The 68,885-nt window shown below is 34.8% G+C and overlaps 9 protein-coding genes and 3 non-coding genes across 17 annotated transcripts in view; 4 read left to right on the plus strand and 8 right to left on the minus strand.

Moving 5' to 3' along the window:
• Nucleotides 1–12,128: 12,128 nt before the first annotated feature.
• LOC111441830 lies at nt 12,129–13,129 on the plus strand. Its single transcript, XM_023078977.1, has 2 exons — nt 12,129–12,248; nt 12,348–13,129. Exons 1-2 carry the CDS (start codon nt 12,189–12,191, stop codon nt 12,969–12,971), a joined length of 684 nt encoding a protein of 227 aa, XP_022934745.1. The 5' UTR covers nt 12,129–12,188; the 3' UTR covers nt 12,972–13,129.
• A 900-nt stretch (nt 13,130–14,029) lies between these two features.
• On the minus strand, nt 14,030–17,379 carry LOC111441811 (probable protein S-acyltransferase 14). Its single transcript, XM_023078942.1, has 7 exons — nt 16,843–17,379; nt 16,173–16,392; nt 15,976–16,067; nt 14,978–15,101; nt 14,815–14,900; nt 14,617–14,682; nt 14,030–14,518 (listed from the first exon to the last, which is right to left on the minus strand). Exons 1-7 carry the CDS (start codon nt 17,050–17,052, stop codon nt 14,393–14,395), a joined length of 924 nt encoding a protein of 307 aa, XP_022934710.1. The 5' UTR covers nt 17,053–17,379; the 3' UTR covers nt 14,030–14,392.
• Nucleotides 17,380–19,210: 1,831 nt separating this feature from the next.
• LOC111441804 (transducin beta-like protein 2) lies at nt 19,211–25,896 on the plus strand. Of its 2 annotated transcripts, XR_002710234.1 has the most exons (11): nt 19,211–19,514; nt 20,196–20,301; nt 21,161–21,221; nt 21,333–21,628; nt 22,027–22,166; nt 23,113–23,187; nt 23,313–23,403; nt 24,123–24,326; nt 24,881–24,925; nt 25,496–25,668; nt 25,793–25,896. XR_002710234.1 is itself a non-coding variant. In XM_023078925.1 (10 exons), exons 1-10 carry the CDS (start codon nt 19,302–19,304, stop codon nt 25,573–25,575), a joined length of 1,311 nt encoding a protein of 436 aa, XP_022934693.1. In that variant the 5' UTR covers nt 19,211–19,301; the 3' UTR covers nt 25,576–25,879. The 2 variants fall into 2 exon arrangements, 1 of the variants encoding a protein (XP_022934693.1); XM_023078925.1 differs by having other exon boundaries at nt 25,496–25,879.
• A 929-nt stretch (nt 25,897–26,825) lies between these two features.
• TRNAK-CUU lies at nt 26,826–26,898 on the minus strand. Its single transcript has one exon. It is a non-coding gene; the product is annotated as a tRNA-Lys (tRNA).
• A 548-nt stretch (nt 26,899–27,446) lies between these two features.
• Nucleotides 27,447–27,519, minus strand: TRNAK-CUU. The gene has a single exon. It is a non-coding gene; the product is annotated as a tRNA-Lys (tRNA).
• A 439-nt stretch (nt 27,520–27,958) lies between these two features.
• Nucleotides 27,959–31,375, minus strand: LOC111441820 (glutathione S-transferase zeta class-like). 2 transcript variants are annotated; one of them, XM_023078964.1, is made up of 11 exons: nt 31,272–31,375; nt 31,006–31,102; nt 30,630–30,686; nt 30,461–30,546; nt 30,164–30,235; nt 29,788–29,841; nt 29,636–29,711; nt 29,431–29,492; nt 29,270–29,329; nt 28,375–28,491; nt 27,959–28,245 (listed from the first exon to the last, which is right to left on the minus strand). In XM_023078964.1, exons 1-10 carry the CDS (start codon nt 31,293–31,295, stop codon nt 28,393–28,395), a joined length of 687 nt encoding a protein of 228 aa, XP_022934732.1. In that variant the 5' UTR covers nt 31,296–31,375; the 3' UTR covers nt 27,959–28,245; nt 28,375–28,392. The 2 variants fall into 2 exon arrangements, with proteins under 2 accessions (XP_022934732.1, XP_022934723.1); XM_023078955.1 differs by having other exon boundaries at nt 27,959–28,289.
• Nucleotides 28,171–28,243, minus strand: TRNAK-CUU. The gene has a single exon. It is a non-coding gene; the product is annotated as a tRNA-Lys (tRNA).
• Nucleotides 31,376–32,639: 1,264 nt separating the features above from the next.
• LOC111441797 (ATP-dependent DNA helicase 2 subunit KU80) lies at nt 32,640–38,038 on the minus strand. The gene is made up of 12 exons (XM_023078914.1): nt 37,903–38,038; nt 36,270–36,362; nt 35,859–35,910; nt 35,546–35,677; nt 35,012–35,415; nt 34,550–34,836; nt 34,272–34,467; nt 33,985–34,191; nt 33,545–33,712; nt 33,144–33,467; nt 32,946–33,076; nt 32,640–32,845 (listed from the first exon to the last, which is right to left on the minus strand). Exons 1-12 carry the CDS (start codon nt 37,915–37,917, stop codon nt 32,755–32,757), a joined length of 2,100 nt encoding a protein of 699 aa, XP_022934682.1. The 5' UTR covers nt 37,918–38,038; the 3' UTR covers nt 32,640–32,754.
• A 681-nt stretch (nt 38,039–38,719) lies between these two features.
• On the minus strand, nt 38,720–43,096 carry LOC111447663 (proteasome subunit beta type-1-like). The gene is made up of 7 exons (XM_023086943.1): nt 42,983–43,096; nt 42,785–42,892; nt 41,785–41,866; nt 40,867–40,996; nt 40,644–40,786; nt 39,206–39,292; nt 38,720–39,120 (listed from the first exon to the last, which is right to left on the minus strand). The coding sequence occupies exons 1-7, from the start codon at nt 43,027–43,029 to the stop codon at nt 39,046–39,048; spliced, it is 672 nt and encodes a 223-aa protein (XP_022942711.1). The 5' UTR covers nt 43,030–43,096; the 3' UTR covers nt 38,720–39,045.
• A 1,066-nt stretch (nt 43,097–44,162) lies between these two features.
• LOC111447647 (AT-hook motif nuclear-localized protein 7-like) lies at nt 44,163–48,254 on the minus strand. Of its 2 annotated transcripts, none has more exons than XM_023086924.1 (6): nt 47,990–48,254; nt 47,129–47,555; nt 45,485–45,552; nt 45,129–45,260; nt 44,795–44,956; nt 44,163–44,698 (listed from the first exon to the last, which is right to left on the minus strand). In XM_023086924.1, exons 2-6 carry the CDS (start codon nt 47,478–47,480, stop codon nt 44,372–44,374), a joined length of 1,041 nt encoding a protein of 346 aa, XP_022942692.1. In that variant the 5' UTR covers nt 47,481–47,555; nt 47,990–48,254; the 3' UTR covers nt 44,163–44,371. The 2 variants fall into 2 exon arrangements, with proteins under 2 accessions (XP_022942692.1, XP_022942700.1); XM_023086932.1 differs by lacking the exon at nt 47,990–48,254 and adding an exon at nt 47,723–47,944.
• A 7,628-nt stretch (nt 48,255–55,882) lies between these two features.
• LOC111449305 lies at nt 55,883–58,735 on the plus strand. The gene has a single exon (XM_023089152.1). It carries the CDS (start codon nt 56,094–56,096, stop codon nt 58,014–58,016), a length of 1,923 nt encoding a protein of 640 aa, XP_022944920.1. The 5' UTR covers nt 55,883–56,093; the 3' UTR covers nt 58,017–58,735.
• A 2,889-nt stretch (nt 58,736–61,624) lies between these two features.
• The window catches only part of LOC111441526 (brefeldin A-inhibited guanine nucleotide-exchange protein 2-like), a 9,756-nt gene continuing 2,495 nt past the window's right edge, over nt 61,625–68,885 (plus strand). For all 3 annotated transcript variants that reach the window (XM_023078582.1, XM_023078565.1, XM_023078574.1), the window contains exons 1-9: nt 61,625–63,115; nt 64,363–64,680; nt 64,835–65,180; nt 65,273–65,695; nt 65,783–66,075; nt 66,324–66,597; nt 67,378–67,880; nt 68,018–68,339; nt 68,454–68,832. In XM_023078582.1, the coding sequence (XP_022934350.1) occupies nt 61,920–63,115; nt 64,363–64,680; nt 64,835–65,180; nt 65,273–65,695; nt 65,783–66,075; nt 66,324–66,597; nt 67,378–67,880; nt 68,018–68,339; nt 68,454–68,832 (4,054 nt within the window). In that variant the 5' untranslated portion in view covers nt 61,625–61,919. The remainder of the gene's footprint in view (nt 63,116–64,362; nt 64,681–64,834; nt 65,181–65,272; nt 65,696–65,782; nt 66,076–66,323; nt 66,598–67,377; nt 67,881–68,017; nt 68,340–68,453; nt 68,833–68,885) is intronic.

A 68,885-nucleotide genomic window follows, 5' to 3' on the forward strand; every position in this document is an offset into this window, starting at 1 on the left:
TTTTTTTCCAAAGTATTTAATTGAACGTATTCAAAAAGTGATTATATTAATTGTAATTTTTTTTATTAATTTATTGTTAATTATTGCCTTTGATGTCATTTTTAAATAATTCATCTATCAATATTAACAAATAAAAGTTTTTAAATTAATTTGATTTTTAAGTTTCTAGTTATAGATTTTTCTTTTTTCTTTTTTCTTTTTTTTTTTAAAAAAACCAAAAACATAATTTTGCTTCTCTGTTTTATAATTTATCAATTTTATCTCCTACTTTTAATTATCTAAATTTAATTTTCATATTTTCATAAATTTTAAATTAGTTTTTAAGGTGAACTAGGAATAATATTTTCCATTCCATAAAATATTTATTTTTCAAATTTATAGAAGGAAAGTCAATAAATATATTTATAAAAAAAAAATTAAAAGCACCAAAATTAATTTTAAAAATTTATTAAATACGTTGAAAATATAACGATTAAAGCCAAACAACTTACGAAGTACACGAACAATATATAGATAAAATTATAAGATATTAGTTTAATTTCTGGTCTCAGTCGTTAATATATATATATATATTTAAAATTTTCATTGAAATATTTTTAAAAATAAATAAATAAAAACGTGTACAATTACGAAAATATCCTTTGATAATGATTAATTGAAGTCCTTTTTGTCAAAATCGGCCGCGAAACGCAATCTAACAATATGGATTAAATAGACGGCATTAAGACTTGCGAATAAAAGTCAATAAAAAGTACGGCTCATTATAATTCAATCGTGACGTGTCTGCCACGCTGGATGGTGGGCCCACCCATTATATATAATTATTAAATCGAATGACGTCATATTATTTTTTTAGAATAAAATTGGAGAATCAAATTAATAATTTATGAAATAAATCATAGTCTAATCACTTAAATTATGTTAATCACCCACTTAATTAAACATTGATTATCGTGTTGAAGATATTTTTTAGATTATAAAGGATAATTAAATGAGATTAATATCATCATACTTGCATTATTTAAGTCCTTAATCGTAATTATTATTTAAAAACAAAATAAAGCAAAAAGCTTCTTGTACGTCTCGTCTTCTACGAAAATGTTTTTTTTATAATCATTAAGAGATTAAATTGAATTAATTGGAATCGACGTAAGTGAATTAAATTAAAATAATTAAAATTTTAGTCATTGTGGACGTAGGTACGGTCCTGTTAATGTGGTAGGGCTTGTCGAACTGTGGTCAGTTCTTTCATGGCTAGTCAAGCTCGAGTTTGAGCTCGAAGAAGTAGGAGTGTACACGGGTTAAGTCGAATTCGATTAGAGTAATCTTTTGGACTAACTCGAATTTTCAAGTGATTGGGTTGGTGACTTACGTAACCCAAATAAAGTTCACAACTCAGGATCAGTTTGTCAATTAATTCTTTTTATTATTATTTATTATTTTAAATCTAATTTATCTACCGTACATGTTGTTGGCTTATTAGCCCTTGATCTCACATTAATTAATTTCAATGAATTAATTATTGATGTTTTGATGATAACAAACCTACTTTTAATTATTAACTATTTTTAGTTTTTTGAACTGTCCAGGACATAAGATCGGGAATAACGATTACAACAACTTTTCAATTACTCAAATCAGAGCTAAAACGAAGAAATTAGAGTCGAGACAACATACCCGACGTGATGATGTGGCAACAAAATCAAAATGATGGACAAATCAAAATATATCAAAGTATGACATTTATAATATTGGAAGAGTAACAAATGGTGGAGTTTTTCTTATTATTACATTTCTAAATAAAATTATTTTCACAAAATATAAATTTGAATATAACCGTTACTCACATCGAATTTTATTATTACTATATTATATTATTATATTATTATATTTTAAAATTTTGGTAGTTACTCACATCATTTATATTATTATTATATTATTATATTTATAATAAATTTTGAATTTCATTTGACCGTTACTCACATAACTTTTTATTATTATTATATTATATTACTATTATATTAAAATTTTGAAATAAATGAATTTAGAAAATTTTCTTATTTAATTACTTTTAATCTCCACCTTCCATTATTCCTAACACAATCCAATGATCAATATTTAATCCTACATTTTGCCACTTTTCTCCTCTATATAAACTCATCTTCCCCACATTTTTAAAATACACAACTTACATACATTCTTCAATCCTCATTTGTTCAAAGTCTCCATTGTTTGTTGCTCTCTCCAAGCTTACAAGTTTATTTCTTTTCATCTTATTCTTGAGAGGGATTATTATTATATTGTGAGGAAATAGTTGTCAGTATCCCAAATTGTAAATCTACTCTTTGAGAGAGTTGTGGTGTGATATTATCAAACTCAAATACTTGTTTCGGTTTGATCCTACGCCGTGGAAAGGATTGAGTTTGCTCTTGAACTCGTAAAAAGAGCGGTGTACCGGTTTGGCTCTGATCCGTGGAAAGAGTCGGAAAAGTTCTTTATTCAAATTCCCAAGAGGCGCTTGGGGAGTGGAGTAGGTCGAGTTTGACCGAACCACTATAAAACTACGGTGTCATTTTCTCTAACTCTTTCCTATTTAATTTCAAGATTATTATTATGATTTATTGCATGTTCTACTTGATTATTGTTTTGACTTGAATTATTTTGTTTTAGTAATTATCATCTTCTACTTATTTGTAAAAAGTTTTCTCATTAAAAAAAATTAATCAAGTTTAAACACTTTTATCGTTAAAACCCTATTCACCCCCCCTCTAGGGTTGCCATACCGATCCAACAATTGGTATCAGAGCCGGTTGCTCCTATAGATTTTTTATCTAAACTTTATTGTTCGAGCTTATGGCAAACCTACGTGTTAAAAATGGTTTTAGTGAAGGACAATCAACTTCTAGGCCACCTTATTTTGATGGAACAAATTATACATGTTGGAAAGCTAGGATGAAAATTTATTTGCAATCCGTTGATTATCAATTGTGGTTAAATGTTAGTAATGGTCCTTACATTCCAATAAAAATTGTTAATAATATTGAGGTGCCTAAATTAGAAAATGAATTTGATGAGCATGATATGAAAAAATGTTCTTTGAATGCTAGTGCTATCAATTGTCTGTATTGTGCCTTAAGTAATGATGAATTTAATAGAGTATGTATGTGTTCTTCGGCATATGAAATTTGGAAAACTCTTGAAGTAACTCATGAGGGAACCAATCAAGTTAAAGAAACAAAAATTAGCATGTTAGTTCATAATTATGAACTATTTAAAATGGAGGAAAATGAACCTATTGGTGATATGTTTACTAGATTTACTAATATTTTAAATGCTTTGAAAAATCTTGGAAAAGTATATTCTACTTCCGAAAATGTAAGAAAAATTCTTAGGTCTCTGCCTAAAAGTTGGGAGGCAAAAGTGACGGCGATTCAAGAAGCAAAGGATCTCACAAAGCTTCCTTTGGATGAACTAGTTGGTTCTCTCATGACACATGAGATTACCATGAACGGGCACATGGAAGAAGAATCCAAAAAGAAGAAAAGTATAGCCCTAAAGTCCATCAAAGTTGACTCTGAAGATGAGGACGTCCTTGATGAAGATGATGTCGCCTACTTCACACGTAAGTATAAAAATTTTATTAAAAGGAAGAAACAATTAAAAAAACATTTCACAAATCAAAAAGAGTCAAAAGGTGAAAAGAGCAAAAACGATGAGGTAATATGTTATGAATGTAAAAAGTCGGGTCATATAAGAACGGATTGTCCTCTCCTCAAATCATCTAAGAAATCCAAGAAGAAAGCAATGAAGGCTACTTGGGATGATAATGATGAAAGTGCAAGTGCAAGTGGAAGTGATGAAGAAGTAGCAAATTTTTGCTTCATGGCTCATAGTGACAAAGAGGATGAACAAGAAGATGAACAAGAAGATGAGGTAACTCTTGAATCTCTTTCTTATCATGAATTATTTAAACTTGTTGATGAGATGACAATTGATTTAGAAAAACTTAGTTCAAAGTATGTTGTGCTTAAAAAGAAATATAAGACTTCAATTATTGAAAATAAGTCTTTACTAAATGAAATTTCTTGCTTAAAGAAGAAGGATCATAATATTGTTAAAATTGATGTACCTTGTGAAAAGCATGTATTTGATTGTGATGAGAAAAATGCATTAATTGATAAAGTCAAGACTCTTGAGCATGATTGTGGTGAAAAAGATAAATTAATTAAATTGCTCAAAGAGAATGAATCAAATAATTTGCAAGAACTTGGTAGGGCTAAGGAATCTATTAAAATGTTAACAATAGGTGCTCAAAAATTAGATAAAATACTTGAAGGAGGAAAGTCATATGGTGATAAAAGAGGATTAGGCTATATTGATGAATGTTCTACACCTTCAAGTTCTAAAACAATATTTGTTAAAGCATCCCCTATCTTGTCTAAATCTAACACATGTAAATTTGTATCTAAGTATGATAAATCTAGATTTGTGCCTATATGTCATTATTGTGGTGTTGAAGGTCATATTAGACCTAAGTGCTTTAAATTGAAAAATTCTCAAAATATTCATTTAGGAAGAAAAGTTTCTCAAAATACAAAGTTTAACAATGTTTTAGAAAATAATTTTTCGAATAAAAATAGAATACACAAATTTAGTCTAAGAAATAAATTCTTGCATAATGTCGTTTGTTTCTCGTGTGGTAAGTTTGGACATAAAGATTATTCTTGTTACTTATCTAAATACAATGTCTTTAATATGAATGCAAATATGAAATGGATTCCTAAATTTGTGAATACTAACTTTCTAGGACCCAAACAAGTATGGGTACCAAAAGGTCAATTTTGAATATCTTTGTTTTTAGGTTTGTTTGAAAGCCTCCAAGAAAAATAAGTGGTACTTGGATAGTGGTTGCTCAAGACACATGACGGGTAATCCATCCAAGTTTGTCAATCTTTCCAAGAAGGATGGTGGCTTAGTAACCTTTGGTGATAACAAGAAGGGTAAAATAATTGGTAAGGGTACTATAGGTAATGACTCTTGTACTCTCATTGAAAATGTATTGTTAGTTGATGGTTTAAAGCATGACTTACTTAGCATTAGTCAATTATGTGATAAAGGTTTTAGAGTTGTATTTGATAAGAATAATTGCATAATTGAAAATGCTAGTGATAGAAAAGTTTTGTTTGTAGGAAATAGAGAAGATAATGTGTATACTATTGATTTGAATGATTGTCCTACAAATGATAAATGTCTTTCGGTTTTGCTTGATAACTCTTGGCTATGGCATAGAAGACTAGGACATGCTAGTATGTACTTGATTTCAAATATTTCAAAAAATTCATTAGTTAGAGGTCTTCCTCAACTTAAATTTGAAAAAGATAAAATTTGTGACGCTTGTCAAATGGGTAAGCAAACTAAGTCTTCTTTCAAATCTAAAAATATGATTTCTACTACTAGACCTCTTCAACTACTCCATATAGACTTATTTGGCCCTTCTAAAATAGCTAGTTATGGAGGAAATTATTATGCTTTTGTGATAGTGGATGATTTTTCAAGATTTACTTGGGTTTTGATGATAAAACATAAGAATGATGTTTTGAAAAGATTTGCTAGTTTTGTAAAAAGAGTTCAAAATGAAAAAGGGTTTTTAATTACTAAAATTAGGAGTGACCATGGAGGAGAATTTGATAGTGTTGCCTTTGAAAAATTTTGTGAGGATAATGGTTTTTCTCATGACTTCTCCTCTCCAAGGACTCCTCAACAAAACGGTGTGGTTGAAAGGAAAAATCGTACTTTACAAGAATTTGCTAGATCAATGTTAAATGAGTATGATTTACCTAAATATTTTTGGGCGGAAGCCGTTAATACCGCTTGTTATATTTTAAATAGAGTTTTAATTAGACCTTCATTAAATAAAACTCCTTATGAACTTTGGCATAACAAAATTCCAAATGTTGGGTATTTCAAAGTTTTTGGTTGTAAATGTTTTATTTTGAACAACAAAGAAAAGCTTGGAAAGTTTGATTCAAAAACGGATATTGGTATTTTTCTTGGCTATTCATCTACTAGTAAAGCTTATAGAATTTTCAATAAGAGAACTTTAGTTATTGAAGAATCTATACATGTGGTATTTGATGAATCTTGCAATAATATTTCTAATGAGTCTATTTGTAGTGGTGATTTAGAAAGAAATTTTGGAGATTTACTCGTTAGTGACAACGGCAAAGAAATTGTTACGAGTAAAGAAGAGATGAGCTTAAAGGAAGAAGGTTCTTCATCAATGCCAAAAGAATGGAGGTATGCCTTGTCTCATCCCAAGGACTTGATTCTTGGTGATCTCGAACAAGGTGTGAAAACTCGCTCTTCTATTAATTTATTTAATAATCTTGCTTTTGTTTCTCAAATTGAACCAAAAAGTCTTAAGGATGCCGAAAATGATGAGTTTTGGATTTTAGCCATGCAAGAAGAGCTAAATCAATTTGAAAGAAACAAAGTTTGGGAATTAGTCCATAGGCCATCTAATACTTCTATTATTGGAACCAAATGGGTTTTTAGAAATAAAATGGATGAAAATGGGAATATCATGAGAAATAAAGCTAGGCTTGTAGCTCAAGGTTATTGTCAAGAGGAAGGCATAGATTATGAAGAAACTTTTGCACCCGTTGCTAGATTAGAAGCTATTAGAATGTTACTTGCTTTTGCTTCTTACAAAAATTTTGTATTATATCAAATGGATGTGAAAAGTGCATTTTTGAATGGTTATATTATGGAGGAAGTTTATGTAGAACAACCTCCCGGATTTGAAAATGTAGAATTTCCTCATCATGTCTATAAGTTGAAAAAGGCTGTTTATGGCTTAAAACAAGCTCCAAGAGCTTGGTATGATAGACTTAGTAATTTTCTTATCGGGAATGATTTTAAAATGGGCAAACTCGACACTACACTCTTTATTAAGATTAAAGAAAACGATATGCTATTAGTGCAAATATATGTGGATGATATCATATTTGGTTCTACTAATCTTTCTTTATGTGAAGAATTTTCTAAATGTATGCATAGTGAGTTTGAGATGAGTATGATGGGAGAACTCAGTTTCTTTCTTGGACTTCAAATCAAACAACTCAAGAATGGTATCTTCATCAATCAAGAGAAATACACTAAAGATTTGCTCAAAAGATTCAAGTTCAATGGAGGTAAGATTGCAAGAACTCCCATGAGCACATCCACTAAGCTTGACAAGGATGAAAAAGGTAAAAGTGTGGATATTAAAGCTTATCGAGGTATGATTGGATCTTTACTTTACTTGACCGCTAGTAGACCCGATATTATGTTTAGTGTATGTCTTTGTGCTAGATTTCAATCTTGTCCTAAGGAATCTCATTTACATGCTGTTAAGAGAATATTTAAATATTTGCTTGGAACTATTGATCTAGGATTGTGGTATCCTAGAAATGTTGAATTTAAATTAGTAGGATATTCTGATGCGGATTTTGCCGGAAGCTTACTTGATCGTAAAAGTACTAGTGGAACTTGTCAATTTCTTGGTAGTTCCTTAGTTTCTTGGTTTAGTAAAAAGCAAAATTCGGTTGCCTTATCTACTACCGAAGCGGAATATATTGCGGTTGCTAGTTGCTGTGCTTAAATTCTTTGGATGAAACAAACTCTTTGTGATTTTGGATTAAAGTTTCATAGTGTGCCTATATTTTGTGATAATACAAGTGCTATTAATTTAACTAAAAATCCTATTCATCATTCTAGAACTAAACATATTGACATTAGACATCATTTTATTAGAGAGCATGTGCAAAATGGACATATTATTCTTGATTTTGTAAACTCTAATAATCAACTGGCCGATATTTTCACCAAGCCATTGAATGAAGAAAATTTTTGCAAAAATAGGCTTGAGCTTGGTATTATTCGTTGTGATATATCTTGAATTTTATAAGTTTTGAATGCATGTTTTTAGGGGGAGCCATTATGTCATTATGAAATGCATTCTCTTTCAATTGTTCATTTTGATGATTACAAAGGGGGAGAAAATTAAGAAAAATATGTTCTAAATTTGTTGTTTTATAATTTATGAATCATTTACTTGGTGTGATGTTTCATAATTTCTTGAGGCATTAATATAGGGGAGAATATGCTCTTGAGTGAAATTTATGATAATATATTAGTATGTATTGATATTATTACATGGATGGTGTATTATTGGTTTTTATGAATTTTTCTTGAAATGGTTTGTCATCATCAAAAAGGGGGAGATTGTTGGCTTATTAGCCCTTGATCTCACATTAATTAATTTCAATGAATTAATTATTGATGTTTTGATGATAACAAACCTACTTTTAATTATTAACTATTTTCAGTTTTTTGAACTGTCCACAGTATAAGGTCGGGAATAACGATTACAACAACTTTTCAATTACTCAAATCAGAGCTAAAACGAAGAAATTAGAGTCGAGACAACATACCCGACGTGATGATGTGGCAACAAAATCAAAATGATGGACAAATCAAAATATATCAAAGTATGACATTTATAATATTGGAAGAGTAACAAATGGTGGAGTTTTTCTTATTATTACATTTCTAAATAAAATTATTTTCACAAAATATAAATTTGAATATAACCGTTACTCACATCGAATTTTATTATTACTATATTATATTATTATATTATTATATTTTAAAATTTTGGTAGTTACTCACATCATTTATATTATTATTATATTATTATATTTATAATAAATTTTGAATTTCATTTGACCGTTACTCACATAACTTTTTATTATTATTATATTATATTACTATTATATTAAAATTTTGAAATAAATGAATTTAGAAAATTTTCTTATTTAATTACTTTTAATCTCCACCTTCCATTATTCCTAACACAATCCAATGATCAATATTTAATCCTACATTTTGCCACTTTTCTCCTCTATATAAACTCATCTTCCCCACATTTTTAAAATACACAACTTACATACATTCTTCAATCCTCATTTGTTCAAAGTCTCCATTGTTTGTTGCTCTCTCCAAGCTTACAAGTTTATTTCTTTTCATCTTATTCTTGAGAGGGATTATTATTATATTGTGAGGAAATAGTTGTCAGTATCCCAAATTGTAAATCTACTCTTTGAGAGAGTTGTGGTGTGATATTATCAAACTCAAATACTTGTTTCGGTTTGATCCTACGCCGTGGAAAGGATTGAGTTTGCTCTTGAACTCGTAAAAAGAGCGGTGTACCGGTTTGGCTCTGATCCGTGGAAAGAGTCGGAAAAGTTCTTTATTCAAATTCCCAAGAGGCGCTTGGGGAGTGGAGTAGGTCGAGTTTGACCGAACCACTATAAAACTACGGTGTCATTTTCTCTAACTCTTTCCTATTTAATTTCAAGATTATTATTATGATTTATTGCATGTTCTACTTGATTATTGTTTTGACTTGAATTATTTTGTTTTAGTAATTATCATCTTCTACTTATTTGTAAAAAGTTTTCTCATTAAAAAAAATTAATCAAGTTTAAACACTTTTATCGTTAAAACCCTATTCACCCCCCCTCTAGGGTTGCCATACCGATCCAACACATGTTACATTAATAACTAAAATCTCATAAAATTCAAATATCAAACATTCCTAAGTCACAACACATCGATTACAAACGTCAAATATTCTTAATCTTCGTAATAATCTTAAAAGTAGGAGCAGGGTAGGGTTGAGTTGTAACTCTATTTTTAGATTGGTCGAGTCAACCTACAAATCGAAACTCGACCCAACTCACAGATTGGGTAGTCCAGGTTTGTCGAGTTTTCAGATCATATGAACACAACACCCCTACGAAGAAACTCGTTATATCGAAGATTACTCTAATCCCATAATATTAATCCAAAAGTTCGTGCACACATTTAGATCAACGAACCAGTATTACACTTTTGAATATAAAATTGGTCGAATAATCTAGATTAGTCGAGTTCTCGAGCCATATAAACACCTCTACAAAGAAGCTCGTTATATCGAACATTTAACCCTAATCATGTAGTATTAATCAAAACATTTCAGCACTCATTTAGATCAATAAACTAGTATTACACTTTTGAGTCGGATAATCCAGATTGGTTGAGTTCTCAGCTCATATGAACACCTCTACAAAGAATCTCGTTATATTGAAGTGTCCCTAATCGCACAGTATTAATCCAAAAGTTTACGCACCCGTTTAGGTCAACAAACCCGTATTTAGATATTATCCAAATTAAACACACATATTTGTCAATTTCATATTATATATGAAAAAGTCTAAAGAGATAACTAAGACAACAGCTTATAAGTTGCAAAAGGCCTTATAAAATTACATAACTCAACAAATGACTCATAGATAGCAACATTTGACTCATTAAATATCATTTTTCAAAATGGGTACGGAATACAATACCCTAAATTCCAACCAACTTGCTTATAAATTATAACTCAAAGTCCAATGCGTTACAAATAAAACAAATGATCATACGTTATTTTAACATCTTTAGATTATAGTTCGTATTAGAAAAATACGTGGTGGGGGTGTGGCTCTTAGTTTATAGATTAGGGTCCTTTCTCGATTTACGTATATGAAAATAAAAAATTTACGAACAGCTAAGATAATGGGTTTTTAAATTTATTCTCGAGCGAAAAAAATAGAACTAAAGTTGACTTGTTCTAATTATAGAGGTCGATTTGATGATTCTAGTAGCTCAACGTTACGAATATTGGCTTGATCAGTAAACGATCGGAGAAAAAAAAAATAGTTAGTAATAATTTTAATCAAACTAAAAATTAGTTAATTATTACAAAAGTATTATTCAAAAATAAAAATTAGGGCACATGAAATTAACTAATGTATTATAAAATTAGAGCTTATCTATTACCTTAAAAAAAAACATGAAGTTGTTGGATTTGTTATTTGTTTTGTTAATAATTTTGGAACATTGTGGTTTTTTTTTTTTTTTTTTTTTTTTTTTTTTTTTTTTTTTTTTTTTTTTTTTTTTTTTTTTTTTTTTTTTTTTTTTTTTTTTTTTTTGGAAGACTTTTGGGCAGTTAGGAGAACGGTTTTGAGTTGTTTTGTACGAGAGACATGTTTGACTTGTCCTTTGTTTTATTTTTAATTTTTTAATTATTATTTTTTTTAATTCTTTTTCGAGTTTTATTCAGAAACAAAAACAAGTTTTCAATTTTTTTTGTAATATTAATTTATTCTATTGGATTTATATTCCAAAAAAAGTAAAGTTAATTTAGGAAACTAAGACCAAGTCTAATACTCTTATTTATTTAATGAATATTTTATTTATTAATAATTTGTTATGCCCACTTGTTATGGTGGCAAACTTGTGATTGTACGACACTAGCTTACCAGCAACAAGTGAGTTAAGTCAATTTGTTCTTGCGTTGCCTACGATCAAGCGACGTATGTTCGACTCTGGTCCCGATTCAATAAAAAAGTTTTAGAGACCTGGAGCAGAGAGATTTTGAGAGAGAGTTTTGAAAGCAAGATTTGAGAGATTGAAATTGGTGTTATATATGATGTAAGCAAAAAGACAACAACAACCGCTTATAGCATATAACTATCGGGATGAAAATTATATATATATATATATTTATTTATTTGTTATGTCCAACAAGAAAGTAAAAAAAAAATAATTACATCGATTTGGTTTCCTTTTTTGAATTGGAATTTGAATTTTTATTAATTTTTTGTCTATAATTTTAACTAATTGAACATAAATTGAAGTTAACTAATTTTAAAAAATTATATATATATATATATATATAATTTTTAGTTATAATTTTTAAAAAATAAATTTAGGTTGGTTTGTGGAAGAATTACGTTCACCTGACAATAACTTTTTGAAAAATAAAATTTAAATTAATTAAAAAAAAATTCCAAACTCGCTATATTTTTATACCGTAAAAGTCAAAATATGTCAATAAACCCTTAGCAAGAAAATTCCAAATAAATAAATACAATAATTTTAGGTTCATCGCCTGTATTGCAAATGTCAACTCCCACTACCATAATTCTCTCTTTCTGTATATAAATATATATATATATATATATATATATATATATATATATTTATAAGTCCATAAAAAATCCCCAAACGCCATTTTTCTCTGAACCGAACGGAAAAAAAAAAAAAAAAGTTGAGAAATTATGAAGCTCGTTTGGTCACCGGAGAGAGCTTCCAAAGCGTATATGGACACAGTCAAATCCGTAAGTTTATTTCGATTTTTCGTTCAATTTCTATGAAATAAAAGATTTAAATCAGATCTAATTACTTTTTTTTTTTTTTTTTTTTTCAATTTGTTGCAGTGCGAGATTTTCGGCGAATTCGGCGTCCCGGAGCTTCTATCCGCCATGGCCGCCGGTTGGAACGCGAAGCTGATCGTCGAGACTTGGTCGGACGGCGGTCCGGTAGCCACGAGCGTCGGACTTGCAATCGCTGCAGGTCATACCGGCGGGCGTCATCTCTGCATCGTTGCAGACGAGCGGGCGAGATCGAAGTACGTGAAGGCGATTCGGGAGGCTGGAGTTGAATCGCCGCCGGAAGTGGTGGTCGGAGATGTGGAGGCGTTGGCAGAGATGATAGCGGCGGTGGATTTTCTAGTGGCGGATTGTAAGGGGAAGGATTTCGTTAGGGTTTTGAGGGAAGCGAAGCCGAGTGAGAGAGGGGCAGTTTTGGTATGTAAAAATGCATGGGAACGAAACGGAAACGTCTTGGGGTTTAGATGGCAAGGAGTGCTTCGGAGAGGGACACGTGTCGTTAAGTCGGTTTTTTTGCCGGTCGGTAAAGGATTGGAAATTGCTCATATTGGAAGCCCCAGTGGCGGTGGCGGTGGCGGTGGTGGTGTCGGTTCGAACTCGGCGGCGAAGGGTGGCCGTTGGATCAAACGTGTCGACCTACGTTCTGGAGAGGAACACGTGTTTCGTGAATGAAGTCTTGATGGGCAAGGCAGCGTGGTAGAGACGTGAAGGAGAGGGATAGTTTTTTACTCTTTCTTTTCTATTTCTTTTTCTTTTATTAAATAAATAATGTTCATGAATGTAAATGACATGTATATACGATTTTGAAATAGAAACTATTAGAATCTAAAGTGATCACTGTCAGATCTCACTATCTACTTTTTTGGGATCAGTGTCCTCGCTACACACCGCCTGGTGACGCAGAATCAACTACAGTTATGTGGGATTCCACTATCCACTTTCTTGGGAGACATTTCCAATGTCCTTGCTGGCACACCGCTTGGTGATGTGGGATCCCACTATTCACTCTCTTGAGGGATAGTGTTCTTGCTAACACATCGCCTAGTGATTTTGCTCTGATATCATTTATAACTCAAGTCCACTGCGGATAGATGTTGTAGGGCCAGTGTCCTTGCTGGCACCACCTAGTGACTTCGCTCTGATACCATTTATAACTCAAGTCCATTACTAATAGATATTTGTAGTGTCATAGTCCTTGCTGGCACACCACGCTCTCTAATACCATTTTTAACTCAAGTCTACTACTAAAGATATTGTTAGTTTTAGCCTGTTACATACCCCTCAACAATAATTAACACGTGTTCTAAACCCAATAAACGCATTAATGGCTTGAAATTAACAGGCGAAATAGTAGCCAGTAGGTAGCTACTGGTGAGCATGGAGGACCAGATTTGACACTTGCAGGGTCTCATTTCTTTCCCAAATTCCTTTTCGGCACCTCCTTTATAGGGATAAACATCAGGTGGGCCAAATTTGATATAATTGATACTTCTGAGGGCATATATGAAAAATTTTCTTCCCTACAATTTGGGCATATGCGCAATTTACTACTTTCGAGGCCCTTCAGGTTAAAGTACAACTTTTTCTTTTCTTCAGATTATTTTTATTTTATTTTAAATATGAATAAATAAATTAGAAAATTTTCTTTTTTCTATTAGATTTAAAAATGTTTTTTTTTTTTAATTTTCCTAAGTCGAAAATCGGACCAGAACGGAATGCTGGCTCAGAGATTGTCCGGTCACCCGTGGTATCAACAACTATAGAAACAAAGGATTACAGGGAAAAGCCTCTTGCACATTTGGAAACATTGCCATTTTCGCCAATTCTCGAGGTTCTCCGACCGACCGTCCCGAAAATATGTTATTTTAGAACAAGTATTGAGCTCAAGCTAACCCGACTACCTTAAAACCTGTTCACGTTCTGCCTGTCGATGTTCTTCATTGTCCGATGCCTCTCCCCCTCTCCCTTTCTATCGTGTGTGAGAACGAATGTTGTTGTGCTAGAATTGGGTTGAGGATCGTGTTCGGTTTGGCTGGGAACTCCATATTTCCCTTGCACGACGACTAAGTTACGTGGGTTTGCTTGAGGGCTTCCTAGAATTCTTGTGATTCTAACTCGGGCTTCGACGGGTATTCGAGACCTTGGAGTGCTGGCATTCGTCGTAAATCTTCTTCTGAATAAGCTGGGATCAACCAGTAGCGTTTGTCCATACCGAACACCTATATACGCAGTTTCAGAACATCAGATCGCTAGAGATGTACGGTTCGAAGTTTTCACAATATTAACCTTTTGAAATGACTCAAAATGTTTAACGAACCTGTTCAAAGTTTCTCCTCCGACCAAGGTCGTATCGCCATTTAGGAGTCGTTTTTTTCTCATAAGCCTGGATTTAAACGTTTTCATTAGCATTTAGAAGTATCCAAATCATCCTGGTTTCAACATACGAGAAGCCGATGACGAAATTTCGGTTTTCGGATATTTCTATGTCCCAAATTAAGTGTACAAAAGACAATACCTCAATTGTTGTAGTATTTGCAGCCACCAAAGATATGTGCATGATCAAGAACCCCATAACACTCAACGCGAATGCCAGATTCAAGACTGAACAAATAAGCGATAGTCACGAGCTCGTAAAAAGCTAATAGTTGACGGGTTTAGAGAATGCTTGTTAAGCTTACCAAAGGCGATAAAGGTCGTGGCAAGGGTACTAGGGGTTCCGGGTATCTCTCCTTCACTGAAAAATGTGATGAAGTGTGGTAGCAACGACAAAGTCACGAGACTCGTCTCTAAAAAAGTATACAGCTGCAAGAGAATCGAAGAAAGATTAAGGAATGATAATACTAAATTTCTTCTTTCTAGATATCAAGAAACGTCGAGATCAGTCGAAACTGAAAAATCATAATCTGAACTTAAAGAACATCTCATTGTAATAGAAGAAAGACCGTTGTTGGATCAGACTTCACCATTTCTAGTATTTCGTATTATCGACACGTTTTACTTGAGTCAATAGCCATTTCTAGCATCGTATTTGTAACAGCTCAACGTATTATCGACACTAAGAGATATTGTCCTCTTTATAGAACCTTTCAAGCTTCCCCTCAAGGTTTTTAAAACACGGCTGCTAGGGAGAGGTTTCCACACCTTTATAAAGAATGTTTCGTTCTCCTCTCCAACCGATGTGGGATCTTACAATCCACCCCTTCAGAGCCCAGCATCCTTGTTGGCACTCGTTCCCCTCTCCAATCAATGTGGGATCTCATAATCCTCCCCTTCAGGACCAACATCCTCGCTAGCACTCATTCCTCTCTCCAGTCAACGTGGGATCTCACAATCCACCCCCCTTTCAAGGTCAAACGTCCTCGCTAGCACACTGCCCGGTATTTGGCTCTGATACCATTTGTAACAAATACGAACCCACACTAGCAGATATTGTCCATTTTGGCCCGTTACGTATCACTGTCAACCTCACAATTTTAAAAACCTTAAGGAGAAGCCCGGAAGGAAAAGCCCAAAGAAGACAACATCTGCTAGCGGTAGGCTTGGGCTGTTACAGTAGTCTCGTATTTCACTAATAAAGTGCTTAGATAATGAAATAACATTGCCCAGCCATCAGAAAGAATATTTCAATGCCGAAAAACGTAAAAATCTTTTCGAATTCCGAGTGCAATAAACATACCAGAAACAGAAGGAAGTATTTGTAATTCAAAGCTCCTACACAATTAACGACCCACACGCAGTGATGATCCATCTTCAATACGCAACGCCCACCTAAACAAAGAACAATGTAAATCTCGCATCGAAATAGTCGACAGCGTAAGACTATTCGATAACTTAACATACAAATATGAAGTAACAAACAAGTGCACTACTCACAAACAGAACAGTGATGGCAGCGGGGTGGTTTCAAGTGATTGCATTTTCGACAATATCGTATTCGTTGATTCGATAGCTCGGGATGCAAAATACTAAACTCCATTGTATTTAACGGGTCGCCTTCGGCTCGTTCTTCATCAAAAGCAGGCCTCCAATTGGTCGGTACATAACCCGGATCAGTCAAAACAACAGAGAAGTAACTCCATAACAGCATCACCAACTGCATAACATCAAATCCCTTCATATCTCCTCAATCAAATTCTAAAAATCAAACAACTCCTTCAAATCTAATCCGTTCATTCACTAATTCAATGTCTAAATTTCAATCCACAAAACTTAACAGAACAATGAAATATTATCAAAGATTATTCCAATTTCCACAGGAACAAGCAATTTTAGATAAGAGAATGATGAATTTGATCTTTACCACACAAATGAACACTCCAGATTAAGAAATGTTTAACTGAGAGAATTCGAGATAAATAAAGACAAATTGACGGTAAAATTTAGTCCGACAGAGATTGTAAAAATGGGGGAAAAAACGACAGAGAACAAGCCAAACAAGGCGCTATGTTATTTATAAAGCAGCACAAGAACAACAATCAGGCAATTACAAATTCCAAACAGAGAAATACAAATGAAAATTAAATCGAATTGAGGCGAAGCTTACCAAACAATGGAAGGAGATCAAAACGGCGAGAGCAATGAGAGAATCGAGGCCGCCGTCGTAGAGAGCGGGGCCGTAGTTCGTCAAAACGACGGCGTAATAAGTGACACCGACAACTCCAAGAACCAAAAGGATCATGATCGAACCGAGACCTCGAAAGGCCGTACAGAACTTAAAGACGTTCCAAGCCATGGCGGGTTCAGATCTATGCATAACTCGGGAAAAAGATCCCAAATAGGTCGCCGGAAAGTTTACGAAGCCAAATCACGGCGGTTCCGACGGCGATTTCCGACGGAGCCCTCGTCGTGATCTGGGAGAACCCAAAAATCAGCTGGGCTCCTCCAGTTTTAGGGAAAGAAAAAAGAAAAAAAGGAAAATGAAAATGAAAATGGGTTGAAAATCTGACGATTTTCGTGTTGATTTTCAGTGTTTCGCTTTCTTGGAGACTGCAAATTTAAGAGCGAAGGGATCGAATTTAGCGTATCGCTTTCTCGGAATTTAGACGGAGGAGAAGATGGGATGAGCTCTGGATTCCACGGCGAAAAAGTGGAGATAATAATAATAATAATAATAATCTTTTGCTTCTTTTTTTTTTTTTTAATTACACAATTAACTATAAATTTTGAAAATATTTTGAATTTAATAAAATAAAAATTATAAATTGAATTAGCATTGAAACTTTATAAACTATAAAAATGTAGTTACCAATTAAATATAAATTATTATTAATTACTTTGAAAACATGTTTTATTTAATATTATGTAATACATAATTTTATCTAATAAAAAACAATTGAATTTAATATGAAATTTCTATAAAAATAGCATTTTATTCTATAAAAATAAACAAATCCAAAAAAAAAAAAAAGAGAGCTTTTTTAATAATAATAATAATAATAAATTTTTATTCCCTAATTTGGGTCAATTTTGGGGAATTTAACCTTTAATTGTCTTTAAGATTCGTAAGTACCTAGATAATAGTTAAAGTAAACTAGGTCTCTCTTTATTCTTTATAAATCTAAAAAATTATATTTCAGATTAATTAATTTAATTAATTATATTATATTATGCTTTGTTTTTTAATATGGGGGAGGATTGATTAAATTATTATAATTATTCTATTTTTAGTATAAAGGGCTCTAAGATATTTTAGTACTTGAGTTTTGCATGAAATAAAATTTTTCATGATTATTTTTTTCTTTTATGTATTAAAAAGTTAAATTAATATAAATACTTGGTAATTTATTTTAAAAAATACTCTTAAATTATCCCGCTTCAATAATACCCTTAAATTTAAAAAAAAAACATAAAAATACTCTTACCGTTTGTTTTGGATGAAAAATTAAAAAATATCCTTAAAATTTTAATGATATTTTAAAAATCCTCAAGAAACTTATAAAATTCCAGTAATACCCTTCTACTTGAAAAAAAATAAAAAATACCCAACTTTAGTACTATGTTTAAAAAATACTCATAAAATTTTAAAAGTAGCGTTAACATTCTTTACCCTTGTAAAGAAGATTAAAAATGTTGTCATACAATTTTCGAGCTGATTCAACCGTATTTGTACGCATAATCCTAATTTATCGGATTTTTTATCACCCAATCTATGATCTTAGATTCACGTGTTTTAGAATTTTTTTTGCACTGTTCATCAATGATTAAGGACTTGTAGATAAATTTTAACGGTTAAATCATGTCGTCACATTCAAAATCACTTCAAAATATTGTTTATCGATCTTGATAAGATTCTTTCATTTAATTCCAAGTCACAACAATATATTAGCCGTTTACAAATATTTTTTAATTCAAAATAGAAGGTATGATAATAAACCGAACTAAAATTTTCATTTTTACAATTTATCATTTAATGACGTGTCCACGTTGCTTTCTTTTCTACAGAGCTCAAACATAAACCTACTTTCTCCCAACATTGTTTTGTCGGATTTTTTATTACAGAAAATAATTATACGATCACCTCTAAAATTTATTTAAAAAAAAAAACTAATTTGCTTGTGCTTAATACTATTTTATTAGAATATTTGATATTTGTTTCAAATAAAAGCAATTTAATTATAAATAAAAAATATATATATATATATATAATTAAAAGTAATTAAAAATTCAAATATCTTAAAGAAAAATACACTACTTATTAATATCGAATATTATTAATTTTAAGGATAAATAGGATAGAATTAAGTATTGAAAACTCGTCAATTTTTATTTTTAATTCTATTTTTTAAAATTCAGACCGTAATTTAAAAAAAAAAAATAATAATAAAAAACTCGTAATATAATTAAAAAATATATTTTCGATTTATTCGATCATTTGTTTCCCAGATAATCTTCATTTGACCTTCCTCTATATATACGTCCCCTCTTACTCCAACCATCCTTTCTCAAGTCCATCACCAATTTCTTCGTCTTCGTCTCCGTTGCCACATCTCTGCGTGTTTACCGATGGATTCTGCTCTGCTGATTCCGGTTATTTCAGTGATTATCGGCGCCCTAATTGCCGTTATCTTCTTCAGAAATTACTTTAGCAAACGAAGATCCGAAGTCCAAACCATTTCCCATCCAGAGCTTCCATCGGATCCGAAGAAGCACCAAAAGCCGCTTCAGACTAAGAAGTCTCACTACAAATCTCACTCTCACTCTCACTCCTCCGATAAGGTCCGATTAGGTTCATGATAAATTGCATGAAATGAGAACGGAATTCTTGTAATTTTGTACTGTATCGTTCAGTGCGTAATTGATGTTTTAGATTATCTAGGTCTAGCTGCTTCATCTTGTGATAAGTTTTGATGCTGCTAGTACGGCGGAATGGATTTTGAATTCTTCATGGATCATCGTTGATATCGCCGATTTGATCTAATTGTGCTGGAGACGTGCGAATTATTTCAAATGATCGCCATCTAATTCTTTTTGAGTCATAACTTATTTGTTTAACGAAATGTACTAGATTCATATCACGATTTTCTGCTGGTTTTTCATGGTAACTGCGGCGAAAATGTTCTTCCTCTTTCTTGTTACTGGTTGATAACGAGAATCTGCTAACATTTCAGTAAAACATTCATTGATAGCTGTTTATGAACTACCTCGAGCTTAAGGCTATATTGAGTTCAATGACGTTGTTTATTTCCTTCTTGCATTTGATCTGTTTAGATTCAGAAGCTGTATGACGGTCAGCATGTTTTTTGTTTTTTTATTTTTTAATCCTAATGTCATCTGCAGAGAAATAAAGGTGTATTCGGATTGAAATGTTGCAGTAAAGTACTAATTTCTAGCTTCTTATGAAGCAGCTTTGGTATTTCTCTTACGCTCAGCTTTTCCTCTTTTGCTTGTCGAATGTAGGATCAAAACAAGAAGCATCATCCGTTGGATTTGAATACATTAAAAGGCCATGGAGATTCTGTAACTGGATTATGCTTTTCCTCAGATGGAAGTAGTTTAGCGACTGGTAACGTGGTTCATCCTGCTATCTCAAACGGTTTTTCTATATGATATTACCTCTTGCTGCCATTGTTAATATGCCATGTGATGGAAAGGGAAAACTATTTAACTAAGGCTGTTAGAATGTGAATCTTGTCCCCCGCCTCCATTTTATTTATGTTCATGGCTCAAGAATTTCCAACTTAAATTCCCTCAGTAAAATCATTTTCCTAGCAAGCCTTTATTAGACTAAACATATGTAGTTTGCGTATGTATACTTTTCTAGTTCATTAACTGGATTCAATGTGTTTCATTTGCTATCAAGCACGTGTCATGGAATGTTTTTTTAATATTAAGCGCATGCATCGTGTCTTCATACTGATTTGATGCTCATTTCAAATTTTCATCCTCACTTGTTATTAACATATTTTCCAATGGTATTACATCCTAATGCAATTCGGAGGCTTATTTTTCCAGTATGTTTTCAGCTTTGAAAGCTGCAGATGTGTTTCTTGTTATTTTGCAGGCCCAACAACTTCTGTCGTCAATTTTGGTGCCTTGGTTTTGTTTTCTTAGACAAAGTTTAGCTGATACGCTATTCTGTTTCCTGTTGTTATTGCTGAACTTGGCAATAATTGGTGTTGGAATTCATTTCTTAATTGTGGCATCCAAATTTATAGCAATCGGGGCTTTGTTTTTGGTTTCTGGAAGTAGAATGTATAATTTAGTTTCTATTCATTAAGATGAAAATATTTATCTAACTGGATTATCATAATTAATACACATTGTTTGATCAATGTTTCACTTCAATGCATTTCTGAATAATTTATTAAAGATTTTTTCCTCCTTTTTTATTCATGATCCTGTCTGATATATTGTTATAACAGCCTGTGGTGATGGAATGATCAGGGTATTTAAGCTGGATGATGCATCAAGTAAAAGTTTCAAGTATGTAAACCCATTTTTCAAATCAGTATTGTATGAGTATATTTTCCGAGTACTAATAAAGAATACTTCGAATTTTAATTCATTATTTATACAACATTAACATTTCTGCAGGTTCTTGAGAATTAATGTGCCTGCTGGAGGTCATCCAACTGCAGTCGCATTTGGTGATGATGCATCCTCAGTCATTATATCTTCTCAAGGTCTTTCTGGTTCTTCTCTGTACATGTATGGAGAAGAAAAAGCTAAAGCTTCAGATGAAACCAAACAGCAAACTAAGCTCCCTCTTCCCGAAATCAAGTGGGAAAATCACAAGGTGCACGATAAAAAATCTGTTCTGACCTTAGTAGGTGCAACTGCTAGTTATGGCAGTGCGGATGGGAGTACAATTGTAGCTTCTTGTTCAGAAGGTACGTGAACATTGTCCATGCAACAATCAAGCGGAAGGCGTGTGAATAATGTTTTACTTTCTTTTATTCCGCCTTATGGTCTGTTTCACTTTCTGTTTTTTGAGATTTAAAAATCTATATCATTGTTGTGGTTAAATTGATCCACAAATTATTAGTGTTGAATGTGTTTTTTGTCATACATAGAATTCTGGAGGAACATGAGGGCTGTTTTTCAAACTTTCTATAGCATCCATGAGTACTAATAGAATTCTAAAAATATTATTCTGCCAATGTGCTAAATCATGATAAAATAATTGAAAATGTTAAAATGTGTGATCGAATCTTCTCAATGATTTTCTGCATTCTCCATCATAGTTATGTCTTATGCAGAAGTACTAATGTAAGAAAATGCTTTCTAGGGACTGATATTAGACTCTGGCATGCAAAAACGGGAAAGCTGCTGGGTGATGTTGACACAAATCAATTGAAAAACACCATGGCTACTTTGTCACCAAATGGGCGTTTTATTGCGGCAGCTGCTTTTACTGCAGATGTGAAGGTGATTAATTCTGGCATTTGTATATCTCATTTATTGTCCCACGTGTGGAAAATTGAGTTGTACCTTTGAAGGAAAAATTATCAAAGCACAAGTTTGAGATACAATTCTATGTGGCGCGACATCTTTTATGTAACGGTCCTAGCCCACCACTAGCAGATATTATCCTCTTTGAACTTTCCCTTTCGGGCTTCCCCTCAAGGTTTTTAAAACGTGCCTGCTAGGGAAAAGTTTTCACGCCCTTGTAAAGAATGTTTTGTTCTCCTTCCCAACTGATGTGGTGTCTCAAAATCCACCCCCTTTAGGGCCCAACGTCCTTGCTAGCACTCGTTCCCTTCTCTAATCAATGTGGGACCCCCCAATCCACCCCCCTTCGGGCCCCAACGTACTTGCTGGCACTCGTTCCCTTCTCTAATCAATGTGGGACCCCCCCAATCTACCCCCTTTGAGGACCCAACATCCTTGCTGGCACACTGTGTTGTGTTCGCTCCCTTCGGGGCTCAGTCTCCTCGCTGGCACATTGCCTGGTGTTTTACTCTAAAAGACCATTTGTAACGGCCCAAGCCCACTGCTAACAGATATTGTCCTGTTTGGGCTTTTCCTTTCTGGCTTCCCCTCGAGGTTTCTAAAACGCGTATGCTAGGGAGAAGTTTCCACACCTTTATAAAGAATGTTTTGTTCTCCTCTCCAATTGATGTGGGATCTCACCTTGAGCTTGATATCATATGTTCTTACGTCCTAAGTGAATATGAATTATAGTTGGCGTTATAGTCATTCTAGCTCATTATATCATATTTTAATTTATTGAAGCCATTTCAATTTTACTGGGAAAAGAAGTAACTACCATCACAATATTAGTATTTCTTTATGAATACTTGATTTTACGTATATATTCAATCAATAAGGCCACACTTTCACGTTTTTTTCATCAATATATTGTTTTTGGCAGGTATGGGAGGTTGTTTACTCGAAAGATGGCTCAGTTAAGGAGGTTCTGAGGGTTATGCAGCTGAAAGGACACAAGGTTGTTGTTTAGATATTTTGGAAGTTCATAATGTGATTTAGTTAGTTTGATCTTATAGAAAACTTATATATCTTCTTGATGATTTTAACTTCATTCTCACTTAACATTTTCTTTCTGATGTCAAGAGTGCGGTGACTTGGTTATGTTTTACTCCAAACTCAGAGCAAATCATCACTGCATCAAAGGATGGTTCAATGAGAATTTGGAATATTAATGGTACGTAGATTCATATCAATATTTTTCATTGTTGAAATCTTATCAATTTTATGTCATACATATACTTTATATAATTCATTAAACGAGCGTTAGAAAATTTTTGAACGAGAACTTGTTAGAAGGAGAAAATTTGCAACACTTCTTAATTTTATGGTTAAATTTTCAATGCTAACTTAAGTTTGTGGTGCAATTGATGAAGTAGTTGAAAGTTTATGGTGAGTAGATGACATTGTTGAGATAATTATTGTCTTTTTCCCTTGAAACAAATACAAAAAGTGAGGTCAGTTAATGTTGCAATTGATATGCATATGCATAATGTGAGATCCCACGTCGGTTGGGAGTAGAACGATGCATTCTTTATAAGGGTGTGGAAACCTCTCTCTAACAAACACGTTTTTAAAACCGTGAGGGGAAGCCCAATAGGGAAAACCCAAAAAGGACAATATCTGCTAACGTTGCACATAAACACATATATCATCATCATGGACAGGTCTTACCGACTGACCTATGATCTGTATCTTATATTTGTAGTTGAAAATTTGCCATATGATAAGTCATGTTTTTGTTATAACTACGATGCTCTACTTCTTGCTTGAATTAAAACTTGAATTGATTGATTGGTGATGTTTTTCGGTTTCATGTTAACCCGGATAACTAGACGACTTTAAGCAACTGACATGTTACTTTTATCTATAACTTCATTGTTTTCGTTTTTCAAGTGCGGTACCATCTCGATGAGGACCCAAAAACTCTCAAGGTGTTCCCAATTCCATTACATGATTCAAATGGGGCAACCTTGTATTATGATCGTCTCAATATATCTCCCGATGGGAAGATACTAGCAGTAACGCATGGTTCCACACTGCAGTGGTTATGTGTTGAAACTGGAAAGATTTTGGACACAGCTGAGAAAGCTCATGATGGTATGTATAACTAATTTTTTACTTTGCACCATCTATCTACAAAAAAATGCTTGTTTGGGAACATTTTCCAGTACGACTAACAAAAAATAAATTTCAAAATTTGTACGGTGTTCACCGACACGTTAAAAAATGGTTTAACCCTCTGACTAGTACTGCTACAAGTAGTTAGAATCAGTTTAGTTTAAGAACCAACCTAAAGATCCAGGATTTATGATCGGAAGACTTTAGTTAGTATGACCTGATTTCTTGATCAAGTGACAGTATCCGAGGCCTTGTGTTATAGGTAGTCCTACCATTTTCGGTCGCCTGTCAGGTTGTTTTACATATACCCGGACGAGTTGTTCGTTTTTGCTAGTTACTATATTTTTTCTTTCTAGTTAAGAACATTGTGTTAATAGATATTGTATATCCTTTCAAGTACCGTACACAGGCTTTAGTGCATTCTCAAATATAAGTTAAAAATTAGTTATATTTTCCATAATGGAGTTCATTTCTTTGAAACTTGAAACCTTCAGATGACCGGATACTATACTAAGCTTCAATTCCTAATGCAGGTGACATTACATGGATATCGTGGGCACCCAAGCCTATCCCATCAGGTAAAACTTCTTCCCATTTCTTCTTAATTATCTCATAATCTGACAAGTACGAAAACGAGAGAATTACAAAAATATAAACACTATATATATATATATAGCGATTTGAGAATAAAAGACAAAGTTATAAAGAAATGTATTCTTTTGGTTTCACGATGACAATCAAACGATACTTTAATTCGTATATTGACCATATCTTAAATGTTGTACAAAAGCAAAAGATATTAATTATTGAATTCGAAATCTTAATAAAACGATTTCTGTGAGATCCTACATTGATTGAAGAGAGGAACGAGTGCCAGCGAGAACGCTGGGTCTCGAAGCGGGTGGATTGTGAGATCCCACATCAGTTGGAGAGAAGAACGAAACATTTTTATAAGGGTGTGGAAACCTCTCCCTAACAGATGCATTTTAAGAACCTTTTGATACGCATCAATCGGGAAATCCCAAGAGAACAATATTGACCGGCTATTATAACTTTTTAAATGCTTTTATGCTTTTCTAATTTACCCTATTGGGTGAGAGTGTTTGATAAATCTACAATAAAAAAAAATATATGTTGTTTTGGAACAGGAGGTAAAAGAGTATTGGTTTTGGCTACTGCGAGTGTGGACAAGAAAGTAAAGCTATGGGCAGCACCCTCACTGAGTTGATTTGTTGCCTAAGATTAAACGTAACTTTGGCTACCCCAATACTGGAAAGTCGACAAGTTCCAATGGCAGTGGTCGATGTCGATTCTTACACAGGTTCGATTTTGACCTCTTTGACAATATCGACCTTTTGATACACATAAATCGGGAAAATAATAGTAAGTGATTAAAAGAGATGTTAGCAATCGGATAATTATTATATATTTACTGACTTTTGTAGTAAGGGACGGTTGATGATGATGCTCTATGTGATTTGAGAGATTTTTCAAAAAAATTGGGTTTGTCTTCATTTATTTCATGTCTTTTTTTCTACTTGGAAGTGAATTTAGGTTCTGGAGTTTGCACTTTTCATACCCACAGTACTTTGTTTTCTTTGTGTAAAAGCTATATTAGGGTTTGTAGCTCTTCTTTTTGTGTAGAGAATTAGATGTGGATTTGGTTAAAACATTATGCTTTCTTTTCCCTCATCTTCTACTTTTCTATTTTCTAGTAGTTAACTTTGTTTTTTTTTCCCTTTCAAAAAAGCAAATACAGAATAATTTTTTTTAAAAAAGGTAGTTTTGTTAAAATATTTTAATGTGAATTTTTTAAAAAATTGAAAACAAAATTCTGTTTAAAAAGAAAAATGATTAATTAAATTCTTCGGAGGGACTTCACAGATGACGGTATTAAACCATATAGTTGTTCCTTCAAAGCCTACTCAAAGATTTAGGCCAGTTTGTAAAAACTGTTTTTTTTTTTTTTTCTTTTTCCTTTCAAGACAAATAAATATGGTTTTACATGTCTGAATTTTCCAATATGAAACCATGAGAGGCAATTTAATCTGATAGTCTTGAATTAAATTTGTAAACCTTTCCAATCCATGAAGACTTAAATTGATGTGAACTCAAGCAACCCAAGCAAAGCTAATAGCCCAATCTTACTCTTAAAAAGTTCTTTTTTAGAAATATTTTTCAAACCTACCAGAAATCTATTTTTATCTAATCAAGTAATGTTTTTGTGGAACACAACTACATTAATATTTCACTCAACTACCATTTAATGGTTAGCTGTAAACAATCCATCCGTTCTCTCCAAACTATTCTCTAATTAAGCCTCAACCTAACCCAAGGAGGGGAAATGAACACTCAATCTAACCTAACATAGATGTTTGTCTCTTCAGAATTTTGTGGCATGGAAAATTACTTTTGTTTCTAATGAACTGATATTTTATTTAAATAAAAAATTCCAAAACCGACAAAAAAAAAAATCTACGCCCACCGTGGGGTTCGAACCCACGACCACAAGGTTAAGAGCCTTGCGCTCTACCAACTGAGCTAGACGGGCAGTTGGTGCTAATAATTATAATTTAGTATTACACAGCTCTAAGGTGCACTATTTCAGCCAAACTCAACTAAGCACAAAACTTTGTAAATTATAGTTTTACGACATTTCTGTATGTTGTTTTCTATAGTTTTTGTATAGGATATTCAGAAATAGGAAAATCCAGTGAAATCCTTCATTTGTAAAATGAAAGTGAAGCAAACTAAAACATTTAGCTTAAAGAACATATCACAAATTCAAATTCAAATTCAAATTCAAATTCAAATTCAAGTAGTCAAAAACAAATCTCAGAAAAGAAATCAGTAGACCATAGAGGGCGGAATATAATATGATATGGAATTAAAAAAATTACCTTCACCCGTCTACTGGTAATTATTTTGATAATAGCAAAACCTTGTGGCCTCCTAAAAAGAAAAAAAGAAAATTAAGTAGATACAGAAAGAAACTGGCGGGTGTATTTAGCATGAAAATTTTAAAAGACCAAATCGAATATTAGTACTAATATTAAATTGTAGGGTGTATTTAGCATGAAAATTTTAAAAGACCAAAAAAAACCACCGTGGGGTTCGAACCCACAACCACAAGGTTAAGAGCCTTGTGCTCTACCAATTGAGCTAGACGGGCAGTTTTGACATGAATCCTAGGCCAAACCAAGTCAGCATACTTATTTATTATTTCTTAACATCAATTCTTTAAACTAGCCAGACAAACTATTATCTAATCGTGCACTATTTCAGTCAAACTCAACTACATACTATCTAATGAGAGATATCAATTGCCAAATCAAAAGGCACAAAACTTTTTTTCACTCCATTATTTCCCATAATTTTTGTATAGGATATTTAAAAATAGGAAATTCCAATAAAGTCCTTCATTTGTAAAACGAAAGTAAAGCAAAGAACATATCACAAATATAAATTTGAGTATTCTCATACTTCATTTGTAGAAAGAAAGAGAAGCAATAAAAAATAAATCTCAGAGGAAACAATCAATGGAGAGACCATAAAAAGCCGAATATAATATAATATGGAATAAAAAAAAATTACCTTCGCCCATCTCCCCATTGAACTAGACGGGTAATTTTTTTGATAACCAGATCAACCAAATTTCATAGCAAAAACCGTGTGGTCTCCTAAAAGTAAAATTAAGTGGATAAAGAAAGAAATGGAGAGAGTATTTAGCATGAAAATTTAAAAATAAAGAAAGAAATGGAGAGAGTATTTAGCATGAAAATTTAAAAAGGGCAAAACCGAATTACATAAAAAGGAGACCTTCCGCCCACCGTGGGGCTCGAACCCACGACCACAAGGTTAAGAGCCTTGCGCTCTACCAACTGAGCTAGACGGGCAGCTGTTGATACGAATAGCTAAATGTTAAAATAGAGCTCTTGTGACCTATAAAAAGAGAATTAAATGAAATATGTAAGAGACTGGAGTTTAGCATCAATAATTGAAGTAACCGTGAAATGTTTAATAGTACCATGTGGAGATGACAGAACTAGTGAAGGGCGTCGGGCTGCCTTTCTGGTGAGGAGGCTTGGAATTCTGGTAACATCTTGTAAGATTCATAAATCCTTGCTAAAGTAGGGAACTTGGACTGCATTATCAACACGCCCGAAATTTGTTATGAGTGAGAGAGTTTCCGGGACCATGCTTGTTTTGTCTAATTGTCTTATAACCCTATAACATCTAGAGATGAGTTTTCAACTATAATTAAAATATAAAATAAAATCTAATGGGAAGTCTGTATGTAATGCAACAAACGATGAGTTCAATCTCTGACAAGAGATGAATTATCTTATCTGTGCTTATCGAAGACTTAACCCTGTTAGATAGGATTTACCAATCTATTGACACGACTAAGTTTAGGGCATGACTCTGATACCATGTTAAACGAGCACAACTCTCCACAATGGTATATCAGATAAGATTTACCAATCTATTGACACAACTAAGTTTAGGGCATGACTCTGATACCATGTTAGACGGATACAACTCTCCACAATGGTATGATATTGTCTACTTTGAGCATAAGCTCTCATAGCTTTGCTTTGGGCTTCCCAAAAGGCCTCGTACCAATGGAGAGAGTATTCTTTTATTATAAACTCGTGATCATTCCCTAAGTTAGCAGACGTGGGACTTTCATCCTCCATCAAACCCAAGGGATAGTGGATTTGTTAAAAAGAACAAAAATAAAGTTATTTCATAATTTCAATCATGTGAAATTACTTGAGTGACATTTTCATTTTTGATATTAATAATACTCTTTTTTTTTAAAAGGAGGTTGATGTAATATGTATTCGATACTTCTGTAAGCAGAATGCCACATAATTGCGAGGTGAGATTCATAAATAAGAATGGAAAAAATACAATACCGAGTCAATGTTGAACCTCCCAAAAGCAACTGAAACTTGGGGAGCCAAAAATACATCAGCCTGCATGTGACAAAACAAGATTAAGATTTAAGATCATGACGATAAGACTTCAAAAATGAAATATTAAATAGCAAAAGAATCCAGAATATTTTGAAACGTGCCATATATACTTCTTCTCCCAGCGCATATCGGGCAGAAAAATTCTTCAGCAGTTTCTCTAGAGCTGTAATACACAACAGATGCAAAATTGAGGACCATAACAATTGCATGCACACATAATAATTAGTGCACTCAATATTTCTTTAAACAGTGCGTTTTTCTAAGCATAATTACAGCAATGAACACCGAAAAACTTCACAAACTTACCATTGAAACCCTTTTCTATATTAGTCTGAGCCCATGGTAGTTGCTCTTCTGGACCAAATTTTTCCTCGATAGTTTTCTAGAAACAATTTAATAACTTCAGATATATCTGTAACACAGCAAGCCCAAAGAAATCCCATGCAAATAAAATCTACCAGCAATCCCAACATAATAAGAGGCTGTATGCTTGAGCTGACAATACTTGCCACCTGCAAAATGATTTTCTTGTCAACATAATGATACACATATAACCAGACTAAAGTATAAGTGAATTCTAATTGGCAGTGTATTATAGATTTTCTTTTAAGTTTTTTAGAATAAGAAATTACAGATGATTTTATTGCTCAATTTTCACTAGAGTTAATAGCGATCTAGTGTTAACAGGCTACAAAACTAAAAGTAATCATTCCATTGATGCAAGCTAGCTAATCCACTGTCATTTGAACTATGTTTCGAGTATAGACTCAAAACATAGATCCAGACAGCTCTTTTTAAGCGTCTCAATTTGTTGTTGGCCAGTATTGATCTTACTTGCAGATTCAGAGATTTTAAATGAAGATCAGCAGGCAGCAGCGCCTTCTGTGGATATTTCTCTTCCAAATACTAAACAATAACAATAAATTGCAAGTGTTACAAGCATAATTTAGGATACGAGCAAGAGAGTATCAAAACTAGGCACGAGAAAAAAAATGATGACTAGTAGATTCAAGTCCGTGAGAATTCAAACTCTTCTGAACAGGTATTTGCTGAGCCATTGCGGCCAATTCAGATGTTCGATGTTTTCGTCACGGAATCGAACAAAGTCATCCCCCTTCTCTTAATACCAACCAGTAAAATCGCGAAAGAGTCTGAAACTACCACAGCACCATCTACTAATACAGGAACATACTTGAGAGGATTTAGGCGCTCAAAATCTGCATCTCGGAAGGAAAAAAAAGAATCGTTAAGCAGTTTTGATTCTATCGATTCGCACTAACACATCAAAGTCGAGATCTACCTGGACTTAATTGCTCTCCTCTCCCAAGGTTCACTGCTCTGTACTCGTAAGAAAGCCCTAAGCAACAGCCGCAAAGTCACTTCAGTTAATAGAAGTATCAAGTTCAACAACTTTCATTCATTTGATTTTTACTATCACAATCTACATTTCAGCTAAGAATCAATTTAAACAACATCACTGTGCGTATTACGACAGATCTTCTTCAAACTCAAATTCTTGATTCATTTGATTTACCATTACAATCTTCATATCCGCTTAGTACTCAATTTAAACAAGATAACCGTGCATTGCAAAACAAATCAGAATCTGTTCTTGAAAATCACAGATGAATTTTCCAGTAAACTCAAAGAAGAAGAAGAAGAAGAAGAAGAAAGACCTTTGAGATTCAACGCAAAGCGAACACGCCACGAGCAGGAGCTCTGCCAGAAAGAGTAAAGAACCAGCTTTGAAGACGTCGACGAACCGTCCGAGCTCTTCAGCAATATAAAAAAAAAAAAAAAACCAAAAGTATAACCATCATTATACAACATTTCTTAAAGATCTCGAGTAAAACAAGTGAATCCGTCTCTGTAACTATCTTATCTTCAGATCAAACGATATCAAGAAAGCGCGCCCGCTCGAGAGAGGGAGAGAGACAAGTACCTGAGCCTGAGCTTCGAAGTCCATGATCTTCGACGAGGAGAAGAAACAGCCGGAGACACTCCTTGAACTAAAGCAGTTAATAAATAAAGACGGGGGCGCTGAATTTGGCGTAGACGGTATTTATATTTATTTACGGAAGCTGAATAGAAGGCGAGCTAATTTCCATCTATAGCTTTTCTTTTTCAGTTTTGTTATTTATTTTTATACTATTAAAAACGAACTTTAATTTTTTAAACTAAAAAATAAATACTTCTTAATTAAAACTTATTCTTGTTTTAAATTTTTATTAGAAATTAAATATGTAAAGAAAATTAAAGGCAGAGAAAAAATGGTGATGAAAAAAAAGTTATTTTCAAAATAAAAAAATCAAATATTTAAATATTGTTTTGCTTCGGGCTTTCCTAGAAGGCCTCTGCCAATGTATTTCTTTACTTATAAACTCATAATCATTCCTTAAATTAGTCAATGTGAGACTCACTCCCAACAATTCTATGTGAACTCACTCCGAACAATACTATGTGAACTCACTCCCTATCAATTTTCATGATCATTCCCTAAATTAGCCAATGTGAGACTCACTCTCAACAATCCTTTGTGAACTCACTTCCAACCATTCTCATGATCATTCCCTAAATGAGCCAATGTGAACGGTGAACTCACTCCCAACAATCTTCTGTGAACTTACTTCCAACAATCCTCATCATCATTCCCTAAATTAGCCGATGTGAACTGTGAACTCACTCCCAACAATCCTCATCATCATTCCTTCCTCCTTCCTCTGTGAACTCACCCCCAACAATCTTCTTCATCATTCCTAAATTAGTCAATATAGAGAATATTTGCATACAATTAAATTTAGAATTTGTAATTTAACAAAAAATTTAATTTATTTTTCATATATATATATTATATATATCCTGTATTTTTTTCAATAATTTTATGCAAAAATAATGAACGTCTTAATAATATGAAAATTCAATACTACTTTTCATCCAACATTTACCTCAATCGGGATAAAAGATGCAATTTTTACTCTTTAACCAATCTTTTTTACCTCGATCGTGATTACGAATACATTCACAAAATTTACCACAATAAATAAATTTTTTGAAACTGTATTAACAATGATTTTCTATATTTATTAATGTTTTTTTTTTTTTACTATTTTACTGTGTTTATATAAGCTACCTATTGAAGGAAAACACAAATGTAAACAATAAATTAAAAAGAAAATTGTATATAAACCTACATGAATTTACATACTAAAATTAATGAATTTGGAGATAAATTAAAGAAATGGGCTAATTAAAATTTCCCATTAAATGTAAAATAAAATTTCAACAATAATAAAGGAAAAATTAAAGATAAAAAAGGAAAATTAAGGAAGCTGTATAATTCAATTCAGAGAAGATTAGTAAGTGAACATTGGATGAACACATAAAATTACATCTATACATGTAATGAACGGTAAGTACCTTCATCACTAGATTTGCTCTAATTTGGGATCCATTTTAGGCTCAAATTTAGGCTCCATTTTAACCAAAAAGCTTCTAGCTTCATCATCAGCTACTTCACTGTTCAATATATGATAAACAAACTCAGAACGTTTGCAGAGGAAGAACAGTGTAAAGAAGAGTTTCATGGCGGTTTGAACAAGAAAAACGAATGTTAAACCTGTCGGCCGCTTCTTTCTTGGAGATCAAGCTAAGTCGTTCGAATGCAAGGAGCTCACAGAAGCTATGGAGGTTCTTTTCCAGGCAAAATTTACAGAGATGGCGGAGGAAATCGTTGAATTGCGTCGGTTCCTGTATAAAACATGAGTTGTTTTATTCTCGAGCGTGAAAAAGAAGAGACAGATAGAGAGTAATATACTTGTTCAATGATGCAACCCTTGCGTAGCGCTAGTAGATACTCGAGAGCTTTTGGATAGTTATCACCGTCGCAGGAGTTCTCGACAAGGTCGAAAATTTTGTTTTTCATTTCATTGATTGCTTTATTGATCCACTCTGGACTATCTCTTCTAGACATCATAGCTTCAAAATCTTGGAGAGGTGTTGAATCTCCGATTTTTTCTACCTTGACTAACCGCGTATTGGCAGCGGAGACGACAATTTGAGCAGAAATTTCTTCATTATCCTCTTTGTCGCTCGAACCGGATGGTTTTTCGCGTAAATATAGCCTTCTTGGTTTCTTTAGCTGCATTTTGGATCACGTTCAAAATTTCGATAACATGAATGTATCAGTTATTGAATACAAAGTCGATGATGAACTACCTTTGGATTCTCCTTGAGTTCGAATCTTCTGTCGAATGTGCCAATACCAGATTTGTTTTGAGACAACAAGTCGGGATCTGGCTCGGTAATCTTCTGGAGAGTTGCATCGAGTGGAGGTACAGCCGCAGCTGGATCCTTCGATTTCAACTCGAGATGACGATAGAAGCGCTGCAAACACAATACACTGTCTATTAGAAACATCAAATAGGAGGAAATTGTAATGGCCCAAGCCCACCGCTAGCAGATATTGTTCTCTTTGGACTTTCCCTTTGGGGTTTCCCCTCAAGGTTTTTAAAATGCGTCTGTTAGGGAAAAGTTTTCACACCCTTATAAAAAGTGTTTCGTTCTCCTCGCCAACCAATGTGAAATTCTCAATAGAAATGCACGGTGAATTGTGTGTCTGAATGATTCGAAAAAACAAAAAAAACATAAAGGTATACCTCAAGAACAGGATTTGGTGTGAAATCCGGTTGCAGAATTTCCTCCCGTCCAGATGGTGCAAGATCAAGCATCTTAACGAATTCGTCCGCTGCCTCTTGCTGTTCTTCGCTCGGCTGCATCAATGCTGGAAAATTGTTGAAAGAAGGAAACTGGAATTCTCGAACATCCTCCGCAAAGGGAAGTACATTGAAGTATAATGAATCGGCCTATCAAAAACGATCATCGATACCATTCTTCTCCGATATATAACAAAACAAAGTACGCAGAAAAATGTATTTAGACATACAATACCATTCTTCTCCGATATGTTGGGTGTCAAGACACCGACGACGACGCTCCCCTGTCCTTGTCTCCAAACGCATCGCACTATCGCCACTTTGTCCATTTCCTTCATTGCTCTTGCTAGTGCAGAAACTGCAACAATGGCTCTTTTATTGCCAGGTTCAGCAATAAAGACATTGACGTCTTTCATGTAGTAGTGCCTTCAAACAAAAATGTAAGCAAACCAGGAGATTTCACAACACAAGTTATGAGTATAAAATTTTCAAAACAGCTAGAATCTACCGCATTATATTCGATGCATTCGTAAATCCGAGAAGCTTCACGCTCTTTTCTGGTTTGAACTTGACTGCATCCCATTCAGCAGTTGATATCGGAATCACTTGAGGTCCGTAACGATATCCTTTAATCCTATGTTCTGGAGGCACGACCTTACTAGTGTCTTCGGCGCTTTTGTACTCGTAATCTACCTTGACTTCATGTGTGGCAAATTTATCAGTTGAAGGTGCCTTATCAGAATATCTTTTCAGAGTTGGAAACTTCTCTTCTGATGTTTTCTTATAAACCCATACCTGATTGAATTAGAGCATGAACTTTGATCAATGATGACTATCAATCATGTGTAAAAAAGATAAAAGATACCCTCGATTTCTACCGAAAAGATCCAACGCTCGATATGCCAGATATTTTTCAAGAACGTCACTGAAAATGCTTGGAATAAGCTATGTAAGAGACTAAATACTTTACCTTAATCTTGATGACAGAGCTTATTTCAAGATCGCCTCTATAAATTGTCACGGGCGATATACTCCGAGTCCGGATTGCACCTAATAACGAAGTTGGGCTCTCCACATACACCATTTTTGCATTCGTTTTCTCTGAAAATATGTTCAAGAGAACGTCGTTCTCGTCCATCATTTTCTCATCTGCATCCCGACCGAACCTCCTTCTCACAACGACACTATCCATTCTCATGCCGTGTTTTGTCATCTGCTGCGCAATGGCCGAAACTTGGTCCTCTTTAGTCCCTTCATAAGGTTCTTTTATAGGGAATAGAGCATCAGTAATAAGGCATAAGCGTTTCTTTCCTTTTTCTGTCTCTCCAAATTTCTTAATCAACATATCCATTCCCACAATTATGGCATCAAGAACTACCGACCATGTAAAGGAACCAAAGGTATGAAAAATTTGGATACTTAATTTACGAAACCTCCAATAATCTATTATAAAATGATGCAGCTATGAAACAAAAGAACAAAGAACTTGCAAAATCTTGGATACAATCACCGGAAACGGTCCCTCGAGGGAGTCGTTTTAAAACATCAACGAGATCTCCATCAACAACCTTCATGTTCTGTAGAACCACCACATGCTGATACCCACCAACTTCCTCTGTTAGCTCGTTTTTCGTTTCTACAAATTTCATTGCATAGTTAAGTAATCCGTACACGAACTAGATACAGAAAATTTCAACCATGTCTGCCGATGAATTCTACGAGAATACAAAAACTATGAAACATAGCATACGAAGACGGAAAAACATCGTAAAATTTTTTATTGTGAAAATAAAATAAGAAAAAGAAAAAGGAGAAACCTTTGGTTCCAAATAGAACAATTCCCACTTCATCATATTTGCTGTAAATCAGCTGCATCACAAGAGGATAAAAATTAAGTAACTTCTGATACATAAAAAATTATCGGGTAGACAATACACTCAATAGACTTCAATTGAAGGAAAACTTTAAATACGCTAGGTCTTGCTCGATAACCATTTGGTTTTTGAAAATTAAACTTAAAAATACTACTTTTGTTTAGTTATCTAGTTTTTTAAATTGTTTAAAAAATCTTAGCCAAATTTTAAAAACTTGTTTTTTTCTTTTAAATTTGATTAGAATTCAAGTGTTTCTTTAAGAATTGTGAAATCGACAGTAAAGAAATAGTAGGAAGCAAGCATAATTTTCAAAAACAAAATCGTTATCAAATGGGACCTTGACGACGGTAATACCTTCTTCTCCACCAGCATTGAACACACTTTTTCAACCTCAGGGAGAATAGAGTGCATTGATGGACCAACATCCAGCACAAGCACCAAGATTTCCTATTCCATTTAACATAAATCCTTGAATGTCAGAAATATGCATATAGGATAAAAATATGATATAATAGCTTGGTACTTGCTAAGATAGAAGAACAATTGTAGCTTTAAAAGTGTTCTTTAAGTTATAGCTCATAGGCACCCCCAAGGATGCCCTCGTAGGACAACCACCAACCTTACTACATTTAGTTTTCAAAGTTAGGATATTAATGTTAGAAATGCAAACAAAGTGCCACATTAGCTACAGAAGAAAGTGACTGTGGGTATATAAGTGAGAGCAATAATATCCATTGGTACGGGACCTTTTTAAAAAATTAAAAGCAAAGTCATAAAGGTTAATGAAGGTTAATGCTCAAAGTGCACAACGTCATATTAAGGTGGAGATAGAAGGAGGTTTTGTTGTCCTTGACAATTGGTATTAGAGTCATGGTCTAAATCTAATTGTGGTAAGTGAGTCGTGAAGAAATCCTCAGATTTCGAACAAAGAGTTTGGTGAGCCTTATAGTCATACAACGTAATAACCTAAGCCTACCGCTAGCAGATATTGTCCTCTTTGGGCTTTCCCTTTCGAATTTTCCCTCAAAGTTTTTAAAACGTGTCTGTTAGGGAGAGGTTTCAACACCCTTATAAAGAATGTTTCGTTCTCCTCCCCAACGGATGTGAGACCTCACAATCCACCCTCATTCAAAGCCTAGCGTCCTCGCTGGCACTTGTTCCTCTCTCCAATCGATATGGGATCTCACAATACACCACCCTTCGGGACCCAGCGCCCTAGCTGGCACTCATTCAGTGTCCACCCCCCTCATTCGCCCAACGTCTTTGTTGGCACTCGTTCCCCTCGGAGGCCACATAATGTGATTAGTTGTTTTGCACCATTAGATGTGTGGAAGAAATTGAATATATATAAAGGGCTGATATATTTATGGATCTACATCCGACCGTTCTTAAGATGCAGACACATTGTGGCAGCCTCTCTCGATAATTTTTCTCATGGCTTGAACCTATTACCTCCAACAGATCATGTCTCACATTGAAAACTTAAAACCTTGTTATTTCTCGAAAGGCCGATGCCGAGTATTAGCGACGCATGGCTGAAGAACACAAGCAAGAAGTGTGGCCAATATCCCGATTGTTAATTTTTACAAATATTTCTTAGAACAAATATGCTAAGAAACATGCCTCTGTCGAAGCTAAAATATTGGTACTGGTTACAATTTTTCCTATGAATTGAATTCACAGGCTAAAGGAGATCAATAATCCTCATTCATTCAGATTTTGTAGCACTCGATTACCTTTAAGAAACTCGAGCCAACATCCTCAATCCTAATTAGCTTCTTAGACAACAAAACCTAAACCCTAGCCGTAAACACAAGCGTACTAACTCAAGTGTTAGCGAAATTGAACTGAACTTGTTGCAAAGAAGGACTGAATAACTGAGACCGAGCGCATTAAAAACTAACTCAGCTTAGCCACGCATGAAGAAGACGTAATCTGAAGAGATCGAAGCAAAAGCAGAAGAAAGTAAAGACAGTAAAGAGTTTACCCTGTTGCGAGCCATTGAAGAGAGGAGTGCAGTGGCAGAGAAGCTTGGGGCGGAAGCTTTGAAATGGAGAACAGGCGAAGACTAATTTAAACGATTCGATTGTTCGGTTCCCCCTCCTCCACTTCCTTTTTAACCTCTTTCGCTCCAATTGTTAAAGTACGCAAGAATTTCGTATTTCATTTTTATTAGCTTATCCTAATTATGTGTAATAAATAAATATTCTTTTATCTGGCAAGTATAAATTACTTCATATAGCTTTTTTTTTTTTTCCATACATCACCCAAAAAAAAAAAAAAAAAGAGCATATCGTATATAAAATTATTCCCATTCAAATTCAAATCAAGAAAAAGAATCTCGAGCCAACCGAGTTAGTTACACATGTTAATAAACTCAAGAAACAAGCTCCAAGACACAATAATCGAGTTTACCATGTTTGAATAAATAGGTGAAAGAAAGTTTGACCCAGTATGCAACTCAATTTCGACGTTGACGAAATGCTATTTCTTTTAGGATCCAACCAGTGTGGTTCATGACCGAGCTAATAGAAAATGGTCTCAAACAGGGAAACACGGCATGGAATGCAAGCATAAACATCTTTGAACTCCCGCCTAAAAAGGAGATGCGATAACATTTTTGAACAAATTTCCAGCCAATATGAAACATGAGGGACCCTTCCGGTCCCAAACGAGGTTCTTTAGGCTCCATTTTTCCCACACCATCACAACTCTCGGGGGTATAGAACTAAATAAACAGATAGTGTAGAACGAGAATTTAAATCTCGAATATTTTAACCAAGAATATGATATTTTAACTTTTTGAAGACCATATGCCACCTAGCTTCAATTAATTAAACCTAAGATTCAAATCCAGCTTCTCATGAACTCACCACTAAAACAACTCCTTAAAGTCAACGGTAGCTAAAAAAAAAAAAAAAGGAGATCGATCGATCAATATCAGCCAGCAGCCCTCCAGATTTTAGTTCACAACAGGGATTTTAATTTGGAAACGAGGTCACATCACAGAGAGAAAACTAAAACTTAACCATCCGTAAATATCGCAATGCAATAATCTCAGGGACGGGTACTGATGGGCGGTTCCTACGGTTGCAGCAACATTCAATCTATCAAGTCGAGCACCGTGCTGCTAATCTTTTCGGAGGTCCAAGTATTCACGTCGAATACCGTCGGCATTAAGAATGACGATTTCGAGTTTGTCACCCTATGAACATAAAAAAATTGAGAGTTGGAATCTGTAAAGATACTTGCTCAGAATAAGGTGTATATGAATAGTGGAAGAGAATTACAGTGTAGATATCTCTCTCAGTAGCAGATGCAAAAACAGTTTTCACCAGGTCAATAGCTTCGGCTTCTGAAAGAGGCGTTGCAGAATCCTGTTCATCGCAATTTGTTAGCTGAGAGAGAGATTCCAAGGGGGAGAAAATAGGAGGGCAAGCCAAAATCAAAAAAATAACAAAATCAACTGGAAAGAGCTGGATCAGTTGGTTGGAACTTTGAACTATACCAGATAGGCAAAGTAAACCTCTCGTATGCAAAAGAGGGACACGAGGGGGAGCATATAAGTTAGAGGATAGAGAGAAAAAATTGGTGTTATTTGCTTGGGGATCAATGGTGCGAGATCCCACGTCAGTTGGGGAGGAGAACCAAGCATTCTTTATAAGGGTGTGGAAACCTCTCCCTACCATACGCGTTTTAAAAACCTTGAGGTGAAGCTCGGAAGGAGAAGTCCAAAAAGAACAATATTTGCTAGCGGTGGGCTTGGACCATTACAGTTGGTATCAGAGCCAGACACCGGGCAATGTGCCAGCGAGGAGACTGAGCCTTGAAGGGGGTGAATTGGGGGATCCCACATTGATTGGAGAAAGGAACGAGTGTTAGCGAGGACACTGGGCCCCGAAGGAGGGTGGATTGTGAGATCCCACGTCGTTGGGAAGGAGAACCAAGCATTCTTTATAAGGGTGTGGAAACCTCTCCCTAGCAGACGCGTTTTACAAACCTTACGGGGAAACCCAAAAAGAACAATATTTGCTAGCCGTGGGCTAGGACTATTACAGTTGGATCAGAGCCAGACACCGGGCAATGTGCCAGCGAGGAGGCAGAGCCTCGAAGGGGGTGAATTGGGGGATCCCACATTGATTGGAGAAGGGAACGAGTGTTAGCGAGGACACTGGGCCCCGAAGGGGGTGGATTGTGAGGTCCCACATTGTTGAGAAGGAGAACCAAGCATTCTTTATAAGGGTGAGGAAACCTCTCCCTAGTAGAGGCATTTTAAAAACCTTGAGGAGAAATTCAAAGAGAACAATATCTGCTAGCGGTGAGCTTTGGCTATTACAAATGGGCTCCCTTTCGGTTAGGCTTTGTATCATAAGTATAAAGGAGTGCTACACGGATTGCGGGACAAACATATTTTCGGAGAGATCAGAACACTTGAATGTCTAAGTTTGATATGTTTTTCCCCTCTTTAATGCCTATAACGGAGAATTTCCAGGTTTCTTACTCCCAGCGATTTTTTGTCACTATTCTTATCCATTTCAAAGGTATAAAACAAAAAGAAAAAAAAGAAACTATTTGATCCAGTTTGGAATCAATTAGTTCGTCTATTTTTGCCAAGCAGTCAGCTCAGTTTTCGAAAGGGGGGAACCATCTTCGACACGAACTTTTATTTTTTGTGAACCAATATGTAATTTCCATGCACATTCCTACGAAGGAAGGGTAAGATCATACCTGCGCAGGCAATAATAGAGGGCTGGGAGACTTCAGTTGGTTATCTAAAAAGGGTGTAATGAGGGTGGAACCCGAACCCTGAGCACTGTATCCAACTCTCTCATAAGAACCAACAGCATCATAGGTGAACACACAACCCTTTCCTGTTTCAAGAAGAGAATAACTTATAGTTAATGGGAAAGTGAGGTATAAAACTGGAACCACAAGCAGGGAAGTCATATACCTTCATTATCAAGTCCGCCCAAGACATTAAAAGCATAATAAGGAAAGAAACGTTTGAAGTACAATGTATTTGAGAGCAGTTGAGCCATTGCCGGGCAGCTCATTTGCTTGTTGTGCTGATGTTGGTAGGTCTGAAAGTCAAGCAAGTAACATATAAGGCATCAAAATAAAGAATTACATATCAATCCTCCGACCCGGATCTTATGTCCATAAAATACATTATAAATTTAAAAACTGAATTGTCAGGATGCTTTAACCATTGGCTTCTCCCAAATTAGTGTAATTGAGAGTCGAAGTAGATTTTACACCACAAAGTTCAATTCCATTTTCGAAGCAAGCCTTGTACATATTTTTTAAAAGAAAAATGGGGTTCCATTATGAACAACACTAGTTTGCGCAATGAAAGACTAGGATCAGAAACCCAACACGGAAAATGGCAAAAATACTAAAATGAACACGAAATAAGTTAAAGAAAAAACATTACCGAATAGAAAAACACAAAAAGAGAAGTTCGAGTCTCTTCACTCTAAAATCATTATAAGATCAAAACACCATATTTTCGTTGAAAACTACATATAAAAGGAGAGGAACAAAGTGCCATTGGGGAAGCACGGGTGTCGGAAATCATTAAAGCCATGCTATCCCAATTTTAAGGGATGCAGCAGCAGCAATATGAAGTGAAGTACATGATACATACACAATAATCCAAGCCTAATACAAGCAAAGCTACAAAAACAGATATCAAAATCACAAGAAGGAAATGAGTAACCCACACACAATCAAACTCAAAGAAAATAAGAACAATTAGGTGCATCAAAAACTCAATGGCTTGGAAATAAATCTTATAACATAGCATATGGCCAATATGCATTACAAAGATCAACCATGGAAGACATGTCCATTTAGATAAAAGTCTCACCAAATGCCTAGCAGACAAAACCTTTTGTAAGGCTTTCACATCAGCTTGAAAACCAGAGGAAGCCATCACAGCTTTGTCGGCCCTGCAACACCAAGAATTATAAATAAGCACGTGCGTGGATGCATGAGCTTTTACGTATGTGATGTATACTAGTAACATCACAACAATGAAATCAAAAATGCATAACATGAAACTCTTGTAGTGGAATTAGTGATCAGGATTTATATTAGTGAAGTTCAATAACAAAATATGAGGAAATCTATCGTGACCAAATTGAGGAAATCAAATGACTATGGCGTAATATAACAAAAGAATACATAACATTAGACACTTATATCGGCCACTTGAATAACATTCTAAATTTAGTAATATCTCTGACCAATTAGAAGTATCATAAACCATTTTGTTCCTTGAACTAAAGGTAGGATTTACGTGATAATTTGCCTCCTAAATCATTTTTCAAATAAACACAAAATCACATGTAATAAACTCGGCATCCAACAGATCCATCCCTCCCAAAAGAATGCATCTCCATTACTTTCATAACCTTTCCTCGACACCGCCAATGGATCCATAACTCTTCCGAGGCAAAACCGAAACCTCCCAAACAAAAGCACGAAATGACCAAATTTTTAAGTTCAACAGCTGCCAACTCCATGTAAGTTGGCACCAATTTCATTCACAAGCTAATCCACATATTATCACACACCAAAGCACAATCTTCAAAACAACAAAAGTAACCGCTCATTTCGTTCAAAGTCCACCAAACTATGACCCTGAGTTAACTCTAGAATCCAGAAGTCTATCCCCAAGCAATAGCCATAAAACCCGAAGCCCAATAAAATTTCCAGGAAGGAAAGAAACACTATAAGAGGGGAAATAATCCATTTCTAACACACATGAGAAAAAAAAAACAAAACATAAAACCAATGTGAAACTCCAGTAACCTTAAGAATTCAAATTCGGAAAGAAACTTAAATTCGACAAGAGATTGACGTACAGCTTACAAATTTTGGAGTAATCACGAGTGAGGATATTGTAACCCGTAGACAACCGAGTATCAGCGGCGATTACACAGTAATCGGCGCCGGCAATCGCAACACACGATCTGCACAAAGTTCGGCACTGATTCATCACCGAAACAGATAAAATAAACATCTAAACAGTGCATAGAGAATGAAAAGGAAAGAGAAAGTACCCGCCATTGTTGTCGTAGGGAGACCAGTTGGCTTGCTGCTTCGTCATGGCGAAGAGGTCAGAGAAAAGCGAAGGCGTCTGAGAGAAGAGGAACCCAACAAAGCCAAAGCAAAAACTTGCTCGCTTCTTTTCTTTAGATCCCACGGTGTCTTTTCCCTCAAGAAAAATGGAATGGAATTGAAGCACTAAAACGACAGCGTTTTGATAGGCCCAACACACTTGTACGGATGGGCCGTGCCAATGAATTTGGGTAGCTCACATATCGCATAATAAAGCCCATGTTTATTTGGGCTTGGATTCTGCATTTTGTATATAAATAAAATAAAATAAATCCATAAATTTGTGTAAAGACATAAATATTTTGGCTCGAATTCAAGAATAATAAAATTATATTAATTATTGTATAACTTTAAATGCGTAACAACTCAAAATATTATTCAATATTTTTATTTTCAAGAGAATTAAAAAGGCTAAAATTATCCACCAACCAAAATTTAAAATATTTTTTTTTTCTTTTTTTTCTTTTTTTTCTTTTTTTGCTTACCAATATTAAAATTTTATTTAACTCTATATTTATTTTTTAAATTATTTATTCTCTAATGATATTTTAAGTTTTTGCACTGTAATTTAAAAATAAATTATTAAATATTTTATATATTAATATTTTATTTATAACACGAACTAACCTAACTCAACATTTTATAGTGAGTTAAGTTTAAAAAAAATTGACTCGATCTATAAAAAAAACACCTTAATCTAACCCAACTCGACCTGTAACCAACCCAAGAAACGTCTTAATCTAACCCAATTCAACCTGTAATAAACCCAAGAACGTCTTAATCTAACCCAACTCGACCTGTAACAAACCCGAGTCACGTGGAAGCCCATTCATTGGCTATTGGTGGCATTTATCACATGAAAAACAATGGGGTGAGCGAGAGGCTATCCAAAAATAAGAAAGAAACAGAAACAACCTGGCACTTCAAAACAAAATCTGCAGCATCCACTTCAGACAGAATAATTTTAAAAATAATAATAATAAAACAAATATTTCCATAAAAGAGAAAATTGTCAAAAATAGGCAAATAAATAATTTTTTTTTTTAAATAAAAAAAAGCAGAGGTTCTTCGTTCATTACATCCAACATCCTAATAACAGGTAGAGAGCAGTAAAAACAGAACTAAATCAGACAAGTCCCTAATTGATCATGATTAAGAAAAATGTGTGAAACTTACAATGGAAAGTTAATAGTAAAAACTTTCCCTAATTTTGACTGTGGTGATTATCAAATCTCAAATGGTAATTTTGGTAAAAACAACAAAGCTTAGATCAGATCAGATCATATCAGATCAGATCACTGTGGTCATTGTTTGGTAAGAAACTAAATAGATTAGTCCGGCAGCGATATATTGATGTCGGTACCGGTATTTCTCGGCTCCTGCAAGGAATGCACAGCAGTATTGGCAGCACCCCAATCGTCTCGCTCTCTCACGAAACTAGCAGGAGGGAAAGTAGTCGGTTTTTGGGATTCAGGAGTTTGCTGACCGTTACCGTTTAACCCGTCGTCTGTATCAGCATTGGAGGAAGTAGGCACGGTGGTGGCTGGTGTCGTGCTTGGCGCTGCAGCAACAGGGGCTGCAGTTAACAACAACTCGGGCTTCGGTTTCTTTACTTTCGGATCGGGTTGGCTGGTTGGTACAAAACTCCCTACCACAACCTGTTTAGAGGAAGAGGTTCAGAATATAAGCATATTCTATGGAAATGCTGCTACAAGTTTTGCCTTTTCAAATGATGTAAGAAGGAAGCTTGGTACCTGTATAGGGCTTGCAGCTATCAGTAAACCAGCTACCCCTCCCCCAACAACACGACCGTCCGGGCTTGCCAAGGAGACGCTCAACCCACCCGACCTGCTTCTCGCTCCTTGGTTTTCAGAAGGAGTGAATGATCCAGATAGGGAAAGTATCTCGAAACGACCCTGCCAATGTACAATCCCTATTAATCGTCTCGACAGAAACAACAATTTAAGACCATCTCAGATCTCGAATTTTCAGTCTCGCATTTTCATCGTATATAAAATGGATTGAACTTCTTGAAGATTTGACAAGCACAGCAGAAATAATGCCAGTAGACTCATGGACTTGACGTACCTCATATGTTAAAGTACCGCCCGAAGAATCGGGCTGCCGAAGAGTGACATTTGAAACTAATCCATTCGCAGAAAGAACACAGATTGCTCGAGGACCTTGTTGAGAAAAAGATATGATCTTCATAGTGACATCCTTTTCAACAGCCAAACATCCAAAATAAAACACGAAAAAGTACGTTATTCAGTTATCACGTCCGAGAAGATTTAACAACATTTCGACACACATAGGTTTGGCTAGAACAGATGCGACCACGACCACTCTCACGGCTTGGAAATATAAATACCAGAAACTGAAAAGACTACACAGTTAGACATGATTTTGATGAATGATAATCAATCAACGAGCATACTGCATACCTCGCCAGCATTGACCGTGATGACATGAGGCATGAAGTTTGTACCGACATTACATGCATTCCATTGGCCTGTAATAATTGATCAAGAACAAATATAATTTCAGAATATCTACAGTTGAAAACCCAAAAAAGGTGAAGAAATCAAAGAACTCGAACAATGCTCCACAGTTTCAAGTCGTTAGAGAAAGAGTAAAACGACCCTCGTTTCCATAAATAGAATGCGAAAACTCTTTCCGACAACAAAGTAACTGAAACTTTATAAAAGGAAGGAAGAAAATGGAAAACCCGACCGACCGTGACGCTAGATTACTTGCCTTTTTAGCTCATCTACTACTAAATGATTGCAATGAACAACAAATATCTCGAACTAGGTACCGTGGTCGAGTACTTCAATTAACTCATCTTTCATTGTGTTTAGATATTCAATCCCGGGTTCATCAAGAAGCCATAACCACAAGGCATACTAAGTGTAAATGATCGTGATCATGCTAGAAACTCAGGTTTTCTCGGTCGTATTCTCTTCTTAATGATCCTAGTAGCCGAGTTCTAACGTAATAGACTCCAGAAAACGATCTAAAACTAGTTTCTTCAATCAGATTCTCTCCCAATCAAAAGCACTTAGCTGAAACTCTTAAGAAGAAAGAGATTTCAAGCCTAAGAGATGAGCCAAAGGGTGGCACCCAAATCATCCTTAATTACTACAGTTAACACATGCTAGAATCCAAAAGTAGCTGGATGCACGACACGACGACGATATAAACCGTTATCACGAAGCTAAAAGGACATTTTAGTAATTTAAACAAGATTCAAGAACAAGACCTACTATAAATACCCAAAAGATTCTCAATTGAAGACTATCTACTAACAAGGAAGATGTTTAAACTGCTTTAAATTGGAATTGACCTATACTTTAAGGTGGACTCGATAGTTTCTTTTTCGGGTTTTACATACTCTAAACGATCATCATTAATGTTCCATGCAGAACAAAGTTTGGATAAGATGAACTGATCCAGCTAATTGATGACTTCCAACACTGTCCAATCCAGCTAAACGAGTTTCTACTTTTACCCGAAATCACTCGCGTAACGAAGATCTATATCCCAAGTAACGCTAAAAATAACTCCAAGAAAAGCTCGATCGCTCGACATGACTTAAGATCTACAACCTAAAACCATCAAAACCCCATTTATGGATCAAGAATCTACAAAGAACAAACAGATTAGTAAAGAACAAAAACCAAAAAAAACATTACAAATTTGTTAGGAATTTGAAGAACTGACAGACCAAAAAAGGCTACATGAGAAGAATATTCTATGAGCCTCAAAAAGGTCAGATCTTAGTATAAAAGCAGCCGTACACATCTTATATGAGTTGAACAAGGACATATCCTAACAGGCAAGGTCCCACGTGAATTTTGTAAGACAAAATTCAAATGGGAATCTTTTTTAGAGGAAGATATTACATAATCTTCCATGATATTCAGAGAAGCATTTCGACTCGAACGAGACGGAATCTCGAAAATGACTCAATCTTTACACACAAAGGGAAGCAAACTGCAAATTCTGATGAAAAACTCAACAAATATTGTAAGGAATCAATGGAAATTCTAAAGCTATAATAGAAAACAGCTTTGGTTTCTCATTACCTATATACTGCATTCCCATTTTCTTGTTTTGCTTCAAATCGGAGCCGCCTAACCGGCTCTTCCCTCGCTTGGTAATGGAAAACCCGCCGGCCCCTGGAGCTGAGGACGAAAGCGGCAATGGCGACAATGCCATGGTGATCGTTCCATCCGGGCCGTATTTCCTAGGTCTGCCTCGCTTCTTCTTCCCTGTGGTTCCACTAGCAGGCAACCCAACGCTGACCGGCGTGGCGGCGACGGTAGGAGAACCACCGGCCGGCGGCGGGTTATCGGTTCTCGGAGCCACATGATAAGCCGACGGAGCTTCGGCTCCTATCACAGTTACTCCTGTACTTATGGCCTCTCTCTCTTCCATCGCTTAGAACTTCGAATCTTTTGCTATTTCTTTTTTAATTTCTGTTTCTTCAGTGAAGGATTTAGATGCTCATTCCTGCTTTGAAGAAGAAGATCAGTCAATAAAAAAAAAATTAACAAAATTAAACAATATCATAGAAAAAACCCTTCAATCTGCGATGAACTACACGAACAAAGAAACTTCAAGAATCAATTTCTTCAACACGCACAAAAACATCACTAAAATAACGAATATCACTCTACAGGATCATGCAAGTTAGTTCAAGAACGCCACCGATTCCGGAACGAAACTTTCCGCCGCCGTTCGACGATCTGAACTCTTACACTGAACCATAAAACGCTCCAGAAAACAGCCAACAGAAATTCAAAATAAAATGAACATCGACATTTTAGAGCAAATAGTAATTTACAAACAAAATCAAAAAGGAAATCACAAACAAAAATCAATGAAATGAACAGAAAAACAGAAGAATTAAGAGAAATTTCAACGGAAAAGCAAAAGATCACGACCTATGACAGAAATAACTTCCTTCCACAGTGGTGCACTAAACGACTTCGTTTTCCTTTCAGGAGATTTTTTTTTTTTTCTTTTTCCTGACGGAATTTTCCGATAAACCAGTGAAGAACAAACAATCGCTAGATTTCAGAAGAACAAAAAGAAAATCTGTTTGTTTCCTGAGAAAATAACACCCGCCGGAAAGTAACGACCGGCCAGTGGTTCCAGGCCCAGAGCTGTCTGAAGCACAAACCACTTGGGAAAGCAAAAGGAAAGCGAAGTAAATAACAAATTAAATTTTCTTTATATAAAAATAAATAAATAAATAAAGTTGAAAATCGAGAATATAAAAATTAAAATTATTTTTATAAAATCAAGATTTTTTTTTTTTTTTGTATTTTTTTAAAATAATCAAACGCTAAACCCTATAAAATTACAATATGGTTAATGAAAATTTTGACGTCCGGAAAAAACTATTATTATATATTTATATATATTGATGACTTTGAGAAAAAGAAACAAAGTAAAATAATAATAATAATAATAATAATAATGGAAAATAATAAAGAAATGAATTTTAAAAAATTACGTAAAAAAGAAAAGTGATGTGAAATAAGGGAGAGAAAAGTAAACGAATTTGTTAAAATACATTAATTTTGTTTCTATTAAAAGCTGCGAAGGCAGCAACGGTAGTGTTACCGGGCCGACCTTTTTGGTGCCGCTGACCCGCTTTTTGTCTTTTTCCCAACAAATTAAATTTCTTTTTCCCTTTTTTACCCTTCACTTCTCTTTTAATTACCAAAATTGCCATCCAAATCCACTGTAATTCTCCATTTTTACCATGGTTGTTTTACATTTAATTACAATATTTTAATTTTTCATGTAATATATTTTTTATTCCCTTCAAAATAAAATATATAAATATTTTGTCTTCTTTTCTAAACAAATATTTTTTATTTAAATTTTAATAAAAACGTTTTTTTTTCTTCCCTGAAAATTCAAATTTTATTAATTTAAGTAAGTCCGGTTTATTTTTAAAAATATATTTTTTATTCTCGTTAAACTTCATGAATAGTATTTTTCGATCTTCTAAAAGTCGTTTAACGACCTTTTGTCGTATTGAGATTGACTTCACGACGTTACCGTATATTAATTATGTCAAATTGGCAATAAATTTTATTATTATTATTATTATTTGAACTCAGACTTAAAAAAAATTAGTAAATTTGTCAAATTTATTTTACTTTATTTATTAATTAATGTTTGACAATTTTTTATTTATTAAAACTATTTAAAATTTTGTGGGTTAAATATTGTGTAAAATAATTAAAATAATAAATTATTTTAGTTGGAAGAAAAGAGGAAAAATGAGGACTGGATTACATCACCGGCGGGTGAGGGTAGAGCTGTGCTGCAGAGCGTGGACCTAAGTCAGCAAAGTAAAGATTATTAGTATGATTGTAGACACATTCAAGAGATTTTGCCTCTCGGATATTACTTTACTCTTAATAATAATAATAATTGGCACACAATATGTCATAATTGTCACGTTGATTTATTTTATTTTTTCGATTGCGCAATCTCTATTTAAAAAATAAAAATATGATTCAAGACGTCACGAAACATGTTAACGTTCCAAGCTAAATACACGTAATTTTGAAGTTCGTATGATTCAGGTCGTCGTACAAAGACAAGCCCACATTTTGTGTTCCTAATCATATAGGGGGTTATTGATTAGGGTTTCTGTGTGACGGTTAGGGTCGAGCTAGACGATCCTAATTAAAGCTAAATACACGTGTACGCATATCTAACATTTAAAAGAGCGTTTCTTACAAAAAATACTTATAATATTCACAAATTATCAAGGGCGTATAATAGGAGTGATGAGAAGGAACTAGTGCGAGTATTTTGTTTACTACTTCCACTTACAAGTTTTCGTATGCAAAATTAGTGAGCTACAGGAGTTACGAGAAAGGCTGTTGGAGTTATCCCGAGCAACTTATTTATTTTACTGAAAAACATTACTCTTTATCTCGTTAACTTTCACAATGTCTTTCTCAGCTTTAAAAAACGACAAAAAACATGTTTTATTTAGTAGCTATCCCAATCGGTTTAAATTTAAAAAGTTCGGTAGTTACAGAGCAAGTAAAAGAAAACTGTTTAAACCTCTCATATTTAAGTTAGCTATCTCAACTCAGTAAATTTTGTTTAATAATTTACTTTCTAAAGCTAATGAAAGTAAAGTAACATTTTTAATCGTTATATATATATATATATAAAAGAGTAAATTTATTTATTTTTAATAGATAAGTAAATGGAAAAAAAATTACGATGCAAACTAGGTAAAAAAAAGATGAATACATTGATAAAATAAAAAATAAAAAGGTGAAAAATATATATTATGGAAAATGTAACGGATACATACCAAATTGTGGAATTAATTAATAAGGCAACTTTCAGATAGAATAACTTGCCATGTAAATCGAAATGCCATTTTATTTTTCCTTTTTTTTAAAGGATAAAAACGAAACGTTAAATTAAATAATTTTATTACTTTATTTATTTTATAAAAAAAAAACACGCACACGTGTCACAAATGGGGTCGGAGAGGTGGAGCGACATGATTGGAAGAAAGCTCAAATGGAAATACAGACAAAATCAGGGGTGTCGGATGGGTGGTTGAGCATTAAATTAACACCTGTATTCACGAGTTTGATTTTTTTTTTAATTAATTATTTATTATTATTTAAAAATTAAAAAAAAATCCCATGCATTTTGATATCAACATGTGTCCCCAAAATATATTTATATATATATATATATATATATATTTATTGAGATTTATTTTATTATCTAATTTTTTCAAAATAATTTCAAAATTATATTTTTATCGTAGCGGATTAATTAAAAATATAATAGCATTTTTCTCGAGCTAGATTAAAAATGACTATATGGCGGGGAAAAGTCCTATCCATCTCGCCTCTTACGTCAATCTCGTCACCGTAAAGTTTCTCGGGATCAATGCGAGACTCTTTGCGATCAATTTTTTTATTTTTTAATTATTTTTTATTTTCTAACGTAATTAAATTTTAAAAAATATATATATTTATTTATTGTGCCTTAAATATATTTATAACTATATGTAAAGAGTACGCCATGCGCGAGAAGTGGCAAAATCCGAGAGAAATCTCACCCTCCTCCTTCCTTCCTCATTTTAAGGGGATTCCTTACCGTATTTGAATCGGGTCCCACAAATTAAATAGACATCTAAAAATTTGATTTATTTTTATAATTTAAATTTAGATTATTAGTAAATTAAATCTTTAATAATTTTAAATCACTTTTTAAAATGGCATTTAAATTAAAAAAAAAAAAAAAAAAGCCTTTTCCAATGCTTAATAAAAACTATATAATATATTGTTTTGTGAATATTAAAATTTGTAGTTATCTGGTTTTTTTTCGTTCATCCTTATCTCTAAAATAATAATAAATAATAAATTAACATTTTGAAACCGTCCTCAATTAAAAAATAATAATAATAATAAATATATACGAAAATATTTAATTTTAGTTTATATTTATATGAAATATTTAATTACGTCACTTTTTTATTTTTATTTTCTTTGTTAAAGGTGTCTTAAAAAATTAAGACGGAATATGCATAACATGATTGTATATAAAGTGAAGAAAATCCAAATAAAATCTTACAAAATATAAATAAATAAAATAACAAAATATATATAAGATTTTTTAAACAATATAAATCTTTTGTAATTATAGCTAACTTTTACTCTTTTTTTTTTATTACTATTATTTTTAATTATTGTATTTCCATCGGTCATTTTCATCTCATACTTTAAAAAAAAATTAAATCATTTATATGCTTTAATTTAAAATTTTAAAATTTTAATTAAGTGTAAAATTACACACTCGAACATTGCGGCCCATAAGCAAGAGGCTCGAATTTTTCTTTCCACGTACTGTCAAATTATACAAATCGATAATCATAATAAAGAGGGTGTCAATGACGAAGTATTCTTAAATATTTACGTTATGTCGACTCGAGATACTACTCACAACATGATCAGAAATACGTGTTGGTCCTGAAGTAAAATTACGAATTTAACCTTCCATAGCCATGTTGAAAGAAAATTAGGGTAATTATTTATTTATTCAAGGTCAAATTTTTAGAAATTTCATAAAATAAATTTTAATTTAATGGGAAAAGTATTTATTTATTATCATTATTATTTTCCAACATTGGCGCCCAAAATTTATGCGGTATTTTTAAATATTCCCTCGCAACGCTCCCGCCTTTTTTATTTATTTATTTATATTATTATTATTTAAAAAAAAAATTAAATAAAGGGGTGCCGCAGAAGGGCATGCATGCTTTCCCCGCCCTACTCCAACCCCTATATTTATTTATTTATTTATTAATGTTAAAATAATTAATTATTTATTTTTAATTGGCGTTTCTTTTTAGGCACCAATTTTGTCTCACATTTATAACTTTTCCATTATTCAATCCTTCTCTTCTCTCTTTATTTATTTATTTATCGTTTCCCTAATTTTTTATTTGTTTCGTTAAAGCAAGTACAGCTGGTAAACCATAATAATAATAATAATAATAAATGTTCCAACAAAAATATTTATTTTAATATTTATATTTGTTAAAATAGTGAACTGTAAATTAGACTCTTTCACTTTTCTTCACGTGGTTAATACTGTTCAAATATATTTTTTTAATATGGTAGGTATTTATATTTTAAACGGGTGAAAAAAAAAAAAAACTCAATTTTACCCTTCCCGGTAAAAGTTAAAATTTATTGCTTATAATATTTTTACTTTTTTATTTTATTTTATAAATATTATGAATAATTTGACTAAGATAAAATGCGAGTTGATACACTTATAATAATTAAGGGTTTTAATGGTATATGCATGTGAGTGAAGTTATCGATCAAGCTGAAGAGAAAAGTCAACCAACCGAAACCCATTAGTCCAACCGTTTTAAAAGACACAACCTAAAAGAGGCTTGACTGCGAGGGGTCAATTGGCCCTTTGAAGCTCGACCATAGTGACAATCCCAAGGGGTCGAGTACCACAACCTTAACGTTGACTCAAACAATTCGATTAAGTACAGACATTATTCTCCAGGGTTAGCTTGATCTTAAAGCAAATCCTTAAAAAAACGTCCCAATTTTGACAAATCTCCCGTTCTTTTATTTACAGATTCATATATATATATTAATTAGTATTTATCTAAAATGCCATTATTATAGTTTTCATATACTTTTGACTAAGATTTTGAATTATTCAATATTACAAGACATCATAAGATATCACGTGCTTGGTGTTGGAGCACTGTTAAGAAACGTTTTTGTTTTTGTTTTTATTTTATTTTCAGATTAAAAATAAACTAATTAATATTGTTATTTTAATGTTTTCGTTTTTTAATTAATATTATCAACTTTGATTAAATTTTACCATTTTTATATTAAATTCAATTTTGAAACGATAAATAAAAAAAAATATCGGAAAATAATAATACCGAGTAAATTATATTTATTTATTTATTTATATTTTCCCATTTTGGCGACTAATAATAGTACCGAGTAAATAATATTTATTTATTTATTTATTTATATTTTCCCCTTATGGCGACTGACAATTACTGGCTTGAAATGGGCGATATTATATTTTAGGCAAGACAAGAGTAAGAGACTTTTGAACCATGTCGGTCAGCTTCCCGCATATTTATTATTAATAATTCAATTATTTGGGTATTTTGCATTTTATTTTAATTTAAATAATCATAAATAAATTCCCTAATATATTTATTTGGTAAAATAACTCTAATAAATAAAATCCTACTTAGTTCGGATAAAATATGTGAGTAAAAACAAAACATACTAGGATGACTCGTGTTTATGTCGGTTCGTAAGGACAGTCTTCACTTTTAGAAGCTGTTTAAAAAAGCTCGAGTTAATAGCGAGTCGCGTCGTAGAGATGTTGGAAAATATCGAGATCGCCAAATACCAAATCGAGATAATTAGTCTTTTTTTTTTTTTTTATGAATAAAAATTTATATTTTATCCTATATATATATTATTTGATTTGTTATAATTTTTTTTTTAATTAGTTTGAAATGAAAATTTTAAAATTAGGTTATTTACTTATTTATTTTACAAAGGCTGTCTGTGTTGTATTTATAGTGGGCCTATACAATGCATAGGCCCAAATGTTAGTCGGGTTTGGCCCAACATTTCTTCTAAACCCAATTAAAGGCCCAAATAGATTTCGTTGCCGGGCCGGATTTTGTTCAGGCCCAAAACTTATTTCAAAATATTAGTAATTTATTTTGAAATTATTAACATTAAAATAAAATAAATAATGATATTTTTTGTTTATGAAAGTATACAGCATTTTTTTTTGTTTACTAATATTAAAATAAAATAAATAATGACATCGTTACGCTATATAAAATTGGATCAATATACCTGTAGTGTCATGCACGATATTTTTATGCAACGTTAACTTGAAGAAAGTTACTGGGTGCTACGTAATTATAGCGTATCTTAAATTTTGAGGTTTGATGTTATATTAACGATAGCTAAAAGAAACCCGAGAGTTTAAAGCAAACACAAAGCCAAAAATTAAACTTCAAATTCGAGTGTTAATCTCGATGCAATAAGAAACGACAAATTTAGAGATGATGTCATGTTTAAGCACATGGGTAGCGGAATTCTCAATTATCCTTCAATTTGAAAGAATGAGTAAATCCTTACTTGAACCCACCCGTTTAGGTATTCCATGTCTACTCGAGAACAATTTAGCCTCTATTTTGTTGTTGTTTTTGGGCTGTGATTAAAAGCAAAAGCCCAAACCACACGAACTAACCTAATCCATAAAATTTATGATTGGGTTGAGCTGGATTAGATTCATTATTTAATAAGAGTTGTTTAGGTTGACAACTCGAACAATTGAGTTCGGTTTAAAAAATGTTACAACCTGACCCAACCCAACCTATGAATAGTTCTAGAAGATAAGGATGGTCATGGATCATAAGCTAACCATGCCAACAGGTCGATCAACCCTCCGGTTCAAAATCAAACCTAAAAACGATACATAAAGGTTAAACATTCCGACAACAATAAAGTGTGATTAGTAATTTTTAAAAATAATATATAATATATATAGACATATTTTATTATTGTAAATGGTTTCTTTTACTCAAAACAATTTTTTTTTTATTTTTTTCACAATTTGAATCACCCTTACTTTAAAAGATTGACAACGTGCAAGTGAGAGAATTCAATTAGAGATACTATTTAACCTACCGGCACGAAATCTCTGCTTAAGCAGGAAATGAGGAGATATTTTTCCTCAATAGCTAAACGAGGTCGGGAATGATAATTATATTCATCACCTCGTCTTCGACCTCGACCCCGACCTCTTCCAAATTTATGTGTGAGATCTCACATTGGTTGGAGAGGGGAACGAAACATTTGTTATAAGAGTGTGAATACTTCTCTCCAGCAAACGTGTTTGAAAAACGTTGAGGGGAAGCTTGAAAACAAAAGCCCAAAGAGAACAATATCTACTAGAAGTGAACTTGGGTTGTTATAATGATAACAGAGCCAAACACCGAGCGGTGTGCTAGTGAGGAGGAGAACAATATCTGGCCGCGGTGAATTTAAAAGCTCAGAGAAGTGTTTTAAAAGCACAAAGAAGGAGAACAATATCTGACCGCGGTGAATTTAGGCCGTTAAACACGGCAAGATTATGAGGAAAGCGGTAATAAATGTATTATAATTAATTGCATTAAAAACATAGTCTTAAAAAAGCAAAACATAGTTTAAAGGAATGTGTTATAATTAATTGAATTTTATGAACCAAAAATTCCAAAAAAATTCGAACTCCAAATCAGAACAGCAAAGCGAAACAGATAGGGATAGAGAGAAGAGATGAGAGAGAAACTCAGATAGAACAGAAGAAAGAAAACACAGTGTGAGGAGAGAGAAAGCTTCACAAAAATGTCAGACGAAGCTTAGAGAGAAACCATTGCAGAAGAATTGTTCTTCCTCGGAAAGATCCATTTCCGTTTCTTCGCAGATGAATCCGAGCAAAATTGAAGAGGATCTCTTCCATCACCACCGTCTACACGATGATATGGACCCACTTGCGAACCAGATCATTGAATCTCAGCCATCCATTTCGAATTCGCATCACGGTGAGCCGACGTTCTCCTTGCCGGAAATCGTGCTCTTCCGGTCGCCGTCTCCGTCGTCTCCAAGCCACTCGTCATCTGAAGATTCGCCGACTCACTCCACTTGGCTGAGTCAACTCGCTCCGAACCCTACATCGACTTCTCAAAATATTCACGAACCACCTCTCTATATCTCGCCGGAGCCTCACATATCGTCTCAGTTTTACACGTTTAATCCAGAATCGCACTCGCTGATGATCCGTTGCATTCTCGAGAACCGCCTCGCGACGCCGAGTGAAATACGCCTCGCCACGTCGCGCTCCGTTCTCAAGTCGTGGCGGACGGTGTGGAAGGACCGGAACGAGGACACCGCGTATCTTACGGCGTGGAAGAGAATCCAGGACAAACTCACGGCGACGGTCGACGAAAATGGTAACGAATTTCTCTGTTTCAAGAACAATACTCAGCAATTCGTTTCACATATTAGTCAATGGCAGGACATTGTTACGAGTTTTCATGGAGATACGGATTTGAAACATTTAGGGTTGAAGGAAACCATAGAGAGAATTAAGCAGGTTTGGACTGTAGGTGCTAAATTTTATGGGATTCCTGAGAGTTACATTAGGGTTTGTGTTGCTGCTTGCCATGTTTGTAATTCAGCCTCCTCGGCGTCGGGTTCGAGGAGTAAGCGTCGGAAGTTTGAGTATACGGATACTCTGGAGGTGCCTGCAAAGGAAGTGCCTTCCAAGCTTCAGCAATTGGCTGCTAAACATAAGGTGGTGCTTTGCATTAGGCAGAAGTATATTAGGTATAAGCCTTTCATGGCGGAGGTTAAGGACTATGCTTGTCATAGGGCAGGGGAGCCTGCTTCAAAGAAGGCAAAGGTTTTGAAAAGAGAGCCATATGCATCAAAGAGATGCGGGTGTGGATTTCGTATTCGGGCCATTGTACCTATTACCAATTACAATGACAAGGACAAGACATTTGTGTATCTGGATGAGGGTATGGCGGTGTTTAAGTTGTATGCTGTGCATTCGGGGCATGAGCCCGGGCCACTGGATGGAAATGCGAGAATTATGCATCGAGTGATCGGACACAAAGGTGGCCTGTTAATGGATCGTGATACAGTGTATGGGGTGACTGATGAAATGGAAACTGAAGGATTTAGATTGATGGGGAAGGATGAGGGAGATTTGCAGCTTTCAATCTTTCAGCAGGTGCATGAGGTGAGAAATGAGCTCGACTTGTTAGAAGGGAAACTTACGAAGGTCCCACACGAGCTATTGGGTTCAGTGTCTCGTGATTTGTTTGATGTTTTGAATAAACTTAGGAGTATAAGGGAAGAGAAATTGGAGCCAATCGAGTTGCTTGCAGATAAGCCTCATTCAGACGATGTGTTAGATGGGGAGAATGATTTGGTACATTGGAGCAATCACCATCACGAACGTTTATATGGGGATGGCAAAGATGGTGAATTGATCGAGGACAACGTAGACAGTTTTGGCCACTCCCTGCAGGACGTTGTTCCTTGGGAGGACCATATGAGGACCGACTGTAGAAATCCGAAAGAACTGACAAGCGACCCTTGCAAACCCGAAAGATGGTTTAAATGCACTGACTTTAATGATAAAAACATTCTCGGCTGTGAGGATACAAAACTAATCAAGCCCATGAGACACGACGAGAGCATGGTGGCAGATGTAGGTCTTGTCGGTATTCATGTTGACGGATTTTACCCCGAGAACCCTAAATGGTATGATTCTCCTTGTGATCTAGACTCTAATGCAGATTGTGGAGATAGTGGATTTAAGCACGGGGAAATCGTTTAAGCTCTCGAAGAGCCCCGTGACCTTCTCTAGTATAGTCATGAGCTTATGGTTCTCTCACTTGCACATTCCCTCTGCTGGAATCGGGACGGGGGACTGTAAATTATGTATACAGGAGATCGAAGCCTCAAGTGAGCATTCTGGCATCCTTGTTCAATGTATTTTTGTAAAGTTTGGCTAACTGATTACTCTACACAGACTCTACTCAACAGTATTTGTTACCCCTGGTCTGGGCCTTCAAATTTTTTTGATACCACTGACCATTTCTATCCAATCTCGTTCCGTTACTTATTCGGATACGTGGTAATATTTTTATTTCTTTTTTCTCTTTTAGCTCTTTTCGATATGCTTTGTCACACATTGCTTTGTGCATTTCTGCACTTTCTGCTCTCTATATTTCCAGTGATCGATAACTCGAGACGTTCGATTCTCTTATGCATACTTCATGGTGGGCTGGTTTTAGTAGCAGGATGTATAGGCTGCTATCTGTACAAATCTCTGGTCTCTCCCCTCCACTAGAAGAATGAGTGGGAGAGAGCTCTGTGATGTGTTGACATTTTATTTAAATGTTCTTCAGAATTATCAATATTTTGTTTATGTTAAAGATGTAAAGAGGATTCTTATGCATCCCATTGAATCTGTAAGCATCAATGACTCTATGCTTGAATTTAGCTTTTACATCAAATCGTGGCTGTTCGAGTTATGAGGTCAGCTGTTCTGAATTTTGTGTTTATAGCTACTTGTTTGATAATCCATGTCCTTGTTTGAAGCGGGTTTTGCCTATATAAATGTTGTCCTTAGCTCGGAGTTCGGTTCCCCACCTGTTTTCCAGTGAGTTTACCACCACTTTAGAACGCCATTGTTTTCGTTCCACAGTCATGACCCTTGAAGACTTCCTTCGTTACCTTTTATATCGCATGTCGAGATATATGAGCTTTCTGAGTGCATTTGTGTGTGTCCTGTCTCTGATGATCGGTAGCCATTGACGTCGGATTCCTTATTTGCTGTTTCGTTTTAATCTTATGAACAGGGCTTCTTATTGACTACACACAATTTGCCATTTATATCTTGTAAGAATGTCTGTCTTAGATGTCTCTCTGTTCAGTTCCAACATGGAGACATGAAAGTTGCTTCGTCTTGATTCATAAAAAACATCGAATTTCGTTGTTCTTTGCACATTATTCTGTTAATATCTTAAGCAGGAGTTCAACCAGCCCGATATCCAACGTCGTCGGGTTTTGAAGGATGGCTGTAAGCTGCGAGCAGATGATGAGGCACGTTTCTCTTGGGGTCGATTATGATCGGGGTGAAGAACCACGTTTCAACCCTGGCTAGCCAAGATTTACTGAAGCACTTCTGGCAAGGTTTGTTTGTGGTTAATGCTTTCCTCTTTTGCAGCTGAAATCAAAGAATCCAGCCTTGAGTATTCAAGTCAAGTGACCCAATGGTGCTTTTATTTCACCATCATCAGCTGGCTTCAGGTCGGTTTGAATGCTTATATTACATTATTTCATCACTATGGTTACATTTCTTTTTCTTTGTTGGAATTCTTTGATATTCTAGCATTTTTCTATGAAATGTTTTCACTGAGGATTTGATACGGTCATGAACGATCGTTTTCGATTGGAAACCGAAAACAGTTTATGAGTGATCTTGTTTGTTCTGTTTGATGCAAAGTGAAATCAGAATTTGTTTTGGTCAATTTATTTAAATTCTCTACTAGATGTCAAATCAAGCAAAGAATCTTGTTCTTGTTCGAGTTGAGTTCTAAATTTATTTCGTGCTTGGATTATTATTTCATTTGCGTTCTTTTTTCAAATGATTTCTTAGAAAATATTAGCTTCATATATTCCCGATTTGACATTTTTTTCATCGATTAATCCATTGTGTCGTCTAGTTAATAGTTTTTTCTTTAATCTTTTAGTACTATTCGTCTCACATTGATTAGTTTAGGTTACCCATTTTCGTGTTCAACAGAAGTTGATTGATACCTACCATCATATGATCGCAAGTCTAATTGCTGTCTAGGTATAAAAGTCGTTCACGACATTGTTTTTATCGATGTTTTCATCTATAGTTCTCATTGATGATTCCAGTTTTTCAAACTTTTTTGCATACGTTTTATGTTATCGTTTTCACGTTCGTATATATTTTACTGAAAGTTCTGACCTTTCTCATTATAATATGGTAATTTGTTGAAGAGTTTTGTATCTACTTTATAATAGAGTAAATTTGAAATTATGCCAAAATTCAACTTTTTATTTTTATTTTTATGTTCTTTTTGTTTCCAAATAAAATCACACAGATTTTACATATATTAGCTACTGTGTTGAATTTCTTTTAAATAAAATTCATGGCATTAATAAATATTTAATTATTTATAGATTCATTGAACGTATTTGAATTTCAACCTTTCTCTGTCACTAGTAATCTCGATCTAATTTTTCGATTTATTAACATTGTGTCACAATCGCACTTTTACAACACGGGACAACAATTGTGCAGTACTTGTTTTAATTTAGTGAGCAAGTTAGCCGTGCAAAATCGAACTTTGCGGGCAATTCGAACTTGTGGTTGAATCTTGAGTCACATTTGGCATAAAATATTTTATAAAACGTGAGCAATGAATGCATTGGAAATAGTTAGAGAAAGGAGTAAAAGTGAATAAGTAACAACTACGTCTATACACCCTACATCGACATAACAAGAATATTAAAGAAGGGTTTGGAACGAACGACCATAGACAATACGTCCTGGACGAGAATGACTGGGACATTCGACACAATTACAAACAACACGTCTTGGATAAGCATGATCACGACACGCTGTGGCTAACAACTGAGTGAAGGTTGGGAGAGAGCGGCTTGCAACAACACCTCACAAACTTTTTATTGAGGCAATACCATCCTATAGGCAAACATTTGAAGTGTTTGGATGCTCGAATCGGGGGTGATCCGAGTGAAAGTAAGTAGAGTCACCTCCCGTCTTATTGCCCATACCTTTGATCCTCTCCAAGTTAATCCCAACCCAATGTTTAATCACGATAGGAATTACAATCTTAGTTCTTGCTATTAACAAGCATGTTTCGCCGTATAACCATAGTTCATCCTTAAACTCTGAATGACAACCTTTATTCGAGCGTCTCGCTCGAAGAATACAAATAATTATAGGGATAGAGATAGCTATAAATACCTTAATACTAAACTATATTATCTGTATTAGCAATATTAACAATAATTTCATAAATTTAGGAACTAAATAAAAACAATCAAGGTGGGATAGCGCCAATCTTAGCTAAAGGGTGAACTAGTAAAAACACAAAATTAAGAGGGGCGTTTATGTCATTTGGACAAATTACTATTTATTTATTCGTATAAATTTATAATAATTCATGAGTAATATTAATCCAGGCAACGTAATCGATTTACGAGGTTGAATTTCCTTTCCCGAGCTGCCCGTCGATCGGAGCAGTTAAAAACACGCCATTAGAATTTTTATTCCGAAAAAACCCCAAGAAAATGAGCGTTATTTCAACGTTCTTAAGGTCTCTTCGGTAAATTTAAAGGGCTTATTAATAATTTCACACCGAAAATTAAGCTAAATCTAAGACGGCCGAAGCGCGATCTAAATCTCAACCCCTCCCTTCCCCATTTCCACGATCTCTCTCTCTCTCTCTCTCTCTCTCTCTCCCTCCCTCTCTCCGTCCCTTTCTGACACAGAGAGAATACCCTCTCCGGGCCGGCGACGTTATCGGCGGCGATTGCGATCTAATCCGACAAACTCAAATTCCGTCATTGCCGGAACAGGTAACATTCCGGTGACCAGAGTTGAAGCTAAAACCCTAACAATTGTTCGTTTCTAGCTAGATCCTGACTAGCCTGTCCGGATCTTACAAACTCGGTGGGAATGGCTTCTTCGGAAGCCGCTTCCCGTCTGAGCCTGGTCATATCCCCAGCTCTTGAGAAGATCATTAAGAATGCGTCGTGGCGGAAGCATTCCAAACTCGCAAATGAATGCAAATCTGTTCTTGAACGCTTCACGTCCTCTTCGAAAGCTTCTTCTCCATCTTCTCCGTCATCTCCTACTGGTTCCGAAGCGGAAGGCTCTCTTCCTGGGCCACTCAACGATGGTGGTCCGATTGAATATTCGCTTGTCGAGTCAGAGTCCATTCTTAGCCCTCTCATGAATGCTTCATCCTCGGGAGTTCTGAAGATAGCTGATCCAGCAGTTGATTGCATTCAGAAGTTGATTGCGCATGGTTATTTGCGTGGCGAGGCTGACCCCAGCGGGGGCGCTGAGGGGAAACTGCTGGCGAAGCTGATCGAATCGGTGTGCAAATGTCATGATTTAGGTGATGATGCTCTCGAGCTTTTGGTGCTCAAGGCACTGTTATCGGCTGTCACGTCGATCTCGTTACGAATTCACGGGGATTGTTTGCTTCAGATTGTTAAGACTTGTTACGATATCTACTTGGATAGTAAGAATGTGGTTAATCAAACTACAGCAAAAGCATCATTGATTCAAATGCTAGTGATCGTGTTTCGGAGAATGGAGGCAGATTCGTCTACAGTTCCGGTTCAGCCAATTGTTGTTGCGGAATTGATGGAACCAATTGAGAAAGCGGACGCTGATGGGTCGATGACACAGTTCGTACAAGGGTTCATCACGAAAATTATGCAGGACATTGACGGGGTTTTGAATCCGGCCATACCAGGTAAGGTTTCCATAGGTGCACACGATGGTGCATTTGAGACTACTACGGTAGAAACAACGAATCCTGCTGATTTGCTGGATTCAACTGACAAGGATATGTTGGACGCAAAGTATTGGGAGATTAGTATGTACAAAACGGCATTGGAGGGAAGAAAAGGGGAGTTGGCAGATGGGGAGGGTGAGAGAGATGATGACTTGGAAGTTCAGATTGGTAATAAGCTGAGGAGGGATGCATTCTTAGTGTTTAGAGCTCTTTGTAAGTTATCCATGAAGACACCACCAAAGGAGGCAATGGCAGATCCGCAGTTAATGAAGGGGAAGATTGTCGCATTGGAATTGTTGAAAATTTTGCTGGAAAATGCTGGTGCTGTTTTCAGAACGAGTGAGAGGTATTCTGTGTTCTACATCATCCTTATAATTGGAAACTGCATTTATTTATCAGTTTCTCGACATATATTGGTATGTGTCAATTTTTGAATCTTCAGTAGCCGTTGCTTCTGGTCAAATAAATCATGCTTTTATGTGACTGCCTATATATGTGATTTTTCACTGCATAATTAACAAATATGTTATTTAGAGAAGGATTGGCTGAACAGTGACGGATAGATTTTGGGCTTTGAATGGTTTACTAATTTATTATTGAAGAGATTGGATTATGGGAATGTTGTCCTAGTTAACTGGTCTGCAATGTTGTATCCTTTCACCTTTGTGAGGAGCAATGGAGTACCTCGATCATCTTTTGTGGTCATGGGATTATGCTCTGGCAATCTGGATTTGTTTATTTCAAACCTTTAGTATTAGCATGATTTGGCCTAGAGTTCTCAGTTCTATGTTTGAGGAGTTATTGCAGCATTCACCCTTTAGTAAAAAGGGTTGTTTTTCTTGTGGGTAGCTGGCATTTATGATATGCTATGAGTCTTTGGGGAGAGAGGAACATTAGAATGTTTAGATCTGTGGAACGGTGTGTGGTCTAGAGAGGAAGTTTGGTCTCTCATTAGTTTTCGTACCTCTCTCTGGCTTTGGTTTGTAAGGACCTCTATAGGTATATCTGTCAGAGTTCATTTTGTTTGACTAGAGCCCTGTTCTTTATTTCGACTCCTTTTAAAGTTGATTTTTTTTGTATGTCCGATGTATTTTTTTCATTTTTGCAAAATGAAAGCTCGATTTCTCCAGTAGTTTGCCTCTTTCCCAATTATGACTTCTTGTATTGAACTCTCGAGCCTTCTGGTACCTTTTTTCACTAAATCTCTTTTTTCTCATTTGTCTAAACCAACCCTCCTCATATATTTACCTGGCTCTGGAAGACTAAAATATGAAAATCAGGTTATCTTGGGAGGGCTAAATTCCATAACTTTGTCTAAAGATTTTCTTCCTTGGTTCTAGGTCCTTTATGGCACATGTTATGAAGGAGGCCGGTGTAGGATCTAGACCACTTGCATTGGAGCTGTTCCTTAGAGTAGATGAAAGATGAATTTGTGGCAGATTATCCCCTCTGATATTAGTCTTCTTTGATTGATGTCCTTGTTATTGCTTTTTGATGAACTTCCTTTCTCACATGCAAAAAGTATATTTTAGATTTTACCATTTTGTACTTCTGTTGGCATGATATTAGTACTAAAAAATGTGTATGCAACAGGTTTCTTGGTGCGATTAAGCAGTATTTGTGTCTTTCATTGTTGAAGAACAGCGCTTCAACTCTTATGATCATATTTCAGCTATCGTGCTCCATTTTCATCAGTCTGGTATCACGATTTAGAGCTGGGTTGAAAGCAGAGATTGGAGTATTTTTCCCTATGATTGTTCTGAGAGTTTTGGAAAATGTTGCTCAACCGAACTTTCAACAGAAGATGATAGTGCTTAGATTTGTTGAAAAGCTGTGCGTTGATTCCCAAATATTGGTGGATATTTTTATTAATTATGATTGTGATGTCAATTCATCCAACATATTTGAGAGGTAGGTCTGCGACTTTTCCGAAATTATGCTTGGTAAAGCAATAAGAATTTTCATTTTGATTGTGGGTTTCCTAAAATTCTCTTTCATTTGGTCTTTAAAATTTGACAGCCAACTTTTTTAGAAGTTTATTTATCCTGATACCTGATCCTTTCAGAATGGTCAATGGACTTCTTAAGACTGCTCAAGGTGTCCCTCCTGGTGTAGCAACTACACTGTTGCCACCTCAGGAGTTGACAATGAAACTTGAATCTATGAAGTGCCTAGTTGCTATCTTGAAATCGATGGGAGACTGGTTGAATAAGCAGCTAAGGATTCCAGATCCTCATTCCACCAAGAAAATTGAAGTGGCTGAAAACAGCTCTGAAGCTGTTAGTGTTCCAATGTCAAATGGCACTTCTGACGAGCACGGTGAAGGATCAGATTCCCATTCTGAAGTTTCTACCGAGTCTTCTGAAGTTTTGACAATAGAGCAACGCCGTGCCTACAAACTTGAACTCCAGGTAAGCTGTCGCTCTATCTTTGGTTGCATTGTAAATCTTTTTGATGTTATCGTCAGTTAACTATTGTGGAACTACACGACGATTTGTGGCAGGAAGGTATATCACTTTTCAACCGCAAACCTAAGAAAGGAATTGAATTTCTTATCAATGCTAATAAGGTGGGAAGTTCACCTGAAGAGATAGCTGCATTTCTTAAAGATGCATCTGGTTTGGACAAGGCACTGATTGGTGATTATTTAGGGGAGAGAGAAGACTTATCACTTAAAGTAATGCATGCGTATGTGGATTCCTTTGATTTTCGAGGGTTGGAGTTTGATGAGGCTATTAGAGTATTTCTTAAAGGTTTTCGGTTGCCTGGTGAGGCACAGAAGATCGATCGTATTATGGAAAAGTTTGCTGAGCGTTATTGCAAATGTAATCCAAAAGCTTTTATAAGTGCTGACACGGCCTATGTTCTTGCCTACTCTGTGATATTGCTTAATACTGATGCCCATAACCCGATGGTGAAGAACAAGGTCAGATCATTATCTCTGATAATCTGGTTGATGTTAAAGACAAAATGCAGATATATTGCTCATTTTTTTTTGCTGATAAATATGCAGATGTCTGCCGAAGATTTCATTAGAAATAATCGTGGCATTGATGATGGTAAAGATTTGCCTGAGGAGTATTTGAAATCATTATATGAAAGGATATCAAGAAATGAGATTAAAATGAAGGATGATGAATTGGCTCCTCAACAGAAGCAGTCTACAAACTCCAACAAACTCTTGGGCTTCGACAGTATCCTAAACATTGTGATTCGTAAGCGAGGTGAGGATCAGAACATGGAAACCAGTGATGATCTTATCAGGCATATGCAAGAGCAATTTAAAGAGAAGGCTCGCAAGACTGAGTAAGATCGAATGGCTTTACATGAAATATTCACTGCTATACTTCTTTTTCCTGATTTTTTTGTTTTATATAATCTGCATACAAAACTGAATTTAAGGTGTGTTTTGATCTATGGATATTTGTAATTCCTTTCATCTCTATATTCTATCTGGAAAATAATGTTTCCCTTTAAAAGTTATGGGCTTCATTAAAGTTCCTTTGAAGCGTGATTTTGGTTGCTTCATAATAGAAAATTCTTGTCTTTTTTAGGTCAGTTTATTATGCAGCCACAGATGTTGTCATTCTTAGATTTATGATTGAGGTATGCTGGGCTCCTATGCTGGCTGCCTTCAGTGTTCCACTTGACCGAAGTGATGATGATGTTGTAATAGCTTTATGTCTTGAAGGCTTTCAATACGCTATCCATGTTACTGCAGTAATGTCCATGAAGACTCACAGAGATGCCTTTGTGACTTCACTTGCAAAGTTTACCTCCCTCCACTCTCCTGCTGATATCAAACAAAAAAATATTGATGCAATTAAGGTTGGTTTTTCTATGCCCTGTCTTCTGTTTTTACTTTGTTATCAGGATACGGGTGCCATACTCCTTGTATTAGTTATATGTTCATGGCTCACCCCCTACTAATCTCTAAAGAGAATATGTTCATTCGAAGACTAGCTTTAGGAGGAGAGAATCTTCAAATATCCCAAGCCCTCACCACAAGACTGCCCTTTGGCTACTTTTTGGAGTTCAAATCATATAGTTTGAATAATAGGTCCCTCGCTGCAATGAGGTGATACCTCGACGTAGTTAATGGAGTAAAAAAGTCTCCACCAGAAAGGAAGGCTTGTAGTTGGCGATGTAACCTCTCACTCTACCTCTCTATGTATTAGTAGTCCACAAGTGATATAAACCACGAAACAGGCCATTGGTTGGGTATAGGATCCTCACCGGTACAGCTGGTCATAGAACCATAATGAACCCCCTTGCAGAGAGTAGAACAGACTTCATGCATTATTGATACAGGAGAATAAATTCCGGCCAAATATGAAGGAAGGAAGGTGAAATGATACCAAAACTTAGTGTGAGTTCCTGCAGCCTGAGTAATAAGCCCCAACTACTTTGGGGTGGATATTCTGCTGAATCTTGCCTTTATCATTAGGTGAAACAATAATCAATGTCTCAACTAGTTTATTTTGCTTAGACAAAGTGTTTGATAATAGAATGTCTTCTGGAAAATATTTCTGAGTGAACTGTTTTTAACTTTTTGTACTTAATGGAATATGTATCTGTCTCTGAAGGTGTTATCTGAAATTTCAATAGGCAATAGTTAAGATTGCAGACGAGGAGGGGAATTTTTTACAAGAAGCATGGGAACATATCTTGACATGTGTTTCTCGCTTTGAGCATTTACATCTCCTGGGTGAGGGTGCTCCTCCAGATGCCACTTTCTTTGCTTTTCCTCAAAATGAGTCTGAAAAGTCAAAGCAAACCAAGGGCACGATGCTTCCATTACTGAAAAAGAAAGGACTTGGGAGGATTCAATATGCAGCAGCTGCGGTGATGAGGGGTTCATATGATAGTGCTGGTATAACTGGCAATGCTTCTGGAGTCACATCAGAACAGATGAACAATTTAGTTTCTAATCTAAACATGTTGGAACAAGTTGGAAGCTCTGAAATGAACCGCATCTTCACAAGGAGTCAAAAGTTAAACAGTGAAGCTATTGTGGACTTTGTGAAGGCACTTTGCAAGGTTTCTGTGGAGGAGTTGCGTTCCACATCCGATCCTCGTGTCTTCAGCCTTACAAAAATTGTTGAGATTGCGTATGAACTTGTGCCCTTTTCATTTTCTGTAAATCTCAGTTTTTTTTTTTTTTTTTTTTTTTTTTAACTCTTGTTTAATGATTAGCACAAATTTGTTTATTTATGGAATTCATGATGAAGTTTGTCCAACATTTCAGGCACTATAACATGAACCGGATCCGGCTTGTATGGTCAAGCATCTGGCATGTACTTTCTGATTTCTTTGTGACCATTGGATGCTCTGAAAACCTTTCAATTGCAATATTTGCAATGGATTCCTTACGTCAACTGTCTATGAAATTCTTAGACCGAGAAGAGCTGGCTAATTACAACTTTCAGAATGAATTTATGAAGCCTTTTGTCATTGTAATGCGTAAGAGTAGCGCTGTTGAGATTCGAGAATTGATTATTAGATGCGTCTCTCAGATGGTCTTGTCTCGAGTTAATAACGTTAAATCCGGATGGAAGAGCATGTTCATGGTATGGAACACTATATGAACTTCATCCTAGTTTTTATTCTATTTTTTTTCATGACTTGAAAGTTTCTTATCATGTGGTCACTTCTTGAGGAATTGCTGTTTATTCTTTATTCAGGTTTTCACTACAGCCGCTTATGATGACCACAAGAATATTGTTCTTCTGGCCTTTGAAATAATTGAGAAGATCATACGAGACTATTTTCCGTACATTACGGAGACCGAAACAACCACCTTTACAGACTGTGTGAATTGCCTAATCGCATTTACCAATAATCGGTTCAACAAAGATATTAGCCTCAATGCCATTGCTTTTCTACGTTTCTGTGCAACCAAACTTGCTGAAGGAGATCTTGGATTCTCTTCAAGGAACAAGGACAAGGAGCTCGCTGGAAAAAGTTCTTCTCTTTCACCTCGGAGAGCAAAAGATGGCAAACATGATGCAGAGATGACTGACAAAGACAACCATCTCTATTTCTGGTTCCCTTTGTTAGCTGGTAATGACGCTGCTCAATTTGCCTCTTATTTAAACTGCCAAACATTTGTATGC

This window comes from Cucurbita moschata, unplaced genomic scaffold (genome assembly GCF_002738365.1).
Source record: "Cucurbita moschata cultivar Rifu unplaced genomic scaffold, Cmos_1.0 Cmo_Scf00001, whole genome shotgun sequence".
In the NCBI taxonomy this organism is placed as follows: Eukaryota; Viridiplantae; Streptophyta; class Magnoliopsida; order Cucurbitales; family Cucurbitaceae; genus Cucurbita; species Cucurbita moschata.

Excerpts from the sequence above, each read along its gene's own strand:
- LOC111447663 (XM_023086943.1), bottom strand. The coding sequence starts at position 43,029 with ATGACGAAGCAGCAAGCCAACTGGTCTCCCTACGACAACAATGGCGG. Across the intron at positions 42,893-42,982 it reads CCCTACGACAACAATGGCGG|ATCGTGTGTTGCGATTGCCG; the intron begins GTACTTTCTCTT and ends AACTTTGTGCAG. Across the intron at positions 39,121-39,205 it reads CTGAGAGAGATATCTACACT|GGTGACAAACTCGAAATCGT; the intron begins GTAATTCTCTTC and ends TTATGTTCATAG.
- LOC111441820 (XM_023078964.1), bottom strand. The coding sequence starts at position 31,295 with ATGGACTTCGAAGCTCAGGCTCAG. Across the intron at positions 30,547-30,629 it reads AGGAGAGCAATTAAGTCCAG|ATTTTGAGCGCCTAAATCCT; the intron begins GTAGATCTCGAC and ends TCCGAGATGCAG. Across the intron at positions 29,330-29,430 it reads TGGGAGAAGAAGTATATATG|GCTGATGTATTTTTGGCTCC; the intron begins GCACGTTTCAAA and ends TGTCACATGCAG.
- LOC111441830 (XM_023078977.1), top strand. The coding sequence starts at position 12,189 with ATGAAGCTCGTTTGGTCACCGGAGAGAGCTTCCAAAGCGTATATGGAC. Across the intron at positions 12,249-12,347 it reads ATATGGACACAGTCAAATCC|TGCGAGATTTTCGGCGAATT; the intron begins GTAAGTTTATTT and ends AATTTGTTGCAG.
- LOC111449305 (XM_023089152.1), top strand. The coding sequence starts at position 56,094 with ATGAATCCGAGCAAAATTGAAGAGGATCTCTTCCATCACCACCGTCTA.
- LOC111447647 (XM_023086924.1), bottom strand. The coding sequence starts at position 47,480 with ATGGAAGAGAGAGAGGCCATAAGTACAGGAGTAACTGTGATAGGAGCC. Across the intron at positions 45,553-47,128 it reads AATGGGAATGCAGTATATAG|GCCAATGGAATGCATGTAAT; the intron begins GTAATGAGAAAC and ends CAATTATTACAG. Across the intron at positions 44,699-44,794 it reads TAGCTGCAAGCCCTATACAG|GTTGTGGTAGGGAGTTTTGT; the intron begins GTACCAAGCTTC and ends TCCTCTAAACAG.
- LOC111441804 (XM_023078925.1), top strand. The coding sequence starts at position 19,302 with ATGGATTCTGCTCTGCTGATTCCGGTTATTTCAGTGATTATCGGCGCC. Across the intron at positions 20,302-21,160 it reads TGGAAGTAGTTTAGCGACTG|CCTGTGGTGATGGAATGATC; the intron begins GTAACGTGGTTC and ends TTGTTATAACAG. Across the intron at positions 21,222-21,332 it reads GCATCAAGTAAAAGTTTCAA|GTTCTTGAGAATTAATGTGC; the intron begins GTATGTAAACCC and ends ACATTTCTGCAG.
- LOC111441811 (XM_023078942.1), bottom strand. The coding sequence starts at position 17,052 with ATGCATAGATCTGAACCCGCCATGGCTTGGAACGTCTTTAAGTTCTGT. Across the intron at positions 15,102-15,975 it reads AATACTTCCTTCTGTTTCTG|CTGTATACTTTTTTAGAGAC; the intron begins GTATGTTTATTG and ends ATTCTCTTGCAG. Across the intron at positions 14,519-14,616 it reads GGAGGAGAAACTTTGAACAG|GTGTTCGGTATGGACAAACG; the intron begins GTTCGTTAAACA and ends CTGCGTATATAG.
- LOC111441797 (XM_023078914.1), bottom strand. Across the intron at positions 35,911-36,269 it reads CAATGCTGGTGGAGAAGAAG|CTGATTTACAGCAAATATGA; the intron begins GTATTACCGTCG and ends CTTGTGATGCAG. Across the intron at positions 33,713-33,984 it reads CACCAAATCCTGTTCTTGAG|CGCTTCTATCGTCATCTCGA; the intron begins GTATACCTTTAT and ends TTGTGTTTGCAG.